This window comes from Callospermophilus lateralis, chromosome 8, assembly GCF_048772815.1.
Source record: "Callospermophilus lateralis isolate mCalLat2 chromosome 8, mCalLat2.hap1, whole genome shotgun sequence".
Lineage (NCBI taxonomy): Eukaryota > Metazoa > Chordata > Mammalia > Rodentia > Sciuridae > Callospermophilus > Callospermophilus lateralis.
Genome location: NC_135312.1, coordinates 116966081 through 117038169, shown reverse-complemented (window position 1 = coordinate 117038169; position 72089 = coordinate 116966081).

Genomic DNA, 72089 nt, shown 5'->3' with positions numbered 1-72089 from the left:
CAAGAAGTCTTAGCTTTTAAGCTCTCTCAACATTTTAAAAGGAAATATGTCTTGTTTATTACTCTTGGGGTATTGATAAACTTTAAAGTATAAAACTATTTTTTATATACTAATAATTATACTCAAAGGGATAATAGTATGATTCCTAGTGTTTCCTAGGAAAATTCTACTCTGTCAGTCCCAACAAAATAACAAAACAGAAAGCAATAAAAAAGAGTGTTCTCAGGAGATGCAGGTTTAATTTCTGTGATAATTGGTGATGAGACTCTAAGCCTGTTCAATACAGTTATAGAGAGCAGCCAAGTGTGGTTATTTAAATGAATTAAAATGAAAGGAAGTTAAACGTTCATTTCCTCAGTAGAACTGGCCGTATTTCCAGTGTTCAGTGGCCATCACCGATATAGAACCTTTCCATCACCTCACAAAGTTCTATTAGGCAGCACAGGTATAAGCTATAAAACCATCAGAAGCACAGTTTGGTATCATAACCAGATGTGGAGTGCCATATATAGATAATAATCTCATTTTAAAGGATACAACAATATTTCAAGACTGCCTTTGTGTTTGTTAAATCTTGTTACAATGGGGCTTATTTGCTACACAGTCTAGGGTTAAGTTTTCTTTGATAGTATAAGTAGTTTTTGCAAATAGTTGTGAGCTATTTTCCAAACAATTATGAATGGGTATCAGGGCAAAAGGAAACAGCAAAAGGAGATATTTGGAGGACTTTGAAGCATTAATCTCTTGGGATGAGGCAGCCCTTACAGCCTTTCCTACCTGCATGTTCCCTAAGCTCCCTCTGAGCACTGAAGGTGATTCTCACCCAGCACATCTTACACCGTGGCTCTGGGGTGTGATGGTATTGTGAACCGGGAGGTACGAGGCATGTAACAGAAGGAGCAGTCACTGGAGATGTAAGAATTGGAGTGTTGGCCATTTTAAAGCAAAGATTTTTTTTGTTGGGTAGCAAAGATGGGGAGGAGCCCAGAGTGGAACGTGGTTGTAACCCAGAGCCATAGGCAGCAAAATGGAATCAGTATTTGTAAGTTCTGAGCCCCATAGCTGCATGAGATTGCACGGTAAGTTACTCTGCAAAGTAAGTACAGTGGGTACTTAGCACATGACCAATTGCAATGTCAACAATATTTAAATGAGGCAATGCCTGGTTAGGGGTATAAGGAATGAGCATTTCATCGAATTCTAAAATGCAACTTTTTGCTAATTGCTATTGTCTCAGTTTCGGTTCTCTTGAAGGCAGAACCTGAAACGAGACATCAGGATAGTTTTTTGAGGGATGATCTCAGGAAGCCAAGGAGGAGTAGGGAGTGTGATATTGGGGAAGAGGAGGGGATATGAGGTGCATTCTCACAGTTGCTGCCGTGACCAATGGGCCTCTGTTTGGTTAAAACCTCCATGGATCTTCGTCTGAAGCACAGGAAGCTGGTTGCTAGCCACCATTTGTTGAGAACCATCTCCATCTTTTACCTCCCCAACATTTCAGCTGCACCTCCAGCTGGTCCAGCAGTGTTCTGAGGACTTGGGACAGAATGCAGAAAATGAGACCCATGCTTGAGATGGCAGGCTGTCATAGCATCCTGAGTCGGAGGCACACAAATCTGGTACATCCCACCTGTGACTGAAATCAGAGGTGAGCCAACGGGATGTGACACAGGGTACTGGAGGCATCTGCTACAGTTGCAGTTTACTGAGGACACTCATTATGTGTCAGACCCTAAGCTGAGATAAAGCACATGCTTTTTCTCATTTAGCCACATAGCTACCCGGGAAGTAGGTGTCACACATCCACATTTCATAGAGAACATGGAAACTCTGAGAGGCTAAACAACTTGCTCAAGAACCCAAATACATCAAATGCCAAGGATCTTAAGTGGCCAATATAGGATTCTCACCTTAGCCTGGGCTACCCACATCCCTAGCTCAACGCCACTTTGCTCTTTCTTTCTCAGTGGCTCTAATCTTTGTCTTTTGTCTTCTTTCTTTTTATAACGTTGCCCCTAACATTTTATTTATTTATTTTTCCCATTTACTTTTTGGAATGTAGTATTCTACTGGTTTTGGCAAACATACAGAGCCACATAATTACTGCCACCACTATTCTAATCTATAGGACAGTTCTAGTAGGCCCCGAACACCGCAAGATCCTTTGCAGTAAGCCCCTTTCCCCATTTCCTGCCTCTCACCAATACTAGATTTGTTTTGTTTCTCTATTGTTTTGCATTTGCAAGAATTCCATGTAGATGAAATCATACCATATATAGCCATTCGAGTCCGGCTTCTTTTTGTCACAGAATGTATTTGAGAATCACTTAAGTTGTTATGTGTGTCAATAGTTCGTTCCTTTTGTTTACTGAGAGATATTTCATCATGTGGCTGCTCCATACGTTGGCTATGCCTTAGTTGAGGGACATCTGGGTTGTTTCCAACTCTTGGCTATTACAAGGAAAGCTGCTGTAAGCATTTGCACAAAGGTTTTATCTAAATATAAGTTGTCATGTTACCTGGATAAATGCCTGGGAGTCAGATTACTGATGTGGTATGAGTGTAGGTTTACCTTTCTAAGAAATTGCCCAATGTTTGTGAAGTTCACTATTTTGCATCCTCACCATTAATGTTGAAGAGTTCAATTGCTGCATAGTCTTACCAGCACTTTCTAAAAAAATTTTTAGTCAATCTAATAGGCCGTTAGTAGTAACTCAATGTAGCTTAAATGTGTTTCCTTAATGATAAACTATTTTGAACATCTCTTTGTGTACTTGCTTGCAAGTGTATATCATCCATGGTGAAGTGTCTGCCCATTTGTTTCACTGGATTGTTTCATTTCTTATTAATAAATTTTTGAGAGAGATTTTAATACTATGTATAGATTTCATAAAATCCTACATGTGTACTGCAAATATTTTCTCCTAACATGTGGCTAGTCTTTTCATTATCTTAATAGTGTATTTTGAAAACAGTTCTTAATTTTTATAAAATCAATCAATCTATCTATCTATCTATCTATCTATCTATCTATCTATCTATCTATTTATTGGTAGGTCGGGGCTATCTGTCTACTTTTAGTACCAGAGATTGAACCCAAGGACACTTAACTAATGAGTCATATCCTCAATCATTTTTTATATTTTATGTTGAAACAGAGCCTTTCTGAGTTGTTTAGGGTCTTGCTAAGTTGCCGAGGCTGGCTTTGAACTTGTGATCCTCCTGCCTCAGTCTCCCAAACTGCTGGGATTATAGGTGTCCGCCACTGTGCCTGGCATTTATTTGTTTATTTTTGCAGTACTGGGGATTAAACCCAGGGCACTTTACCACTGAACTACATCCTCAGCCCCTTTAAAAAATATTTGTGTGTATTTTGTTGAGACAGAGAATCTCAAAGTTGCCCAGGCTGGCCCTGAACCTGCAGTCCTCCTGTCTCAGCCTCCTAGTTACAGGGACCACAAGTCTCTGCCACTACCACTATACCCAGCCACAGTAGTGGTTTTTTTTTTATGGTTTGTGATTTTGATGCCATTCTCAAGAAATCTTTGGCTAATTCAAGGTCACAAAAATTTTCTCTTAAAAGTTTTATAGTAGGCATATGATCCATTTTGAGTTATTTTTGTGTGGAGTACAAAGTAAAGATCAAGATTCTCCGGGTTCGATCCTCAGCACCACATACAAACAAAGATGTTGTGCCCGCCAAAAACTAAAAAATAAATATTAAAAAAAAGATTCTCTTTTTATTATCATATGGATAGGTAAATTGTTGCAGCACTATCTTTTGAAAAGTCTATACTTTTGCCATTGAATTGTCTTCACACTTATATTGAAAATCGGTTGATCACATATATATGGGTCTGTTTACGGACTCCATTCTGTTTTGTTGATCTATATGTCTCCTGTTTCTCCAATACCACACTGTCTTGGCTATTGCAGCTTTGTAGAAAAATCTAGAAATCAGGTAGTCCTCCAACTTTATTCTTGTTTTTTTCAAAATTATTTTTTCCTATTTTAATGCTTTTTGCCTTTTCATATGTGTTTGAGTCTGCTTGATGATTCCAAAATGCAATGCTGGTGCATTTAGATTGGAATTTTGTTGAAACTATATACTATTTTGGGGAAAACTGATATCTTAACATTATTCCTTTTATTTTATCACTATCTAGTGTCAGAGAGACTAAACAAAAGCAACATAATGGCAGCAAGATGTGTTTATTGAAATGTGACCGGTAAATAGTTTGTAAATTGTGATTACTGCTATTTCTCACATTTTCAGATAATATAAATATTAACAGAACAATGCTACTTTGTGCAGTTGGTTAGGAGAAGGGAATCATGTGTGCTGATCTGTTATAGCCCCTCTAACTTTGCTAGTTTCCCCTCCTGTGTGACTGAAATATGTATGTCTGCCAAGTATAATTTACATTTCATTTATGGGTCTTTAGGGAATCAGAGTGAGTCGTTAAACAATCATCACTTCTTAAAATATGTTTTAAAAATGAAATATTCCCTGTTCCTAAACCCCCACATTGGGGCTTTTATAGGAAACAAGTCTAGTTTATTATTATTTTTATTTTTAAAGATGTAGAATAGGCAAACAGAGAACAGATTTAATATAGGTCTCTGACATTGAGAATTTCAGTATTTCTTGCATCTGCATGTATTTTAATGCCAAGTCTAGCTAATTGCTGAAAATTTTCTGAATGTCTATGCATAGTTCTTAATTGATAACTGAAAAAAGCAAAAAAAAAAAAATCTTTCTGATGCAGAGGAGGTGGCTTTCTTCATTAGGAACTTAGAAGTTTTCTATCTTTACCTGTGGTCTTTGGTCCTCTTTCTGTTGTTCATGTCCCAAATTCAACTTTCAGAACTCTGCTACTTGCCAGCTCAGATTTTAACCTTCCACGGCCTATTGCTGGCTTCTTGGCAGAATGTCAAACCTGTCCAGGCAGGACGTCAGACCAGTCCAGATTAAACTAGCTTGATCTAAGAAACAAGCCAGTGCGAAACAGCAAGATCCTCATTAATTTTAATTAACCGTTCCAAACAGAGTTGCACAACAAGGTCATTTTCCCTAAATGAATTATTAGAGATAATATAAGGAATAAACTTCTCCAGGCAGTATTTTTAAGCCCCGGGAGTTGGCAACAACTGTCCCAGAGAATATCTGTCTCTCCGAGTTAGTCCACTCACCTAAGGTTGAGGGAAATAGTCCCTGAAACCATTGAAGTCATTGCATACACCTGTTGTTTCCAAAGATTTCAATTACAAAGTTCAAAGCATTTCAGAGAATGATAAGGAGTGATGTTTCCTCACGTGGAAATAAATGAACAGAAAAATCAAAATAGATTTGGAAATCATTTTTCCTTCTAAATTGAGAACATTCAAGGACTTCCCGGGAACTCTAAATGATGGCCTTTCGAGAAGTTCACTTGTTCATTCAGGTTTATAGACTCTTTTGTTTATTAAGAAGGAACTGGCCACATTTATTATAGATTAAGGCCTTCAGTATTTTCACTTTGTCGTTCATATTCTTCTGTATAATATCTCCATTTTCCCCAAAAGTAAACAATAACATTTCTATAAAAAGACTTCAATTTGTGATAAAATGTACAGAGCATACTAGTTTTCTAAGCATTTAATTTCTCCCTTTTATTGAACTATTATCCAAAACATCCAAATAATATTATTGGTTAAAAATATTAAAAAATTTGACTTGGACACATAATTATAAATATCCTAGACTGACAATTGTTCAAATGTCTCTATCAGCTGTCAGAGTATTTACAGATCCTAATCACACATCTTAATAAATATGCACGAACATTATTGGCTTCTTTGGCAGGCTGATATGGCCATGAAGATATAAAAGCTCTTAGCTTAAAAGTTTATCAAAGAAACTCAGTTAGATTTGGAATTACTGTAACAATTCTTGTGAAAAGTCCAAACACTGCCAAAAGCAGCTGAAGCCGCTGACCTAGCAGCCTGAGTCCGAAAGAGACTCACTGCACTAAAAGCTGTAGGGGTTGAGCTAAACATATGGTATCGGATTACGATTAATCTGGAGAACAGACCATCAGCAAATTGAGAAAAGAATCTCTTGTTGCAGTGATTTATCAAGCTTTTGAGTTTTCATCCTCTCTCTTCCTTTCTGATTTGTTTTCTGCTGTTTGCCTAATTGTCATGGAAGGATAATGGCTTCCATGATGAATGGATTTCTAATGCAAATGCTTAAATACATGTTCCGGGCAGTACACTGTCAAATTTCAAACCGACACTGATATCTATATCTATAGTTGCATGAAATATTTTATATTTGCCTATGTAAAGTTAATATATATTCTACATTGAATCTATTATATTTATTAATATATCTGGTGTGGAGTGTGTACATGTGTATTTGTGTGTGTGTGTGTGAGAGAGAGAGCGAAAGAATATTAGAAGAAAATAAGATGAAAACTGAATTGACGAAATAAATAGTAAAGTAAATAAATTAACCCAGAATTCATAATTGAAGAGGAGAAAAATACTAAAGACATGGATGACCTATCAAGAGATCAAGCTATTTAAAATATTATTGATATACATAGAAAACAGAAAGGAGGAATCCAAAGTGATGGTTGAAGTGAAAAAGAAAACACCTTTTAGGAAATGGATGATCTCAGCCTCAAAGCAAGAAGGTACATTGAGTAACACTGTAGCTTCGTGAAAATGGAGCTACATCAGGATGTGTTCTTCCGGCATTCATAAAAATCTAGCATCACACAAACATCAAGAAACATACAAAGAGCCTCCCAAAATTGAACACAGGTTCTCCGAGTTTCTGATGAAGGACATTGATTGTTTTAATTTCCTCACTATTAAATGCTACAACGTAAAGGAGGCAGTTAAGAGTCAAGGTCATGGAGAGGCTAGAGTTAGACTGCCTAATTTCAAACCTTAGCTCCACTGAATATCAGTTATTTAAGCATGGCCAAATTCTGTCTCACCTTTGTGTTTCATTCTCATTAAAAGTTTAATGCAGATAATAAATGCACCTTCCTATAGTTATCGTTAGGATTAAATAAATGAATATATTTAATGTACCTAGATGAGTACCTAAAGCACAATAAGCAAAATGTGAGTAATTTTCCCTCTGCTTGTTCTCTTTCTTCTCTTTGTTTTCTTACTCCTCTTTCTTATGCTTTTTTCCTCCTCTTCCTCTGCTTCTTCTTACTATTGTTGTTATTTTTACTACAGAACTTTAAAAGAATTCTATATCCAGCTAAGGTATCAACAGGTGAAGGCAAAGAAGGGTAGATAGGCTTTGATAGGTATGGACTCCAAATGTGTTGTCTAGGCAACTTAAATAAAAAAATGTGGAAACTTGAGTTTCAACAACAGAAGTTGCTTCAAAGACCGGAATTATTGACAAGGAAATAGTGGCTGCAAAAGGCCACTAACCTGAATTATTAGTACCACATGGATTGTACAATTTGATTTCCTTTTATTTTATTGTATCAGATATTAAGGAAGGAAAAACAAAGGGTTCATATCTCAAACTAAATTAAAACCCAGCAATTAACAAGTTTGAAAGCAAAGGCACAAACATTTTATTTTTCATCAAGGGCAGTTAACAAATTACTAATTTGCCTTTAGCTCATCTGGTTTGTTTAGAAGAGTTTGAAGATCATCTTTGGAAAACTTTAGCTACTTGAGGAATAAATGCAGAATTTTTTCTTTCCAACTAAAGTTAATAAATCAAAAAACCTCCCAGAACCCCAAAACAAAATAGTCAAACAAATGAACAAACAAAAAATAAGCCTCCATCAAAAAAAAAGAGAGAAGCCAGTGAGCAAATATTAAAAAAAAAAAGAAAAAGAAAGAAAATGCATATAGAAACATGACCAAATATTAGCTGGATCAAAAAAGGTATATGAGTTAAATACTCCAATGAATGGACATTTGTAATTTCTCCACCCAAAATAAAAATATTTGGAAATATTGGCAAATAAATGCAAGACAAACAAAAAGTCAAGAGAATAATTTTAGTATTAGATAAAGCAGAATTTAAGGCACAACATTAAATGCTCTGAAGTGGGTCATTTTAATCAAAAGATGGTAAAATCAGCAGTAAAGATAAAAATACTTTGAATCCCTCTTATACAGAATAATATAGTATCACTGTTAGAGAAGGTGAAAGTGTTTGAAATTCAGACATTTTAGAAAAATTTAATGTGAGAGACTTTAACTACTATGACAGATCAATTAGACGTGATATTAAGAATATGATTATTTACTTTCAACATCACTAGAAATAAAAAAAAGTAAAATTAAAATGAGATACCTTTTTCTGGCAAGTTAACAAAAAGATTTTTGAAAACATAATAACCAATATTAACAAGTATGTGTTGGGATACACCCTCTCATGGCTGTTAGATGTGGAAATAGATACAATTTATGATAAAATTAGTTTGGTCATATTTTTAAGAGCCTTAGTATTAGCTTTAGTATTTTCACCTCTTGCAGAGAGATTGAGAAAAAAAAAAACAGGATTTATGCTTACCAGTTGCAAAATTATTTGAATTTTTAAAAAGTAAATAAAATATTCATTAGCAGAATAATGTTTAGATAAATTATTTTGTCACATATTAAAATGGCATATTTGAGAATATATAATTTTTTGAAGAATACTTAAAAAGACACAAAAAAGAAAAATAATATTTATTTTTGCAAAATAAAAATGATTAAACATGATTCAATAAATAGCACAGTCCAATTTGTGGTAAAAAATAAAATTCATACTTATGTCAAAATGGATTTTATTTTCATATATAACTAAATAGAATGAATAAAAACAAATGTGGTTAATGTAACAGTGTTTATGTCTGGGTGGTCTTATAAATTTTAATGTTTTTTTTTGTATATTTTCTAATTTTTTTATTAGTGATGTATTATCCATAAAGGAAAAAAAAAATATTTAGAAAAGAGCGGGAGGGAACTTCAAACAAATGTTTAGAATAGGATGCTATAAAAAGTATGTGTTTTTGTCTTTTGCTATGAAAGAATTAACATCTATAAATGAAGACATTATTGTATTTTCTTCCTCCCTCCAAAACTGAGTATGACTGAAAAATTGAAACACCAGTCAAATAATTTCAAGTTCCTGTATCATTTTGAGAAATATTAGTATTTTTATAGAACTTTATACATTAGAAAATATTTTCACAATCTTACCTTATTTAACTTTCACAAAAATGCTCTGAAAAAGATTATGTCCAATCTTCTTCTTTTTTTGTTTTTTGGTACTGGGAATTGAACCTATGGGCCCTAACCACTAAGCAATATTCCCTGATCTATTTTGTATTTTATTTAGAGACGGGGTCTCACTCAGTTGCTTAGTGTCTTGTTTTTGCTGAGGCTGGCTTTAAAATGTCTATCCTCCTGCCTTAGCCTCCCAAGCTATTGTGATTACAGGCATGCACACCATGCCCAGTTCCCAGCCCTTTTTAATATTTTATTTTGAGATGGGATCTCACTAAGTTGCGTAGGGCCTCTTTAAGTTGCTGAGGCTGACTTTGAACTTGGGATCCTCCTGCCTCAGACTTCCTGAGCTGCTGTGATTACAGGCATGAGCCAACTCCAATCTACATATGAAGAAATTGAGACTCAGAAAGGCAATAGTTTCTTGCCTAAGCATGCTCAGAAAAAAAATCTCTCTTAAAAAACAAAAATCCCCAGCACTTTCCAGACTCTATCTGCACTATTTATGCATAACAATATTTGTACAATATCATTATGCATAAATTTTTCTAAAAGTACAACCTGCTGCTCTTCTCCCTTTGAGTTTTTATTAGGATCCTATTGTCACGTGCTATTGCTTTCTGTCAACCCAACCTAAGATATATGGGGAAACATTTACTCCTAACAGTAATACACACATTATTGTTACCAAGAAAAATTCATTATCATTTTGTTTTTATTGGGCTACCTGTTTTAAGACCCACATAATCTTACAAATTAGTACCTATTACCTCGATTTCTATCCACGTGTCACAAGTCACACTGAATGGTCTCTACCTTTGTGACTGAGTCTAACTTTACATTTATTAGCAACTTTGATCTATTATAAAACTCATCTGGTCATTAATGGAAGAACCACTGGGTATTGAGACTGAGTATATTCAGCACTTTGTCTGGGCTAGAAGTCAATCAGAATGCAATCATTCATTAAGACTCCTGCAAGCAATAGCCACTGTGCTGTGCCAACATTCATCAAGCTAAGGGCCAGGAAATGTGAGTGCCAGGGGCAGATCTCACAGAGACAGCACAAAAGTCAGCTCATCTCAATTACAACTTCGCAGCGACCTTCTTCCTCTCAACTATAGTCAGGGAAGGGAATCTGAGAGGCAGTTTAGGGGTTTTTCATTTGGCTTCCTTTCAACAAGAATACCCTATAGGAAACAAACTAGGGTACTTGTTTTCCTGCTCTTTATTTCCACCAGAATGTTTGGAATAGAGTGTTTATGTTGTGCTAGTTCAAGAAATCAAAGAAGCAAGAAATAAGAACAGTGAATATCTGGTGTCACATTCTTAGCTCTATGCCTTGCTAAGCATCTCTAGGCAAGTCCTTTAATTTTTCTGTTTTAATATCCTTATCTCTAAACTATCCCATTGGGATTTTGTAAAAATATATAAAAGCAAGTAAATCAAGTGCATCAATCAGCTTTCTGTCACTTTAAGGAAATACTTGAGATAAACAAACTTAAAGGAAGAAAGGTTTATTTTGGCTCCTGATTTTGGAGGTTTTAGACAATGGTCAGTTGATCCTCCTGCCTTTGGGCTTGCGGCAAGGTAGGAGAACATGGTGTAGCAAAGCTGCTCACCTGTAAAGTCCAGGAGCAAAACGAGAGGAGGGGAATAGGTGTCCTCCTAGTACACACTGCAAGGCATACCCCCAGTGATTCAACCTCCTTCTGCTAGTCTCTCTTCTCCTAATATGTCCACTATTTTCCAACAGAGCCAGAAGTTAGCGACCAAGCCTTTTACACTTGGGCCTTTGTGGGACACAAAGCTTGAATATGTACACACACATATAATATTTATATAATATTGTATAACATACATTTATATATTAATAAAAATATATAATCATATGTTATATATTTGAACATATTTATATATATAAAATATATATGTGTGTGTATATATACATAAATGTATATATCTCAACGAGATCAGAATATTCCCTTTTATTTGGAATTGGGTGTGAATAGCTTTGTGTTTCAAGTACTGATTATAGTAATCAGTCCAAATGTGTTTTTTCCAAGTAACCTCCCTGAACCATATAACGGAGTACATTTTTCTTCCAGAGGGTCTATATAATCATTTTCTAGAAAGTATACAGTGTTTTTATAGGAAGAAAATAGCTTCACCTTATAAAAAAAATAGTTTTACTTTGGAGTCAGCCCTAGAATAAGTCCTTAGAGAATCTTCAAGTCCCAAAGGTCTCACTAGGGGGTAAGACTGATGTATGCTTCTCATATAGGTCTAAAAAGATGTCTGAAGCTCACCTGTCAGCATGGAGACATCCAGAATCATTTCCAGAAACAAAGGTTGCATTTACAAGTCCGAGGTGCTTTGACAGGAGGAGAAAGCCTGGGCGGCCTGGGTCCTCTCTCAACCTCCTCCTGTGCGGGTTGCGAGATTGAATTACAACCCGACTGCTTTTTAAAATTTCCCCAGAATTAAATGTGACTGTGCTATCGTGTCTAATAAATTACAACGGTATAAGTACGACTCTGTGAATGCTGTGCCATCAAGGGGTTGGTCTCTTTCCCCTGGGGTTGACCAGGTATTAGTAAGTGGCAGGCGACCCTGGCCAGCCATGGAGCAGTCGCGCTGCGGTGACAATTCTGCTTGAGCGCCTGTCCTTTCTGCCACTGTGTGTGAGGAAAGCCCACAGCACAATTCCTGATCCGAGTTTCCTCTTTCACCGCAAGCCTATGGCATGCCGGCCTGCGACTCTGGTATGCATGACTCCATGAAGGAGGAATTGGAGTCTTGCAGGAAGGGCTGGACGGCCCAGGGCCATGGTGTTACTGAGCAACAGGGCTTGTGTTCCTGTTGCTGAGATTCCCGCCTTGCTCTCAGGGACGCAGGTTACATAGTTGATCTGTGTGGTGTGTTCTAATTCTGCTTGAGGTAGGCTGCAGCCTGGCAAGATGGGACTTGGGTTATAGAACACCTGTCTCATCTCTTATAAGGTTAAGGGCCAGTACAAATTTTCCATTTTTTTTTTTAATTTTTATTTTTTTTTATTGGTTGTTCAAAACATTACAAAGCTCATGACATATCATCTTTCATACATTTGATTCAAGTGGGTTAAGAACTCCCATTATTACCCCAAATACAAGTTGCAGAATCGGGATGAGTTTTACTAATGCTATTGTTGCCCTCTTGCTGTCTGCCAGCTGCTCAAAAATCTCTAACAACTGGCCCCTGCCCCACTATTCTGCTGCTGTACCAAGTTCTCATCTCCCATGCATCGGTGTGAAAGTAGCTGAGAGAGGGTTAAAGGGATGCCCTAGGGTCAGCGAGGATGCCATCTCTGGGAGCACTTTTCGAACCAGCCTGACAGAGGAAGTTGCCTGCTGGTCAATGTGGATGTGGCAACATTCTTTAGGACACTGGTCATCTCAGCCCAAAATACACGAAACTAGAACTATTCTCATAAACTATCCTGTGGGGAATTGGAGCTACTTTGACACATGGGATCCGGGGAAGCTGAGGCTAGAGAAAAAAAAAATAAATTAGAACTTTATAGTATCTCAGAAAAACAGTATCATTAAAAATAATACTGCGTTCCATATACTTTCTGCTTTGAAAGTACCCGGAATGCTCTCAGTCCTCAGATTTCTGTGTGTGCATAGCAATACCAGCAAGGGTTACCTTGAACTTCTTTTACTCTCTCAACTTCTACTCTTCCCTAACCTTCATTTAAGTGTTAATCATTTTAATATGGTGGGAGTAATAAAATTTCTTTTGCTTCTGCACTCCAAGTTGGGAAGATAACAAATTTAAAATTAGTCAGGACTATCGGATCCCTGTTAAAGAAGTAATATAAAGCAAAATTTCCCAGTGTCCTAGGTAAATGTTGAGTATGTTAAGCTGCGGTGTGCTGGAAAACATTTAACCACTGGCTTTCGAGGTAGGTGGAGTCCTGATTTGTAGTGATTGCAGATTTCCATGGTGTAGTATTACCACCATGGTAGATTTTAAGCTACCAACCCGATGTGGCTGAATGCAGAGTTGGGAAGAAACATGCACAGTTGGATCTTACAAGCTGTACAAACTGGCTCCAACACCCCATAGCTGCTAGATGTTACTAGGAATTTTGTGAAGAAAGCATTCATAGTTAAAAAAAAAAGTTGGGTGGAAAAAAAAAAAGCTGAGTGAAGTTAAACATGGGAATTCTTATAACCTTTAAAATACTAATTTGCATTTTGAAAATCTAAAATGTTCTTTATTCGTTTACTTGACTACTGAACATTTCAGCTGGAATATACCTATTAATATCTTGTGGGATACTAGTGTTCCAGGAAATACAATTTAGAAAATGCTTATCCCAAAGCATTCTTCATTTTTTAATCTTTGTGATTGTTTTTAAGTTATAGGAGTGAGAGTCAACCAAAAGTATCATTGGCAATACAAAGAAATTTAAAAAAGTTAAATTCTCCCTTTTAATCCCAACTTTCTTAGTTAATAAACGCTAAAGTTTTGATCTATGTCATTTCACACTTTTATCATATAAACAAGTATATATGTCACTTCTTTTCAAAGCTGAGATTGAAAAATTATCTTCATTGAATGGCAATAGCCACAAACCCCAGTTTAAAAATAGAAATAAAAATATAAATTATCAGAGTTCTTAGAAATCTTCATTCCTGTGTGTAAATGACAGTTTTGAGCATAGATTTCTCTGACAGAAAGTTTAAATATTTCCATGTTATTATTGTATTCTGTTTTTCTTGATGGAAAGGGAAATACAACCAATTTTTGATTATTTTACTCTTTGCAGTAGGGCTATCTAGCAACAATATTATCTTGTATCATACAAAGAAAAAGTAGTAGCTTCTGTGGATATCATTCTTTATGTGAGGAATCAGATTCAGCTTTGAGTTAAGATGAGTTGACCAGGAGTTGGGAGGTATTGTGGGCTCTGGAATAGAATTTCAATTTCTGGGAAAAGTAGCAGAAAAATATACTTTAAAATAAATGTAATCCTACTAATAAGTACTTTACTAAATAAGAAAGCATTTTATTCCTGTCAATTTTTAGAGGATAGGGATTTTAAGTTTTTTATACATAAACTCCATTTAATTAATTGATTAATTTGTTAAGATGCTGGGAATTGAACCCAGGGCTTCATGCATTCTAGGAAAGTACTCTAAGAAAGTGCAAGAGTAAAGACCAAGCCCCCCCCCCCCTCTCTCACACACACACACACACACACACCCACCCATACACCCAGTAACTTCTTTTTCATAAGGATTATTTATTTAGAAAGCTTCTGTTCTATTAACTTTTAAATCATAATATAGTTTGGTTCCTTCCATGAAGCTTAGCTATGCTCTCCTCAGGATTCAGGTGTCAAAACACATATGAAAGGCTGATGGGGCATTCTTTATTTTTTAAATTAATTAATTAGTTAATTAATTTCTTTATTCTAATTTTTTATGTATGACAGCAGAATACATTATATTTCATATTACACATTTAGAGCACACTTTTTCATATCTCTGGTTGTATACAAAGTATATTCACACCATTTGTGTCTTCATACCTGTACTTAGAGTAATGGTGTCTATCTCATTCCACTATCTTTCCTACCCCTATCCCCCTCCCTTCCCCTCCCACCCCTTTGCCCTATCTAAAGTTCGTCTAATCTTCCTATGCTCCCCCTCCCTACCCTGCTGTGAATCAGCCTCCTTATATCAGAGAAAACATTTGGCATTTGTTTTTGGGGGGATTGGCTAACTTCACTTAGCATTATATTCTCCAACTCCATCCATTTACCTGCAGTGCCATGATTTTATTCTCTTTTATTGCTGAGTAATATTCCATTGTGTATGTCTACCACATTTTCTTTATCTATTCATCTACTGAAGGGCATCTAGATTAGGTTTATTCCAGTTTAGCTATTGTGAGTTGTGCTGCTATAAACATTGATGTGGCTGTGTCCCTGTAGTATGCTCTTTTTAAGTCTTTTGGGCATAGACCAAGGAGAGAGATAGCTGAGTCAAATAGTGGTTTCATTCCCAATTTTTCAAGGAATCTCCATACTTCATTCCATATTGGCTGCACCAATTTGCAGTCCCACCAGCAATGTATGAGTGTACCTTTTTCCCCACATCCTCACCAACACTTGTTGTTGTTTGTATTCATAATAGTTGCCATTCTGACTGGAGTAAGATGATATCTTAGTTTTGATTTGCATTTCTCTATTGCTAGTGATGATGAACACTTTTCAATATATTTGTTGATTGATTGTATAGCATCTTCTGAGAAGTGTCTGTTCAGTTCCTTGGCACATTTATTGATTGGGTTATTTGTTTATTTGGTGTTTAGCTTTTTGAGGTCTTTATATACCCTAGAGATTAGTGCTGTATCTGATGTGCAAGTGGTAAAAATTTGTACCCAAGGTATAGGCTCTCTAGTCACCTCACTGATTGTTTCTTTTGCTGAGAAGAAGCTTTTTGGTTTGAATCCATTCCATTTATTGAATCTTGATTTTAATTCTTTTGCTATAGGAGTCTTATTAAGGAAGTTAGGGCCTAATCCGACATGATGGAGATTTGGGCCCACTTTTTCTTCTATTAGATGCAGGTTCTCTGTGTATCTCTCACCATACACAAAACTCAACTCAAAGTGGATCAGGTCCTTGATCCACTTTGAGTTGAGTTTTGTGTATGGTGAGAGATAGGGGTTTAATTTCATTTTGTTGCATATAGATTTCCAATTTTCCCAGCATAATTTGTTGAAGAGGCTATGTTTTATCCAATGTATGTTTTGGTGCCTTTTTTCTAGTATAAGATAACTGTAATTCTGTGGGTTAGTCTCTGTGTCTTCTATTCTGTACCATTGATCTACAAGTCTATGTTGTTGCCAATATCATGCTTTTTTTTGGTTTCTATTGCTCTGCAATGTAGTTTAAGACCTGGTTTTGTGATGCCACCTGCTTCACTTTTCATGCTGAGGATTGCTTTAGCTATTCTGGGACTCTTATTTTTTCAGATGAATTTCATGACTGCTTTTTTAGATCTATGAGGAATGTCATTGAGATTTTGATTGGAATTGCATTAAATCTGTATAGTGCTTTTGAAAGTATGGTCATTTTGACAATATTAATTCTGTCTATCCAAGAGCAAAGGTAGATCTTTCCATCTAAGTTCTTCTTTGATTTCTTTATTTAGTGTTCTGTAGTTTTTGTTACAGAGGTCATTCACCTCTTTTGTTAGGTTGATTCCCAAGTATTTTATCTATCTATCTATCTATCTATCTATCTATCTATCTATCTTTCTATCTATCTATCTATCTATCTTTCTATCTATCTATTTATTTTTGAGGCTATTGTAAATGGGGTAGTTTTCCTTGTTTCCCTTTCTGAGGATTTGTCACTGATATACAGAAATGCCTTTGATTTATGGGTGTTGATTTTTTATCCTGCTACTTTGCTGAATTCATTTACTAGTTCTAAAAGTTTTCTGTTGAATTTTTTTTGGGCTTTCTAGGCATAGAATCATATCATCAGCAAATAGTGATAATTTGAGTTCTCCTTTTCCTATTCATATCCCTTTAATTTCTTTCGTCTAATTGCTCTGGCCAGTGTTTTAAGAACTATGTTAAATAGAAGTGGTGAAAGAGGGCATCCTTGCCTTGTTCCTGTTTTTAGAGGGAATACTTTCAATTCTTCTCCATTTAGAATGATGTTGGCCTGGAGCTTAGCATAGATAGCTTTCACGATGTTGAGATATGCTCCTGTATCCCTAGTTTCTTTAGTGTTTTGAACATGTAAAGGTGCTGTATTTTCTCAAATGCTTTTTCTGCATCTATTGAGATGATAATATGATTCTTATCTTTAAGTCTATTGATGTGATGAATTACATTTATTGATTTGCACATGTTGAACCAACCTTGTATCCCTGGGATGAATCCCACTTGATCATGGTACACTATCTTTTTGATAGGTTTTTGTATTTGATGTGCCAGATTTTTATTGATAATTTTTGCATCTATGTTCATTAGAAATATTGGGCTGAAGTTTTCTTTCTTTGATATGTCTTTGTCTGGTTTTGGAATCAGGGTGATATTGGCCTCATAAAATGAGTTTGGAAGCGCTCCCTTTTTTTCTATTTCCTAAAATAAAATTGAAGAGTATTGGTATTAGTTCATTAAAGGCCTTGTAGAATTTGGCTGTGTATACATCCAGTCCTGGACCTTTCTTGGTTGGTAGGCTTCTTGATGGTGTCTTCTATTTCATTGTTTGAAATTGATCTGTTTAAATTGTGTATATCATCCTGATTCACTTTGGGCAAATCATATAACTCTAGAAATTTGTTGATGCCTTTGATATTTTCTATTTTATTAGAGTACAAGTTTTCAAAATAATTTGTAATTATATACTTTATTTCTGCAGTGTCTGTTGTGATATTACCTTTTCATCATGTATGTTAGTAATTTGAGTTTTCTCTCTCCTTCTCTTTATTAGCATGGCTAAGGGTTTGTCAATTTTATTTGTTTTTACAAAGAACCAACTTTTTGTCAATTTTTTTCAATTGTTTCTTTTCTTTTGATTTCATTGATTTCAGCTCTGATTTTAATTATTTCCTGTGTTCTACTGCTTTTGGTGTTGATTTGCCTTCTTTTTCTAGGGCTTGGAGATGTAATGTTAGGTCATTTATTTGCGGACTTTTTCTTCTTTAAAGGAATGGACTCCATTTTCTTTTAGTACTGCCTTCATAGGGTCCCAGAGATTTCGATATGTTCTATCATTTTTCTCATTTACCTCTAAGAATCTTTTAATCTCCTCCTTGATGTCTTTTGCAACCCATTGTTCATTCAGTAGCATATTATTTAGTCTCCAGGTGTTGGAGTAGTTTTCATTTTTTATTTTGTCATTGATTTCTAATTTCATTCCATTATGATGTGATAAAATGCAGGGTAGTATCTCTCCTTTTTTGTGTTTGATAAGAGTTGCTTTGTGGCATAATACATGGTCTATTTTAGAGAAGGATCCATGTGCAGCTGAGAAGAAAGTGCATTTGCTCATTGACAGATGAAATACTCTATATATGTCAGTTAAGTCTAAGTTATTGATTGTATTATTGAGTTCTATAGTTTTTTACTCAGGTTTTGTTTGGGAAGATCTATCCAGTGGTGAAAGAGGTGTGTTAAAGTCACCCAAGATTATTGTGTTGTGGTCAATGTGACTCTTGAGCTTGAGAAGAATTTGTTTGATGAACATAGATGCTCCATTGTTTGGGGCATATATATTTATAATTGTTATGTCTTGTTGGTGTTGGTTCCCTTGAACAGTATAAATGTCCTTCTTTATCCTTTTTGATTAACTTTAGCTTGAAATCTACTTTATTTAATATGAGGATGGAAACCCCTGCTTGCTTCTGCAGTCCAAGTGAGTGATATGATTTTTCCTAACCTTTTACCATCAGTCTTGGATGTCTTTTCCTATGAGATGAGTCTCCTGGAGGCAGCATATTGTTGGGTCTATTTTTTTGATCAAATCTGCTAGTCTATGTCTTTTGATTGGTGAATTTAGGCCATTAATATTTAGGGTTATTATTGAGACATGATTTGTATTCCCAGCCCATTTTTGTCACTTGACTTTGTTTCTCCTTTGATTAGTTTTTCCTTTAGTATAATACCTCCCTCTGCTGATTTTCATTGTTGTTTTTCATTTCCTCTTCATGGAATATTTGTCAAGGATGTTCTGAAGTGCAGGTTTTCTTGCTGTAAAATCTTTTAACTTTTGTTTATCATGGAAGGTTTCTATTTCATCATCAAATCTAAGGCTTAATTTTGCTGGATACAAGATTCTTAGTTGGCATTCATTTTCTTTCAGAGTTTGATATATGTTGTTCCAAGATCTTCTAGCTTTCAGGGTCTGGTTTGAAAAATCTGCACATAACCTAATTGGTTTCCCTCTATATGTAATCTGATTTCTTTCTCTCAAGGCTTTAAATATTCTCTCCTTATTCTGTATGTTAGGCATTTTCATTATAATGTGCCTTGGTGTTGATCTGTTGTGATTTTGTAAGTCCCTTGAATTTGGTTTTCCAATTCATTCTTCATGCTTGGAAATTTTTCTGATATTATTTCATTGAGTAGACTGTTCATTTCTTTGGTTTGGAACTCTGTTAAGGTCTGTAAACAAGTCAGGATGGCACCTGGTATTTTGCCAGAGAAATGTTAGAGTCTGTAAACAAGTCTGCATGGTGCCTGGCAAAATGCCAGAGGGAGTGGTTTGTGAAGTAACAAAAGCGAGCCATTAAATGTGGAGATTCCTTATTGGTTAACTGCTGTATCTATTTTATGCTAATTAGATAAGCTGTGTAAAATGTATAAATATCGCTCAGATCCTACAATAAACGGCTCTCACTCCTGCTGTATCAAGGTACACAAGTCATTCATCACCCCTGGGTTATTTTGCCCAGCCAGCTGGGCTGCAGCAGAACTCTATTCCCTCCTCTATCTTAATAACTCTTAAATTTGGTCTTTTTATGCTATACCATATTCTTCAATGTTCTGTTCATGTTTCTTACCATATATGATATATTTAATACATAACATATAATATACTTACTATATAACATGTAATAAATATTACATAATATATAAGAACTACATATTACATATATATTATGTATATAAAATATAGTTTCTCCATTGTCTTTTTATTTAAAGAGCATCTTTTAATCACCTCTTGCATTGTTTTGTGTTTTTTTATGACTCAAGTTGAAGTCTATAGATACCATGGAGGAAGCTTTCCTATTTTTATTTTCTCATTTTTCAAGTTTAAATTGAAAGATTCTGGTCATTTAACTTCCAGAGTTTCCATAATCTGGATTTTGTCAATTCATATCCCTGGTACAATTTAATAGTAATTTTTCCTCCAAATTGGCAACTGGATCCAAAAACTTGACTAGACTCACATCTAATAACCTTGGCAAAAGCACAGGTGATTTTTTATTTCTTCAGCAGGAGGCTTCCAATCTGGGTTTTGCTTTTTTAAAATTAGTCTTATTAAAGTATAATTTATGCACAACAAAATTCACCCATTTAAATGTGGCATTGTATGAATTTTGATAAATATATTCAGTGAAGAAATTGCCACAATGATGTAGAGCTTTTCCATTATCCCAAAAAGTTCTCACAGGCTTCTTTGCATTCAGATTCTTCTGTGTATCTACTGCCTCATGAAAATCAATTTCCTTTTATCATTAGTCTTGCCTTTTCTAGAATTTCCAATAAATGATATCCTGTAGTGTATCTTTAAAAAAAAAACATTTATTTTTTAGGTGTAGATTGACACAACACAATGCCTTTATTTGTATGTGGTGCTGAGGATCGAACCCGGGTCGCCCATGCTAGGTGAGCCCTCTACCACTGAGCCACAATCCCAGCCCCTGTAGTGTGTCTTTTGTGTCTAGATTTTTTCCCATTGTACAATGCTTTTGAGACTCACCTCTGCTTTTGGAGAATAAGTAGTTTGTTCCTTTTTTTATTACTAAGTAGTATTTGTTGTATGGATTTAACACAATTTGTTAATTCCTTGATGCATATTTGGGTTGTTTCCAGGTTTTTACCATTCTGAATAAGGCTATGTTGGATATATCTGGTTCTCAGTTCAATTTATGAAAATAGGAACCTAGTTTATCTAACTGTTTTACTTCTCCTACAATGGATTCCTCATCAGACACTTCCAGCTTTCATTCACTCAGTAGATTTTTAAGTAGCTATTTCTTTTTCTTTCTCTCTCTCCCCTCACTGTTTCTGAGAGACAAGTGTTACTATGTTCAGTAGGCTGGTCTTCAATTCCTGGATTCAAGTGATCCTCCTGTCTCAGCCTCCTAAGTGCTGATTATAGGTATGTGCCATGTGCCTGACTAGCTACTTGTTATTTTTATCCAGAGTTTACATTGGTTTTCTGGTCTGTTGAGATGTTTGTCACAGCCTAAAGTACTTGGCTTCAGATTAAGGATATTCTAAGTTTTAATTTTTAAATTACTTTTATTTAATTTTATATTATTTCAGAAGAGGAAAGCTCCCATATTTACTATGTAATTGCCCAGAGGTATAGTTATTGGAAAGGCAAGATAATGTTTCACTATTTATATTTACCTAATTTTCAACATAATCATTTGGTTTCTAGACATCCTCAGAAGGTGACCAAATAGTTTTTTAAAAGTTGTAATTCTGACCAATAATTAACAGCTGTCCTGTGTTACTTTATTTTCCATTGCTACAACAAAATACGTGACACTTAGAGTGTATGAAGAAAAGAGGTTTATGTAGCTCATGGTTTTGGAGTGAAAGTCCAAGACTGGTGGCCCTGTGTGTTCCGACTCTGGTGAGGGCCCTCTTGGCTGTATGTATCTCATCATGGTGGATGACAAAATGGCAGGGACACTTAAAAGGAGAGATCACATAGTGAGGAAGTCAGAGACTGGTAGGACTGGGAGCAGGAACAAGTCTTACTCTTTTGTATTGACTCGATGTCACAGGAGCTAACTTGGGTACCATGAGAACTACATCGGTTCCTTCCTAGGCAGCACCATTAATGACCCCAGAACTTCTCACTAAGCCCTGTTTCTGTATGGACGCACCACCTCTTAACGTCACCATGCTGAACAAACTCCCAACACGTGAACTCTTCGGGAACATACTTAGACCAAATCCACATCTAGCACTACCCCATCAGAAAGCACTAGAACTAGATGGGTTCCCTGGTAAATTCTTCCCAATATTTGGTGAATAAATTATACTATATATTTGTCAAAATTCTTCCAGAAGACAAAAGCAGAAGGAATATTTCCTAAGTCATTCCATGAGCCATAGTTAGCCTGATATCAAGATGATGCAAAAATATTACAAGAAGACTTCAGACCAGTATCTCTCATGAACATAGATGCAAAACATCCTCAATGTAACATTAGCCAACTGGATACAACTATGTGTACAAAGAATAACATGCTGTGACTAAACAGAATTTATCTCAGGTATACAAAGCTGGTTCAAATTTTTTAAAAAATCAATTAATATAACCCATCACACCAACAAGTTAAAGGTGAAAGGCATATGATCATATATCAGTAGTTGTAAAAAGGCATTTGACAAAATCTAAAACCCAGTCATGATAAAAACTCTCCGCAAACAAGAAATAGAGTGGAACTTCCACAATTTGATAACAGCATCTACAAAATATATAGTTGAAAATACCAGATCAGGAGTAGGGCGAGGATGAACCTTGTCACCACGGCTTTCCAACATCATACTTTAAGTACTAGCTAATGTAGAAAGACATTATTACATTATTGAACTATGAAGTTCAAAATTTCCATCTTTTGGTTTTAAACTGTTCTTCAGGTTGGTTCCTGAGTTTATTTATGGCCCTAACCATTTTTAATACATTCTATGCCATCTATTATATCAAGGTATCACATGTTTGTTTTTTTCATTTCTTTTCCCAGACCAGAATCCACTGTGTCTCCAGGAGTCACCTGCCCTTACCCTAATTTTTGCTGGGAAATAGTATTTCAAAATCACAGCTGGGACTGTATGAATTCTTGTTACTATTGGGTTGGTCATTGTTTTTATGCTTTTTCAGTATAGAATTAGTACGTGTATATACTTTAAAAAATATCTCATGTGTTCTTAATGATATTTCTAATCAGATTCAGAACTACAGAGGTTTTGCTTAGTTAGTCTGTTAGGCTGATATATCCCTTCTTAACAGTCCAAAAATCCTGCCCTGTCATAGGATTGTTATAATTAAAATATCCCATAATTATTTATTTTTCTCCACTTCACACATGTTACTGTTTTATAATGATACTGATATTGCAACCATTAATTATAATTACTGAAAACATTTTAAAATGCTTTATATGCTATCATGCTCCCTTTTTCTATAGTTATAGTACATCTACATGTGAGAGTCTACAATCTGCTTTAATCCTTATTTAGAATTCATTTTATATGTATTTATGTATTTACTTTTACCACTTGTCCTTAAGTAAATGTCTCTTTGGTCATTTTGGTTGTTTTAAGCTACTTTTATATACATATATATTCATGGACTCTTGTGAACAATGTTTCCTGAATTCTTGCATGTTGATAACTGCTAATGTTCTTTATTCTTAAAGATCTGTTCTACTGAGTAAAAAATACTTGATTCACACTTTCTTTCCTTGAGTAGATTAAATATATTTTTTATTTTCTTCTGATATAAAAGACTGATGATAATGTACTTTCATACTGCTTTATAATCCATGTATTATCTTCCTTAAACAATAAATTTTTAAATAGCTATCAATTTTATAAGAATGTCTTGGTGATGATTATTCTGAATCTCTATTCTCAAGTAAACATATTATTTCAATAGATAGTTCCAAAAGTTTTTAAAAATTATTTTGGGGGAAAGTTCTATTCTCAAGTAAACATATTTTTTCAATAGATAGTTCCAAAAGTTTTTAAAAATTATTTTGGGGAAAAGTTTTCATAAAATTTTAGTTTAGTTATACTATATCATTTTTTGCGCTCTTATTATCCATATATTAGAACTTCTTTCCTTGTATTTAATTATGTCACTCAAATAATTTGAATATATTCATTTTTTTGTATTTAGTTAAATAAATTTTCTACCTTTTCATTAATTAGATTGGTTTCTAAAGTCTATATTCTTCTATTTGAGTATTCCTGTGACAACATATCCCATAATATTTGTAGTAACTTGATGGTAATTCATTAGATGTAAGATAAGCATTCATTTACTAATTTATTTTTAATTTCAGTGACTATCACATTTTTTGAGATTGTCTTTGTTTCTAAATTTTTTTGGGGGGAGGGAACCAGGGATTAAACTTAGGGGCACTCAACCACTGAGCAATATTGCCAGGCCTATTTTGTATTTTATTTAGAGACAGGGTCTCACTGAATTGCTTTGCACCTTGCTTTTGCTGAGGTTAGCTCTGAACTCATGATCTTCCTGCCTCAGCCTCCTGAGATGCTGGGATAACAAGTGTGCTGTCACCACAACCAGGTGGTGTTTAAATTTTGTGTCTAAATTTTATAACATAATTTTAACCTTACAAAAATATTACAATTTAGTTGGAAATGCATTATATTTGCATTTTAGTTTGAGGAAGACTGACATTTGTATGACACTGTCTCCACTTGCAGGAATATGCTACCACTCCAAAGTTATTCAAATCTCAATTTGGTAATTTTATGTACGTATAAACAAATAGATGTTTTCTCTTCTTTCCATGAAATATTTATCAGTGTTGTTCATACACTTAGCCACAATTAAAAATTTACCTTCAAAAAAGTAGAGGTTTTGCAGAGTATGTTCTTTGAGTACAATGAAATAAAAATAGAAAACAATAATAAGAGTAACTAGGATAATTTTCATATACTATTGATGAAGGTTTAAATTGGCTTAACATCTTTAATAACTCTTTGACAGATTAAAACTGAGCACTGAATATACACATAGATACTTAATAACCCAAAGCTATGGTTTGGATAAGTGTTCCCCAAAGGCCCATGTGTTAAAGTCTTGATTACCATTCCCTGGAGCTATTGGGAGGTGGGGGAACCCTTAAGAAGTAAGAGTAACGGGAGGAAGTTAGGTCAGGTGGGATCTCCAGTCATTTCCCTTCTCTCTTTGCCTCTTGGCTGCCTTAAGGTGAGCAATCTCCTTTGTCATTCACTCCAACCTGGATGTGGTGACTCACCACAGGCCCAAAAGCAATAAAGGCAACTGATCATGGACTGAAACCTCTAAAACCATGAGGTAAAATAAACCTTTCTTCCTTATAATTTGTTTACGTCAGGTGCTTTTTTGCAGTAACAGAAAGCTGACTAACACAACCAATGATCTCACAACTAGAAATAAACCTTGTGTACAGATATGTACCAAAACATGAGTGTTCATAGTAGTACTATTAGTAGTAGTTCAAAATGGGAAGTGAACCAAATACCCTTGATAGTCAAGTGAATAAATAAATTTTAGCATATTTAAATAAGAGAATACTATACTGAAATGACGAAGAACAAACTATTATTGTGTGGAAAAACATAGATCACTCCCATAAAGCTAATATCAAATAAAAGAAATCAGATAAGAAAGAGTATAAACTGTACAATATTGTTTATCAAAAATAGACAAAATTAATCTGAAAGTTAGGATGTTGGTAATGGAGGAACAGTGACCGGGAGGAAGTCAAAAGACTTCTGCAGGATTGATGATGTTCTCTTTTTTGATAACCTGGTGAAAATATAGCAAACTGAATATTTGTGATTCATGTACTTCCTTATATGCATGTAACAATCTAGTAATAAAGTCACCTAAAAATGTGTCTTGGATATGTTGTTAAATGTACTTATTTCCTAAACAAGCAAGCAAGCTGGAATAGACTCCCAAACCCCACAATCCAAGGGACACGTATACCAATTTCAGTAGACAAACATTTTTTCCCTAGATGAAACATAAGGTTTTTGTTGTTACTTGTTTTTTTTTTTTAACCTCATTTTTTGTATAATGAAAAAAAAATTGTCAAATGGCTCTGAAAGAATACCAACATTGAGAAAAGGTGAACATTAATGCAGAGGAGGAAGTATCTGTTCTGCCTGCTTCTTTAAAAGTTCTCAGGAGACCCAGTGTCATAGGAGAGTTTGCAGTCGTTTCCTGTTGTTTGAAGTTTTATACCTTAGAGCTTGTTCAGACTCATATCACAGCTTACTTCTGCAAGGCTTCTGACCGTGCTTCTTCTCCGTTGGGGGCTCTTCGCATTTCTGGTACCTGGTCCTTCTCTTCTGGACCATGACTGTACCCTTGTACTCATGCTGCCCAAGGCTGCCCAGAGTAAACAGGTGACTGCCTTCGGTATTCCACACTTCCCGTCTCCTGCCCTAATCTAGTGCCTCTAGGTTGTTCTCAGCCATGAAGGAAGGTTCTGAACCAAGGAAGCTATCTTTTGTTTTGTTTTAATCTTTAAATTTCATTTTAAAATACAGATTGGGAGAAAATCCTCCATGATAGTATAAAGAACACTTGCATGCTTCATTCCAGTTCTCCAAATTTACATTTTGCCACATTTCCTTAGCCTTTCCTTTTGGTCTCTATCTTTTGTCATTCTGCATTATTATTTATGGTGGTTTTAGATCCATAATGCCACTTTGAACGCTGAGAATAAATACAGAGTCATTGTGTCTAACAGAAATACTGGGTTAGGGGGCTGGGGCTGGGGCTCAGTGGTAGAGCATTCACCTAGCACGTGCAAGGCCCTGGGTTCGATCCTCAACACCACATAAAAATAAATAATGTAAACATATTATGTCCAACTAAACTAAAAAAATAAATATTAAAAAAAAGAAATACTGAGTTAGTTTTCTAGTCTCTGGTTACGACCTTTCCCTCAATTGATCCATACATAATTTTGTTTAATGTGTTTGTCAGTTCAAAGACACCTATTCAAAATAGATTTCTTTTTGGTTTAAATTTTATTTTTGGTACTGGGGATTTAACCCAGGGGCACTCAACTACTGAGCCACATCCCTAGCCCTTTTTATTTTATTATTTTTATTATTTTATTTTATATTTTATTATATTTTATATTTTATTATTGTATATTTTATTTAGACACAGGGTTTCACTGAGTGGCTTAGTGCCTTACTAAGTTGCTGAAGCTATCTTTGAACTTAGGTCCTCCTGCCTCAGCCTCCCGAGCCACTGGGACCACCGGTGTGTACCACCACACTGGGCTAAAATGGATTCTTGATGCATTAACTTGAATCTCATGGCCAATAGCACTGTAGCTCATGCCTGGACAAAGACTCTCTAATACATTTATCTTCTCCATAAGTCACATTACAGCCCTGTACTTAGTAACACAGGGCAGCACATCAGCACTGTGTTTGGGGAACCTTTTAAATAGTAAAATTATCAATAAAAAGCATAAAAATGTGAAAATGTGGCACCGAATAACATGACAAGGACATTATTTGCATCAAGAGAACTGAAACAGAGGGGTGGCTTGTACAGCCTCAGTGGGGATTGTGCTTATTTGGAACATTTTCAGCAATCTGTGCATGTCTACAGATGACTGCAGAAGTTCCACAAGAATTGATTTTGTTACAAATTTAGTGAGAAAGTGAATTTGCAAATATGGACTCTCTGAATATATATAAGCATGTATTTATAAGATATTCTTCAACTTAATGATGGACTTACATCCTAATATATATATATATATATATATATATATATATATATATATATATATATATATATAATAAGTAGAAAATATCTTCAATCAAAAATACATTTAATATACTTAACCTGTCAAACATCCTACCTTAGTCTAGCCTACCTTAAATATGGTCAGAATGCATACATTAGACTATAGTTGGACAAAATCACCTAACATAAAGAATATTTCACAAGGAAGTGTTCAATATCCCATCTAATTTATGGAACAACTGTAACCAAAATCTGCCAGCATCGTGGTGTACTGCCGAGTTTGGTTGTCTCCCCTGGTGGTGGCCTGTAGAGCTGGGATATGACCACGTATTGATAGATTGAGGAAAGATCAAAATTAGAAATTTGAAGTGCATTTTTTTACTGCATGAGTTTAGTTTTTGCATCATCATTATAAAAAAGTTTGAAGTACACCCTTTGTAAGTTGGGCTTTCTTTCTGTGAATATGCATACATACTCAGGTACATACGTATATAGGTGTAAGCACCCACCCACATGTGTTCTTGGAGCCACTGGAGAGTAATCTGTGCATATGAAATGCTTTAGTTCTAAATATTTTAATGTGCATTTGTTAAAAACAAATACATTATCTTACATAAGCACATTACAACCACAACCAAGAAATTAACCTTGATACCATTATTGCAGCTACAGCTTTTATTTACATTTCACCAACTATTTCACTAATGGTTATTAAATTTCAGGATGCAATTCAGAATTTTCATGTCTCTTCAGTCTCTGCAACAACAGTTCATAGTCTTCATTAACCTTTCACTGATACTGCTTTTTGCTTGTATCAGGGATGGAAGCAATGAGGAGAAAATTATAAAACTATAAATGAAGGGGATGAGAGAATATTATTTACTAAATATTGTTGGAGACTCCTGATGAAGCAATATTGAGGGAAAATATCAGTGGGAAGCAAGAAATAACTCACTTCACATTTTGAAGCCTCATTTCATTTTTTTGGAATAAATTTTGTGTGATTTGTACATAACGGGAGATTGAGGGTCAGACAAATTAAATATTTTCTTTTTTTTATTTTGGTACTGGGGATTGGGCCCAGGGGTGCTTTACCAATGAACAATGTCCCCACCCTTTTTTATTTTGAGACAGGGGCTTGCTAAGTTGCTGAGGCTGGCTTCAAACTTGCCATCCTCCTGCCTCAGCCTCCCAAGTTGCTGGGATGACTGCACCATGGTGCCCAGCTATGGTAAGTACTTGTGAAAGTCACAAAGCTGGTACTGGTGGGATTAATCAAACCAACTTAATAAAGCACTAAAAGCAAGATCTTATAAATATATATCCTAATATCACTAAGAAGCTACACAATAAAACATCAAGAAATCTCACGAAGTATATAATGGCTATACTAACCTTATTTTTTAATGCTGTATCTTCAAACACACACCACACACATGATATAAGGAAAACAGAATAGGATTTAATAAAATAATTATAATTTCAAAGAGAAACTAAAATTAAAGTCTTTCCATCAGGAGAAGGCCTACAGATTATTGTCTTATCGTTTTTTTACCATCAGTACCTCCCATGAGTGTGCATTTATTTAATTTAGTTAATTATTTTCTATTTTGAGACTGCTCTCACTATGTTTCCCAGGCTGAATTAAACATGTGATCTTCATGCCTCAGCCTCTTGAGTAGCAAGGATTACCAGTACTACCACTGAGTCTGACTGAATTTTATTGTTAATCTTGACTTTGAAGATATAAAAAGTGGGATTTATGAAGTTAATAGTCTTCCTTAGGGTAGGAGATACTTGGGTTTGATCAGACTGTGTTTGTTTTTAGCTATGCTTGAAAAGGCATGTATCCTAGGAGTGAAATTTGAATTTAGACACTGTAATTCCAACCAGAAAAATTTGTCTTCTTAACTAAGAACTTATTTTTGTCCCAGTGACATAGTGAGGACTCTGTGGGAAAAGGACTTCCACAGCTGAAGCTGACAACATGTGGAGGCAGCGTGATGCGGATGGGATGTTTGGTGTTACTGGAACTTCTGCAGGAGAGCCACGTGGGAATTGCTTCCTTGATTCTTCTGCCCTCATTTGGAATTAGACAATCAGAAACAAAACTGGAGGGGATTTGAGAAATCATCTTGTCTAAAATTTGAATCTGGGCAATTATTTTCCCCTATAAAAACTGTCTTGCCAAGTGCGGTAGTGCATGCCTTCAGCCTTGGGGGGCTGAAGCAGGAGGATCCCAAGTCTGAGGCTAGCCTCAGCAACTTGGTGAGGCTCTGTCTTAAAATAAAAATATAAAAAGGTTGGGGATGCAGCTTAGTGGTAGAGTGCCCCTGAGTTCAATCACCAGGGCCCAAAGCAAACAAACAAATAAACAAAAAGAGAACTTTTTTCTAAAAACTAACATTCAGCAAACTCTTATGATGTACTAGCTATTGTGCTAGATGTATTTCATTATTTTCAGAACAATCTTCTGATTCATGTATAAACTATTCACAGTTTACATATGATGACCCTGGGACTCAATGATTTGCTCTCGGTCACAACTAGCAAGTGAGCAGTTGAAGTCTGAAGTCAAAGATAATAAAAAAGTGTGTGCTTATTTCAGCATATTACTCTGATTTCCCAGGGATGATGTTTCTATTCTTTCTTTGGGACACTTTTTTTTGGCTACACTAATAGCTATTAATAAATACGACAAATCTAAGAAAAATTGTGAAGTAGTAGAATCTACTCTTGGTTTCTTCTTAGCCATCATCTCAAATAACCTGTACATAACTAGCCAGTAGTGGTTGGCCTGTGAGGATGCATTTTCATTATGCACCACTCTAATTTTCTCAAATCCAAAGGTGTCACCTAGATAAGAAGATAAATTATCCTTATAAATGTGAAAATGGGAAATAACTAGATAAACACATTGTGGAAAACATAAACATATTTTTCTCTATGCTAGTGTTAGTATTTGTAACCAATTCACTAAGGAGAAATTTTTCAGACCAGTCCATAGGATGTTGTAGGGCCACATCTGCTTGTGGGCTGGAGAGGAGAATACTTGCAAAAGTGCATTAGGAATGCTCAAATGTTCCCTTGTGTCTGTTTCACCACTCCTGACAGGTTAATAAAAACTGCTGCTGAAAATGAAAATGGTGCATTCGGGGATGTACAGGAAGCCTGAGTTCTATAGAGCTGAACAAGCAGGTTATTGTGATGAAATTAGGCACAGAGAAGTTTAAGAATATTTTGCTAAAAGGTTTTCATTATCTTTCAGCACTGAGATTTGAAAAGATTGTAAAATGCAGTAGCAGAAATATCAAAGTCTGAATAAAGTAGTCATGATAGCTTCAATTGCATGTTGAAATCAACTAGCAATCTCTAAACCTACAGCATTTCATTGTGCAGAAGATCCTCAAAGAGCTGAAGAGTTTATAATGCCCTCATGTTAAGAAATGAAAACATACAAACATTTTTGTTCTGATCAAAATGTTTCAATATTATTGTATGTCAAAGGAAGGAAAATTCACATCTGAGCTCCATGTGCTTAACATCTGCAAAATGAAAGGGAAAAAGAAAACATCTGAACAATTTATTACAAAGCTCTAGATACAATTCATGTCTAGAAAAGTGGACTCTGAGGAATGGAATGGAAAATCCTTATTAAATGTATTTTGTGGTTCAGTCCAGCTAATGCAAACTAATTCATATATCTGCATCACTTAAATTTAGAATCTGAGGAAATAATCATATTGTGTTCCAAGACCTAGAAGATAACCCCCCCATTTTTTTTTGGAACCAGATGATCCTGCACCATGACTCTATTGATTACTTGGTTTCCCTAAACCCTCCATTCAGACTGGAGGTATGAGATAGGAGTTATTTTGTGTCACTTTTATCCTGGAAAATGACTTCAGGTGTCTTTGGAGCAAGAAAGAAGATTCAATATATATTTCTATAGAGGCACTTCAGGATCCTTCTCCAAGGGGAGCTAATCAACAATGTGGATAGATGTAGATTTGGGAGATGGACAAAAGTGACAATTTTCTGCTCACCCTTCCTTCCTTCTTTCCCTCCCTCCCTCCCTCCCTCCTTCCTTCCTCCCCCACTTCCTCTCTCCTTCCTTCCTTCCTCCTTCCCTCCTTTCATCCTTCCTTCCTTTCTTCTTTCATCAGCAACACCTTAGTCTGCTGTTCTTGTATCTTTATAGACATCATGTTCTATTGGCCATCACTGGCCATCCCTGTGTCAAGCACACTAAATCCTCGGGTCTTGTTGCATGATGTCAATTACACCCCCCTTGACTCTGATAGTTAAGCATTTCCAACATGATTTTGCCATTAGATATGTGGTATCCCTCTAAAGCTCATGTGTGAGAAAACGTTAGAAAGTTTAGAGGTAAAATGATTGGGTTATGAGAGACCTAACCAAATCAGTGCATTAATCCACCGATAGGGATTAACTGGGTGATAACTGTACTCAGGCAGGGTTGGTTGGAGGAGGTAGGTCACTGGAAGTGTGCCTTTGGGGTTTATAGTTTGTCCTTGGGGAGTGGAGCTCTTTCTGCTTTCCTGTTGCTAATGTCCTGAGCTGCTTTCTTCCTCCACAACCTTCCGCCATGATGTTCTGCCTCATCTTGGGTCCAAAGCAATAGAATTGGCCATCTATGGACAAAGCCTCTGAAACCATGAGCCAAAATAAACTTTTCCTTCTACAATTATTCTTGTCAGGTCTTTTGGTCACAGTTACAAAGAAGCTGAATAAAACATGGAGCATAGTTTCATGGTAGAGGACAGTCATCAGTGAGCTTCAAAACTCCCCTTACAACAAAACATTGATCTCTAAGGTTGCCTCCTGGATGAACAAACAGACAAAAGAACACTGAAATAGAGCCATATTGGGGGATTTGGTATAAAACAGTGGCAACATTGCTGGTTAGCGGAGAATTAGTGAGGAAAATATTTAATAAACAAAACTGTAAAAATTGGCTTGCTTTAGGGAAAATAATAATTATTTCCCTAGGTTATATTTCTATCTCACATCATACAAAAACAAATTCCAGATGGAAAAATCTTAAATGTGAAGAACAAAACTAAAACCATTTTGTAAGAAAACATAGGACAATTGCATCATGATTTCAGACAAAGAAAAGCCTTTTGAAACAGGGAAAAAAAAAAGAATAAAAGGAGCCAACTTTAAGGGAAAGAGTGACAAACTTGACAATTCTGACTTTAAAAACTATAATCTAAAGGTCAAGTTAAAGATTTGGAAGAAGGTATTACCATTATTTTATAAGAAGTTCCATCCCAGACTATTCAAAGGATATTTATCAGTAGGTAAGAAAAAAAATCTAGAATGATATAAAAAAATACAAGTTATCATCTTACAGAAGTTGTTACCCAAAAGGCAAATAATGATGAATATCTATTATTATGAAAATAGAAGGATGAGTGTTCGAGTAGAAGTAGTGAACAAAGGGTGAGGGAAGAGGGGAAACCAAAGGGAAGGTCTGGGAAATAAAATTGACCAGATTATGCCTTGAGCATGTCTGAATATATAACCATGCATTCCAATTTTATGTATAACTCTAATGCGTGAATTTAAAATAAGTAAACAAGTAGAAGGGAGACCAATAGAATAGAGAAAAAGGATTGGGTAGGGGGCAAGGGAGGGAAAACAGTAGTACTGGGGATGGAAATGGAGAAAACTATGTTATATGCATTCACAAATTTGTCAAAGTGAACCCCACTGTTATGTGCAATTATCATGCACTAAAAAAATAATAATAAAATAGAGTCAAAATGAATTAATACTTTATACTTACCAGACTTTCATAATTTTAAATATCTTATGCAGCCAAGGGTTTGGTGAGAAGTAATACCTGTTTTATACACTGCTATTGATGAAAATACTGGTAATATCTTCTGAGGGTGTTCGTATTTTTTGATGTAGCCATTCCCCTTGTGAATTGGATTCACAAAGAAAATGTTGTCTTGTTTAGCTTGTCATGGTATTTAAAAGTTCTACTCATATACAAATAAATTTATATTAAGTCCCTGTTTATAAAGGTTGTGGTTGAAATGCAAATATCTTTCAATGAGGAATAAATGATTAACCTAGGACATGGGTTACTTTTATGAACTTAGCTTTTCTCTCTTTGACAAGGATATTAAATGGGAAATACATAGGAAGCATAAAAGGAAATGTCTTAAAAGTTAAAATTTATGTTGCATAATGGCAAAAGAAATACTATCTTGCTGGGAGCCACCGCTGAGTCGGAATGGCCCCTGGCATTTTGCCAATAGTATTGATTGACAGGCGAGGCATTACTATCTGCCTCGGCAGCTACTTTGCAGTTCTCACACTACTTTGGAGTTCTCTTGGGGATTCCTTGAGAGTTCCCATTGGTTGGGGAAGTGCAGGAGGAGGGATTTCCGGAGGATATTTCCGGCTGCTGGTTCCTGGAGGAGCCGCATGGCGTTTGGGGGGAATTCCCAGGGAGCGTGCTGGTGGAGTTCAGAAATAAAGTTTGTTCCTGCTTCAGTGGCTCATGATTTGTGCCCAGCCAGACTGCGGCACTATCTTTTCTTCCTTATCCAAGTTTGATTTAGCTGTATCTTCTCAGTTAAGTCTCTACTGAGTCCTACAGGTTTCTAGTTCATGAGGCCTTTGGTTTTGTTGGAGCACTGGCAGAGAATACTAGTGTGGGATTTTTTTCTCCAGTGAGCTCATTGAGCACTTGAGGATCTGTATGGGAGCACTGGGGTAAGGATTGTGATTGTAAAATCTACCAGCGTTATGCTGTGAGGGTTATGGGATGAAGGTAACATTTATTGCCTGTATATCATGAATATGGCTGGTCTCCTTGGTCTCCAGAGGAGAAGTGTTGAGTCATCCCAGCCCTGAACCTGGGTGAGTATGACATAAAGAAAGCTTCTTGTAGGTTTCTCAGCAGAGGTCTGGAGGCCACCTCAAGGGATGCTGCTTCACTTGCCTCCTTTTTGGGAAATGCTTTCTCTTAGTGGAATCCAACAGCTATGAGCCTCAGAGAGTCACAAACAAAACCAAATCCCAAAGCACACAAAATCACCACCACTACCACCACCATCTTAGTGGGCCTGAAAGCCTGTGGAAAATTATGTAAAAAAAAAAAATAGACTGCAGGCCTAGTGTACTATTGAAATAAACAGATGAGAATGTGAACAGAAAATAATCATCATACCGGAAGAAATTAGAATTGAGCTGCATACCCCCAAAGTTATCTAAACATAGAACATAAGCCCCAAACATTACTAAATAAGTCAGTAAATAGAACGTTTGTAGCCAGGAATAATTTAGTAATTTTGACAGTAGACAATGGGCAGTGGAGGACAATGATCCCAGGAGAGAGAAGGCAAATAAATGAGATGAGCCATGTGATCATATTGGTTGGTTGCTTGCAGACATTCCAGGGCACAGTGCAAGATGGAACTTCCAAGCATCGCTCAGTCGTTTCGCTGTATAGAGAAAACAGGAACCACAATCTGAAGTAATCAAGGCTGCTAAAAATTTTGCCAGAATACCAGGGAAGAGAGACCTATACAGAAAAGAACTCCAGATATTCACAGGGAGTCACTGTGAAACTGCTGCATTACTACAATGAGACTCCATGGTAATTTTGGGAGCTGATATAGATTGGGAAGATATTTGAGTTCTGACTAACTAGACCAGAGTGCCCTTACTGAAAACTCAGGGCACTTGGTGTTAGTCTCAGAGTAGTCATGTCTTAGTATTCATATAACCAGCTCCAATACACAGACTGCTCTAAATCCATCCTAAGAGAGTTTTAAAACAATCTTATGGCTGTATGTATATAGGTGACTATAAGACCAATGTGATTCTGCAACCTGTACAATCAGAAAAATGAGAAATTATACCGGATTTGATTCAAATGTATGAAATGTCAAAATCACTGTACTGTCATGTGTAACTAAAAAAAAAAAAAAACAACAACAACAAACAATCTTTCAAAGGATCACATGTGTCAGTGATGTAGTAATTTAAGTATATGTCAGAACAAAGCCCACCACTCTTTAAAGGAAGAAAATACAGTTCAGTCTTTGACTATGTAAACTTGATAATAGTTAGCACCAAATAAAGTTATTGATTATTAGAAGGTAAAATATGCACTTATAACAAGCAGAAAAATCAATACAAATAACTTGAAAATGAGGACGGACATATCAGTTTCAGACATTAAAACATCTATAAAATTTAAAGGAAGCCATGAATACACAGAGGAGAGAATTAGAAGGCATAAAAATGACAAGTAGTACTTTGAAAAGTAAAATATACAATATCTGAAATGAAAAACTGACTTCAAGGAATTAAGAGCAGAGTAAACTCTATAGAAGAAAAGTTCAGGGAACTGGAATGTATGGCAATAGAAATAATTCAGACAGAGAAGTGACAGGAAAGGGACTGGGAAACTGCCGCAGTCTGGCTGGGCACAAATCACGAGCCACTCAAGAGGAACAAACTTTATTTCTGAACTCCACCAGCACACTCCACACACGCTCCCCAGGAATTCTCCCGAACGCCACGCGGCTACTCCAGGAACCACCAACCAGAAATCCCTCCTCTGGCACTTCCCCAAACAATGAGAACTCTTCAGGAATCCCCGGGAGAGCTCAACTGGAACTCAAAAGTCATCATCTTACTGGCTCGCTGGCATCACCTCTCACCCACTACATCTAGCAAAAATGCCATGTGTCATCCTGACTCAGCTGTGGCCCTCAACAGGAAACAAATGAAAAAAATGGGCAAATCGTAAAGAAAAGAATGACATCAACTCTAGGTATCCACAACCAACAAAATTGAAAAAACTAGCCAAACAGATCAAGTAAAAGAGGCAGAAGATACAACAACTAATATTTGGAATGCAAGAGGAGAAACCATCACAGATTCTGTAGACATTAAAAGGATAATGTGGGATTATTATAATAAAATTTAGGCTGATTTTAGTCAACAAAATGGAAAATACGAGCATCTTTATGTCTCTTAACAATTGAATTCACTTGATAATTTATTTAATTACCACTCCACTTCTCCAATTTACGAATAGGTGGTTTCACTGATTAATTTGATGAAACACTTCAGGAAGAAAAAATAACAATGCCAAAAAAACTCTTTCATAAATTAGAGAGTATGGAATAATTTCCAATTTTTTTAAGAGGACCTTATTATCCTGATACCAAAAGTAGAAATAATATTATAAGGAGAGAAAAGTATAGATAAATGTCCCTCTTGAAAATAGATGCAAAAATTCTTAAAAATATTAAGAAACGCAGCCAGTAGTATAGAAAATGGATAATATGTCATTATTAAATGTTTATTCTCAGAAAGGTAAAGTGCATCTAACATTTGAAAATCAATGTGTTCTCTAATATTAGAAGAGTATAAAAGGAAAGGTCATATGATAATATCAACAGATAAAAAAAATTGACAAAAGTTTGACACCCATTCGTGAAAAGAAAAAAGGAGAAGATAGCTTGCTCAACTGGATAAAGAGCCTCTATGAATGATGGTCATTGGTCAGATACAGCTTAATGGTTTGGAAGACTAATTGTATGAAATATTTTAAAAATACAAAGAATTGAAAATTATGAGAAAGGACAAAAGAATTGTAACATAACCTGAAAAGACTTAATTGAAAACAGGCATTTCAGAGTGTTACGGAACATATATAAACACATAATAATTAAATAAATAATATAATTTTTTTCCTATTTTGGAGAAAATTTTTAATGTGGTATTAATGCCATTGTAAGGAAAAAATATACACATGTAGTCATATTTTTTTTATAAACTTCCTGAAACCTAATTTTAAAGATGTGGCATTATTTTAATAAAACTTTTTTTTTTCCTGCTGTGACCAAAAGAACTGATGAGAACAATTAGAGGAAAAAAAAGTTTATTTTGTGGCTTACAGTTTCAGAGGTCTCAGTCCATAGACGACCAACTCCATTGTTCTGGGCTGAAGGTGAGGCAGAATATCATGGAAGAAGGGTGTGGAAGAGGAAAGCAGCTCAGGAAATGGCACCAGGAAGCAGAGAGAGAGAGAGAGAGAGAGAGAGAGAGAGAGAGAGAGAGAGAGAGAGAGAGAGAGAGCGCTCCTTCACCATGGACAAAACACAAACCCCAAAGGCACACCTACAGTGACCCTCCTCCTCCAGTCACACCTTACCTGCCTACAATTACCACCCGGTTAATCCCTATCAGAGGAGTAACACATGGATGGGGTTAAGGCTCTCACAGCCCAATCTTTTACCTCTAAACCTTCGTGCATTCTCACACATGAACTTTTGGAGGAAACTTCAGATCTAAATCATAATAGTTATGGTTTGAATATGTATACCATTCCCCAAAAGTCTATGTATTAGAGGTTTGTCCCTTGAGTGGCAAGTAATGCAAACTGCTCTGAGTCTTTAAAAGATAGACTAGAGAGTCGTCCTTAGGTCTTGGTGTGTGCCCCTAGAAGGGCCTTTGGGACCTCAACCTGTCATATTTCTCTCTCTACTTCCGGTTCATAATGTGAGTGGTCTTTCCAATCATGCATCTCTGTCATTATCATCTGGTTCCCTTAGGAGAGGAAAAAAATCAATGGGAGTCCCTGATTTTGGACTGGAACCTCCAAACCATAAAGTAAATAAATCACTTCTTTTTATAAGTTAACTGCCTTAGGTACTTCATTACAGTAATGCAAGGCTAACTAATAAAATGTTACAAATTCTCAAACAAAAGCATGCATTTTTCTACAAGAGAAAATAAATTGAAATATTGTTAGCCATCTATCTGTAACACTAGAAGGCAAAAGAGAGTGGAAAAAAATCTATGGATTAAAAAAATTTGTAACACCAAAGTCCTGTCGGACTTAGGTATCATTCACCTGTTAGAGAAGAGAAAAATATTTGAAGATGACCAAACAATTAATAAGTTTTCCACATAAATACCATATATGAGGACTTTAAGGGCATAAGAAAATCTTTAAAAAGACTCAAATATGGAATAATGATGACGAAAGGAAATTGTAGTGAGTATTGAATCCTGTTATGTAAATATATATAATGTTCCAGTTTGGCTCTTAAATATCTCCCCAAAGATCATATATTGAAAGTTTTGTCCCCAATGCAGCAATTTTCAGAGATGGGGTCATTGGGAGGTGATCATATCATGAAGGCTCTAACCTTATAAATGGATTATTTCATTCATGAACTTATAACTTAATGGACTTCTGGGAGGTGGTGACAATGTCAGGAGTTAGGACCTATTTGGAAGAAGTAGGACTTCAGGGGCATGTCCTGGAATGTATATCTTGTCCCTGTCCCTTTCCTCTTTCCACCCCCTGCTTGCTTCCTGGCCACCAGGAGGTGAACATGTTTACTGTACTATGTGCTTTCCTCCATGATGTTCTTCTTTGCCACAGGCCCAGAAACAATAGAGCCAAGTGACCCTGGGCTCAAATCTCTGAAACTGTGAGCCAAAATAACTTCCCCTCCTCCTATTTTCTCAGGCATTTTGTTATAATGAAAGAAAGCTGACAAATACCTATGTATATCTCAATAGATAATGATCCATTAGTTGGCATTCTGAAAGAAAATTTAAATAATAATATAAATTATTTTAAAATTATATTTAAATAAACTTAACATATTTAAATTATATATTATATATATATAATTAAAAATATTTAAATTATATTTAAATAGATTTATTTAAATAAATTTAAATAAAAATATGCGAATTCTCTGCAAACCGTGAAATTGAGGAAGGAGTCTCAGCTTAACAGCACAAGAAGTAGTAGAGGAGGAATTAATTTAATAAGAAACAGTATCTTACTTTCTCATAATATTAGAGAATATAAATCTGATAATGAGGACAAGGAAAAGAAAGTTCATTATTAATAGGATACAAGAGTATGAAAATATTTGAGATTAGCAAGGGGGAAATGAAAAGAATAGAAAGTAGATAAAAATGAAAAATAATAAAACAAAATAAATGTAAAACTATTAAAATATATAATAATATTATACTGGGTATAAATTGAGTTTAATTATTACATGCTATTTTCTTTTTTCTTTTTAACGAGAGAGAGAGAGAGAGAGAGAGAGAGAGAGAGAGAGAGGAGAGAGGGAGAGAGATTTTTTTTTAATATTTATTTTTTAGTTTTCGGCGGACATAACATCTTTATTTGTTTGTGGTGCTTAGGATCGAAACCGGGCTGCACGCATGCCAGGCAAGCATGCTATCACTTGAGCCACAACTCCAGCCCACATGCTATTTTCAAGAAACATTTTAAATAAAGTGACCCAGAAAGTTTGAGAATTAAATTTAAAATATTATAATTTTATGGAAAAATAAATAGTATTTTTCGGAACCATACAAATAAGGAGAGTACTGATACAGAATTGGCTTCATGAGATGACAAGAACATACTATAAAGTCATTTTAATCAAAGCAATATACACTGGTATATGAATAGATAGGTACATAAGAAGAATGGAATCCAGATATGTTAAGGTATATGTGAATATTTAATATATAACAAAAATGTTAGTTGAAACTGGTGGGAAAATGATGATTCAGACACTGTACTCATCAGTCAAGGGAAAAAATGCTATTTGAGATGGAGACCCTCATCATTATACAAAATACATGTATGAAGATGTGAATCTGGTGTCAACATACCTTATATACAATCAGAGATATGATAAATTGTGGTATAAAGGTGTATAAAGAATTATAAAGAGGGCTGGGGATGTGGTTCAAGCAGTAACGTGCTGGCCTGGCATGCGTGGGGCACTGGGTTTGATCCTCAGCACCACATAAAAAATAAAATAAAGATGTTGTGTCCACCGAAAACTGAAAAATAAATATTAAAAAATCCTCTCTCTCTCTTCTCTCTCTGTATTCTCTCTCTCTCTCTTTAAAAAAGAATTATAATGCAATAATAATAATAATAATAATAATGAGAGCTCATGTGTAATGGCATAATTTGGAGTGAACATACTTTATATACAGTGTTACGAAAAATGGTATTGTGAATGGATAATTATAATTGTAATGCATTCCACTATTGTCATGTATGTGATAAATTAAAAAAAGTTAAAAAATAAAATAAAAATAAAAAAAGAAAAGCAAAAGAAAAATTGAGATATAGAAAAGAATGAGAAGGTAGAAAATTTACCAGTAAAATGGAGATGATGAAAAGAATGAAGTGAAGAACATTCAAGAAATGAAAAATGTGATATCTAAAATTAAGGAGTCATTTTATTAGGTTAACCACAGGTTGGAAACAGAAAACTCAGAAAATGGTCAAAATGAAATATGAAAAAATAAATGAAAAGAAACAGAACAGAGAATAAGAAACATGTGGGATTTATTCAAATGGTCTAATATTTATGTAAATACTGTCATAGGAAGAAAGAAAGAGAGAAATGAAAGAATGATTCAGAACCGATATTTGGGACTGAACAATGAAGAATTATCAGACTTGATGAAAGACATCAACCCACAGATTAGAGGAGCTAAATCAACCTTAAGCAGAATAAATACAAAAGAAAGAAGGGTGTGGAACCAAGAAGAAATAAATAAGTAACAAAGCATATTATATTTGTTTACACTGCTGGACTCCAAAGATAATGGAGTAAAATAGTCTTACAATAGGCTAGAGAGGGAAAATTTGCTTGTGTGTGTTGCTAGGATTACACTTAGGTAGGGTCTTGTGCATGTTAGGTCTGCCACTGAGTTACACCCCAACCCTGAAATTTTTTTTTAGAAGAAAACATAACTTGTTTCTGGGTTTTGAACAGAAACTGTACAAGGCACAAAGCAATAAAATGATATTCTTTTAAAGTGGTAAATGAAAAAAAAATCTGTCCACTGAGAATTCTACATTTAATAAAAATGCCCTTCTTAAATTAAGAAAAATGAAAACATTATCTTACAAAGAACTGAGATTGTTTTTTTTTACAGAGCAGATTTTAAAATAGTAAGTGGAATCATTCATGTCAGATAAAAGTAATCCCAAGGGAAGCAAAGAAGTATATGGCAGAATGAAGAGATTTAGAAAGGTAAAGTAAAAAAGAAAATGAAATATATTAAAAACATCTTAAAGCAAAAAATTTGTATCCTGTGAGGTTTATAGAATATCTAGAAATAAAATATATCACAACCAAAGAACAAAAGATGGGAGAGGATAAATTGTCAGATTTCTTCAACATTCTTGTATTATTTGGGAAAAGCTGATGTATTAAGTTTAACTCTAAGGTATCCAGTGGGAAAAAATACGAAAATGTTTTAACTAAATGCTAGTAAAGAAGATAATACAATATTTAAAAAGGAATCAATTATTTAAAATAAGGCAGGAAAAGAGAAGTAAAGGAAAGAACAAATAGGGAAATATAAACAAACAGCAAAATAATAGATTTATTAAACTAAACCAAAAGTTGCATGAAATGTAAGCGGTCTACAAATATAATTAAATAACAAAGGCTATTGGACTACATTTAAGAGAAATAACACTTTATTTATAAGACACGAATTTTAAGTATTAGAATGTAGTGCAGTGAAAATTTAAAGAACCAAGAAATAAATAACATGAAATGCTATTTGTAAAATATGGAAAGCATAATATTAAATTTCATACTAAAGAGAAGGTGTAATATTAAAATTGTATGCAGAAATAGCACTTCCTAAATAAAAAAAAAAAACCTGATAGAATATGAAGAAGAAATTCACCAACCTACAATGAGACTGGAGATAAAACAAGCAGAAAAAACTTGTGGTGATACATAAACTTAGACAACATGATTCACCAAGTCTACTTAATTGATACAAGAAAGAACACATGTACTTTTCAAGTGGCTATGCAAAATTGAACCAGAGACCACATTTTGAACCATGAAAACATCTTAAGAAATGGCAATACTTGAAAGTAAATAGAACATATTCTCCTACAAGGTTGGAAGTAAGCAAGAGATCAATATACCTAAAAAAACCCTCAAGATATTTGGAAATCTCAAATTTCAAAACATTAACTCATTGAGTCAAATAGAAAAGCCTAATTGGATTTTTAAAATATTTTAAATAGCCTAATCATGAAAACATATTTCTAAACAGAAAACACAGGTACAGTAGTGTTCGAAGGGGAAATTTTAGCTTTAAAAGCATACATTAGAAAATAAGAAAGTTTGAGAATCTATCATCAAAGCTTTTATCTTGAGATGATAGAAAGAACTGTAAATTAAAAACAAAGGAAGTAGAAGGAAGAATATATAAATATAAAGACAAATGTAAAGTAGAAAGTAAGTTTGCAGTTAAGAACATTGGCAAATTCAAAAGCTATTTTTTTTTTAAATTGTGCTAAAGCATTTTGACACATTGTACACAAATGGAGCACATCTTCTTAATTCTCTGGCTATACGTGATTCAGAGTCACAGAGGTCGTGTGTACAATCATACATGTATATAGGGTAATAATGTCCCTCTCTTTCCACCAACCTTCCCACTCCCACACCCCCATATCTCCCCTCACTCTTCTCTGCCCAATCCAAAATTCCTCTATTCTTCCATAGCCACCCTCCCTGCCCAGCACTATAAATCAGAATCCACTTATCAGAAAAAACATTCAGTCTTTGATATTTTGGGATTGGTTATTTTCTCAGCATGATATTTTCCAGCTCTATCCATTTACCTGCAAATACCATAATTTCATTCTTATTTAAGGCTGACTAATAACATCCCATTGTGTATGTAGACCACGTTTTTCTTTATCCATTCATCCGTTGAAAGGCATCTAGGTTTGTTCTATAATTTGGCTACTGTGAATTGAGCTGTGAAATACTGATGTGGCTGTGTCACTGTAATATGCTGATTTTAAGGCCTGTGGATATAAACTGAGGAGTGGGATAGTTGAGTTAAATGGTGGTGCCATTCCAAATTTTGTGAGGAATCTCCATATTGCTTTGCAGAATGGTTGTACCAATTTGCAGTCCCACCAGCAATGTATGAGTGTATCTTTTCCCCACATCCTCACAAATACTTATTGTTACTTGTGTTCTTGATAATTACCATTCTGATTGGAGTGAGATTAAATGTTAGAGCAGTTTTGATTTGCATTTCTCTAATTACTAGAGATGTCGAATATTTTTTCATATATTTGTTGGTTGATTGTATTTCTTCTTCTGTGAAGTATCTGTTCACTTCCTTAGCCCATTTATTGATTGGGTTATTTGTTTTTCTGTTAATGTTTTTAAGTTTTGTCCTGGAGATAGTGCTCTATCTGAGGTGTGTTTGTCAACTTGATTGGGCACTGGGTTGACCTGAGATGATTAGACATCTTTCTGGGTGTGTCTGTAATATGTGTGTATGGGATTAATATTTGAGTTGATAGCCTGAGTAAAGCAGATTTCCTTGTCCAGTGTAGGTGGGCCTCACACAATGGAAAGCTGGAACAAAAATGTTCTCTAAAGGAGCATTCATTTTTTTTTCTTTTCATAATTATCTTTCAACTTGACATCAGCTTTCTGCGTTAGAATTCAAATTTGAAACAAAACTTACACCACTATCTTTACTGTTTCTCAGGCCTTCATACTCCAACAGGAACTATACCATAAAATCTTCTGGGTCCCCAGCTTGCCAAATGCAGATCCTAGTACTTCTCCTCATTCATAATTGTGCGATCCAATTCCTCATAATAACTCTTTATATATATATATATCTTGTAAAAGTTCTGTTTCTCTGGAAAATCCTAATGCAAGTTACATCTTTAAGCATCTTAATGAAACTTTATCAATACCAAGAAAGATTGATCAAAAAATAAGAAAAGAAAAAAAATTACCATTCAGATAAAACATTTTTGTTACCACCATATATCCTAAAATAATTAAAAATACATTTTATACCTAAGACAAAATGAAAAAGAAAATCTTGAAAAGCACACTTACCAAAACTGACGGGGGAAATAATTATTAATAAAAAATCTGAATATATTTTACCTGTTAAAGAAATTGAATCCTCAAACATATCCCATAGAGAAAACTCCAGAAGGAGATGGCCTCACTGATAATTTCTCCCAAACTTCTAAGAAGAAAATAAAACAATATTACACAAATTATTTCTGAGATCAGAGAAAAGGGGAATACCCCTTGTTTTATAAAATCAACTTGATCTTAACATCAAAACCTGAAAAGAGTATAAAAGAAGGAAAAGTTCCCCCTGGTGCTGCACTATTCGGTGTGTGGCACCTGTGCGCCTGCCTATTCTGATGGCAGGAACCCCAGGTATTCCACCACGGCTGGGGCTGACAGTGGTTGTGTTAGTTAACTTTTTATCATGGTAAAAATAAGATACCTCAGATAAGCAAAGTAAAGGAGGAAATATTTATCTTGGCTCATGGTCTAAGAGGTTTTAGTTCATGAGCTCTGGCTCCATTGTTTCTGACCTGTAGTGAGGCAGTACCTCATGGCAGAAAGGCATGGCAGGGAGCAAAGTTGCTCACCTCATAACCTGGGAGGGGAGATAACATGCAAGGGGCACTGGAGAACCTGAGGATGTTGGGGGACAAGATATACCCTTCCAGGATATGCCCTCTTGGCCTACTTCCTCCAACCACACCCTACCTCCTATAGTTTCCACCACCTCCCAATACTGTCATCAAATTGTGAATCCATCCATGGAGTAATCCATTGGATTAATTGATTAATTAATCACGATCCAATCATTTCTAAAAATTCCACCTCTGAATGTTGCTGCACTGGGGTCCAAAAATTCAGTATCTGAGCTTGTGGAGGATTTTTGATATTCAAATCAAGCAGTGATAGAGGCCCCTGCCAGCAACAGAGCTCACTTAACCAGTGTCTGAGCGAATATCCAACTGATGCTACTTATTACCATTTTCAGAATAGCCATATCATAGTCACACTTCACTGTTGTGTGCACCATACCTGCTGGAACTGTAAGAGAGTCTTCATTCCTGTGTCACCCCTAGAGACAGTGGGTCTCTCTGACTCCACCAAAATGCACACTGTGCCCCTGGTCATTAATGACAGCTTTAAAACTAAATTATGGTGCCCAGATGGACCAAAGTGAATACTGCATGCCAAACACATGCCCAAGACAAAAACTTTCTACAAAGTAAGTGGTCAAGATAACTGTCTCACCCAATGCACAAATACCAATGAAAGATCACAAGAAAAATAACACCTCCAAATGAACACAATAATTCTCTAGCCACAAATCCTAAAGGAAATGGTATTGATAAAATGCCTGGTAAAGAGTTTAAAAGAATAATTTTTAATGAAGCTTAATGTGATTCAAGAGAATGCACACAGTTGAATAGAATTAGGAAGACAATGCACAATATGAATTAAAAGTCCAGCAAGGAAATCTTGGAAATTGAATGTTAGAGTCTGTAAACAAGTCTGGATGGCGCCTGGCAAAATGCCAGAGGGAGTGGTTTGTGAAGTAACGCCAGGGAGCCATTAAGTGTGGAGATTCCTTATTGGTTGACTGCTGTATCTAGTTTATGCTAATTAAGATAAGCTGTGTGGAATATATAAATATCAATATCAATATCAATCTACATAGATTGATACAGCAGGAATAGAAGCCGTTTATTGTAGGACAGGAGCGATATTTATACATTCTAGTAAATTGAGGCTTTCTTTGAATATTTTTGCTTTTATCCATGAACTCTCACCAAATCTTCCATCACGTGGAAGAAGGTGACTGAACTTTTCCCCTTACTTTACTTTACCTTTTTATTTGAAAAGTTCTCCATACAGTGGTAGTTAACTTGATTTGGCATTTGAAAATGTTTTTATCAAGTGCTAGCCATTTCATATTTGGGGATAAATGCTCTCTTTCATGTAGAAATCTTCATGAATATACAAGATATATATTTATATCTTTAGGATAATATTATTTCAAAACATTTTATTAATAGAGTAAACTTTTTAGGTATATTCCCTTTTAACTGTGGTTTTGAGATGTTAATCAAATTTTTTTCACATGATGTATTCAATAGACACTTCTTTCCTAACTAATCTCTGAATGCATTTTACAATTCACAAGTAAGATAGGATTCAGTGAGCAAAATTTCCTTTTGATGGTTACTAAAGGTAAACTCATGAATATAAAACTTGATCTGATGTTTGGCACTTGAAATTAGTATATACTTATTGAAGCTTGAAAACATTTAATATTTGAATTATAAGATTTATCACAAACCATGTCTTTTCCCACTTTTGTTACCCAGGTTCAAACAAAGGGAGAGGAAGTTCATAGTTATTTTCCTTAGTAGGTGGTTTTGGACTTAACTTTAAGGTATTCTCAATGTATTTTTAGTATTCCCGATAATTAAAAAAATACATGCATACGTTTCAGAGAAAAAAATCGTTTTTAAATGAAAAACTTAATGATACAACTTGAACAGCTAGAAAAGCAAGAGCAAATCAAACCAAAAATTAGTAAAATTAAAGAAAAAGATCACAGCAGAAGTAAAAAAAAAAAAGAGAGAGAGACTAAAAATTAAATGGATCAGTGAAAAATGGTTGGTTTTTTGAAAAGATCAATGATATTGACAATCCATTAACTAAATTACCTAGGAAGAAAGAGGAGACCCTAATCAATAAAATTAGAGGTGAAAAGGAGGTATTCAACTGATACCACAGAATTACAAAGAATCACTAGAAACTATCAAGAGTAACGTAGAAGAAATGGTTAAATTTTTGGACATATATAAACTACTGAAATTGAGACCTGAAGATATAGAAATAACAAGTAATAAGATTGAAATAATAGTAAAAATTCTCTCAACAAAGAAAATGCCAGGACAGAATGGCTGTATGACCAATTTCTATCTTATTTTTAAAATAAAAACTAATGCCAATTCTCTCAAAGTACTCCAAAATTTTGAAAGGTAGAGAACCATTCCAAACTCATTCTATGTCTATTCTATGACTTGGCACTTTAAAAATAGGTATATCCACAAGAGCAATGACTGTACATATCTACCAAAAGACATATAAAATCATAATTTTAGTTTTGCTTATAGTAAGTGCAAATAAAATAATGAATATTACAATAAATTGTAGAATGTTCTTATATGCAAGCAATGAAAAGATTGTATTAGTTCCCTCTATACAGGAGAAATTGACTCAACCTGTACCACTGAAGGAAAAAAGTAGACAATAAAGATCTTACTATGTAAAATATACAATTGAAGTAAGAAAACAATCCAAGTTAATTTGAGGTGATAGAAGACAGAGTAGTGGATCCCTCTTTGAGTTTGGTGGAGAGGCAGTGTGTCTTGTTTGCAAAGGGGCACTAAGGAGCATTTGGGGATGTTTTGTTTATTCTAAATTTTGATTTTGGAAATGTATCCTTATGCAAAAATCCATCCAATTGTATGCAAAAATTTGTGATATATATGTGTGTGTATATTATATGTGTGTATATAAAAAGGAAACAAGGAAATTTAAAGAAAAGGCAATTCTAGTAAATGACCAATAAACAAAGAAAAATATGTTCCAATTTGCATTTAAATAAGTACATATTAAGAATGAAATCACTTTATATATATGAAACTGCCAAAAAATTTTAAAAACAAGCAACATACTGTAGGAATATGAATTATTAGAACAGCTTTTAATGCAACATGTCAAGATCTTTTAAAGGTAAGAACACATATAGTTTTCACCAAAGATATCACATCTGAGAATCTCAAATAAATAAAAGCTTTGATACTTAATGATATATACCTAGAAGTTGTTTATAGCAGCATTAGTTACAAAGGCTAAAATCAACCATAATGTTAATGCACAAATAGAGTTGTGGATATAAAAACTTTGATGCATCTTCATCATGCCATAGTAAAATAACCATGAGGGTGAATTGGATAGATTAGTTGGGAGCAATTTGAGTGAAAATGGAAGATATAGAGATATGGAGATTTTAAAATTTTATTTTGGTGAAAGAATAAAACATTCTAAATACATGAGTTTGTATAAGTGTGTGTGTGTGTGTGTGTGTGTGTGTGTGTGTGTGTAATTATGCATGTCTCTCTGTGTGTATAAGAATATGGAGGAAAATAAGAAACAACAGACTAGAGTTTTAAATATGATCAACACTGTGAGTGGTAAGGGGGAGTACTAAGGGAGAAATAAGACTATAAAAAAAATTTCCAGAGTGCGTGATAGTTCTAAATTTAGGCATTCATATGAAATTATCCATGATTTTTAAATCTGGCATTTGTTTGCAAAAATTGCCAAAAATTCAACATGTAATTATCTCACCTGATATATCAAAAATATTTTTATTTATTTAGTAATAAATCCATTGCTGTTATTTTGTTAAATAATTTCATATTTTTCTATTTTTTTAATCTGTAGGCACTTTATTGTATCTCCATTTAAATGACTTTCTATTCCACTCTAGATAATACCACAATTTACTCATTTTCTAATTGCTGAATCATCTGTGTTTTAAAGTCAGAATTATATTAACATTCTTGCCATAACTGTTTGCCCAGATAACATTCTTCCTTTCGTTGATTTAAAAAAAGTCATTAGTTTAAATTCCCGGGAATGCAGTTATTGGGTCAAAGATTTTAACTATTTTTAAGACTGCTAGAACGTATGGCCAGATTCAATCCTCAAAGAAGGAAATAATACCTATTAATATTAGAAATAGGTATTCCTGATTTATCAAATTCTGCCTTTTTATTTTGTTAATTCAACTAATGGGGAAGACTTCCTTTGTTGCTTTAGATTGGTTTCCCCCCCTCAGTATTGAGGTAATATTTTCATTCCTTTTCTGTTGATGCTCTTAACTTCATTTTCCATTTTGCTTTAGTATTGTTTTTATAATAAACTGATATTTAAAATGTATTTTAGATATTTAATGTTTTGAGGGTGTGTGGGAATTTTTTGAGAAATAAAGGGACTTAATATTTGTGTAGATGAGGTCCTTCCTAGACACTCACGCTTACAGACATAAGGAGGACAGAGGGCAGCTAAATGAAGAAGGAAAACCTGCAAGAGAAGTGGAGTTCAATAGCTATCTTGTGTTAATTCATCCTTTAGGTCTCAGTTTAGATGTTTTTTCCATAAGAAGGCCATTCTGATAACTTTCACACTTAAACTCCCAGTTTACATATCTCTCAGGAATGTTCTCCCAGTGGCTAGGGATGTAGTTCAGAGGCAGAGCACTTGCTTAGCATGCACAGGCCCTGGGTTCAATCCCCAGCCCTGGGGGAAGGGGGACAAAAAGAATTGTCCTTATCCTTTAACATTCTGTTTCACAATGGTTTGGTTACTTATTGTTCTCCTCATTGTACATAAGTGCTGTAGAGACTAACACCTTTGAGTGGTTAGCACTTAGTAGGCAGTCATTAATTAACACCTAAAGCAATTAACCTCAAGCAAGAAGTAACTATCTTATTTAGTCTTGTTGATAACTAATGTAATAAGAATCATGATGACAACTATTAGAAGCAATGAATATTCTTGTTCATTTATCACCTAAGAAAACTAGAAATTTGGAAGGGATCTCAAGCAAACATCCATGTACACAGATAATAATGTATTATTCTTCAATGAAGAAATTTTAACCTTCTATACTAATATATTCCAGTGTGTAGCCAGCAAGAAATTAGGAATATTTTGTAAAAATATCTGTCACAATTGACTGTGATTCTATGGAAAAATTATATAAACTAAGTAATCTATCATTTCATAAGATGGTATATACCATTAACTACTTTTTGCTCTCCATATTTTAATGGCTTTCAGTTTTTTAAATCTACTATGGCTACCTATCTGCCCTGGAGAAAAATCATGAAGCAAAAACCATCATCAGAAGATAGGTCCTAGAGCATATTGATTTTATATTAAAGGGATGTAAGTAGCTCAAATATATAATCAATATCAAAAACAACAGTAAGAGCTAACACTTATATTGTGTATATTTGGTATATACTCATCATTGCTCTTCATGCTTTATCTTTAAATTGATTTATTTTTTCACAAAAACTCTATGAAATGTTATAATTACTACATGATGGCAACCCAAGAGACTTATGTAGATTTAGTTCAATGAATAAATTCAGTCACATAGAATTTGAATGATTATAGCCACATAGCCAGTGTAGCAGGGGGGCAATGCTTGGTCACAGATTTCCTGAGCATCCTTCAGGTTTATTTTCTTTCCAATAATAATTTCCAAATACTTAGATTTTATGGATTGGTGGAAATGAAACAAAAAAGAAAAACCTAATGTAACATGGCAAACTTTAAAAAAAATTCTAAGCAAGATTATTAAGAAGCAAAATTTTTACATGAGAAATAATAACCGCAATAAGAAAAAATAAAGCAAGACCAACAAAAGTAGCAATAACGGAAAAAATAAATTATACATAACATTTATTAATCATTTGCTATTAACCAGGCATTATGTTAACTCTAACAAAGATTTCCCTGATTAATGTTCAGACAATTTCATGAATGAAATACCTTCCATTTTCCATTATTATTTCTCAAAAGTTAATCTTCAGTAAAAATAGAAGGACTATAACTTCAGTATAAAGTTCAGTTTTTTTTAGGATGATGTTAGTAACTTGACAGAGTAAGGAGCCCTGAACTCTCCTTCCCACTACAAACACATCCATTCAACTATAATATATGGGTAAATCCCTCTTATGGAAAATTTGGAAACTATTTGAGAAATAGACTCTAGATGAGCTCAAAACCAGATACATTGAAGTTAGTAGGAAAATTTGAGAGATGCTTTTATTGTAACCCTAGTCCTCTCATGATGTCATATTGACAAAAGGACACCCCAAAGCTCTTCAATTTTTCTTGGGAAGGAAAAGGGTTGGATTATGTGTCCAACTCTTCTGGGGGCTTCCCAATACACTGGCTTCTGTTTCATCTCTCTTTAGGTGCTGGCAGGACCTGGCATACTCTAGATGCTTGGAGATCACTAACCATTGCTCAGAAACACTCACAAAAACTTTTCTACCTAGCTCAGGGGACCCCTCCCTCCAATACCAGCCCTTCTTTACGAAGAGAAAAAGTGGGATTGTGTCCAGTTTCGAGAGAGATGGACTGGCCTCTTTCTTGCCTAAGATACTGACAAGACTTGGCACATTCTAGATGCTACTGAGAACACAGATGGTGGGTTTGGACAAGCATGGATTTTTGAAAGGCTTCCAGAATCTTTGGTCAGGTTGATTGGTGAGGGTTTTTCCTCTGCAAGATCCATCACAGGGACTGATAGAGGTGGCTCCAGAAACTGACTCTAAATCAATGAAGGTAGATGATTTACCTGCTAAGGAACTCCAAACAGTAGTTATAAAGACACTCAACAAGGTCAGGAGACCAATGCATGAACAAAGTGAGAATTTCAATAAAGAGGAAATACAAAAAAGGACCAAATAGAAATCTTGGATGTGAAGGATATAATAAATGAAGATAAAAGAAAAGATGACTGTATATTCAACTATCGAAAGAAAAAAAATGCTGATGCAAAACTTCAAAAATGAAGGAGATGTAAAGACTTTTCTAGACAACAAAAGCAATGGTTATCTCCACTAGACAGGCTAACGGGAGTTCTTCAAGTTGAAATAAAAAGATGCTAGATGGTGATATAAAAGCTTGTGAAAGCATACAATTTATTGGGTAAAGTTAAAACACAGAAATAAAAATTATCTAATACTGCAACAATGGTAGATAAGTCATATTGTAGTATAAAAGGAGACAAAAGTATTAAAATAATCATAATTATAAACATGTGAATTGATATACTTATAAATGATATAAATTTTGACATCAATACCACAAAGTCCCTCTGTATGAGTGGGAAGTAAAAGTGTATGGTTTTTGAATATGCTATTGAAGTGAAATTGTTGAAGATGGCATAATAGAGGAGGGGGCTTTCCAAGCTGCTACATGGTGTGAGACCAAGAAAGCAGGTAGGCAGTTTCCCAGTAAGGTGCAGTGAAAAAAATGTGTGTGTGGGGGACTTTACTGGGAATTAATACTGGACATTGAAAGCAGATTGGGGACTTATAAGGAAGAAATCCCCCATTAGCTGCTGCTGTACCTGGTGCATGCAGGAGCAGCCCCTTTGTAGGCAAAGTGGAGGGAGAGCCTAATAAAGGGAAGCTGCCCTTTGAGGAGGCCTGTGGTGGGTGTTGTAGGGGAACATCAGAGATCAAAGACCCACTGGACTGACCCAGAAGTTGTGCTGCTCAATAGTCTCATGCGGGAAAGATGCCACAGCTCTCCTGGCTGCCCAAGGAGAATAGAGGAAGGAGCCATTTTGTAGCCACATGGCTGGGCCAGCGCCTGTGGGTGCTAAGTCCTGACAAACCCACCCCCGGACATCATAGAGTGTGCCTAAGAGGCCAAGAGAAAGTCAGAGGTGGAGTGGGTTTTACACATGGGAATAGGAGTCAAGGAAATCCACCTGGCCTCCCCCTTCCCCTTGAGTGGCAGCCGGCAGGACGGGCTGGGTGAATGGCTCCAGGCTCGGAATTCAAAAGGGCGGGAGTGGGAATGACTGAGTTTGGGGACTGAACCTAAGAGTCCAGGAAAGGTGGGCAGAAGGGTAATGGAGGGTGTGAAGGACTGGCTCCTCCACCACACAAGCGGAACCCCGGGGTGATTCCTGGGGTGCAGACTTCCAGCATGGACTGGGGACTGTTGGGCCACGGAGGTGTGCTGATCAAAAATCTTCAGACCAGTCCAAGAACCTGGAGTCTACCTGGGCCTAAACCCCACCCCCAGGAGCTCCACCTTTGGGATCTCTCACATTTCAGAGCCCCGACCCTGACATCACACTTCAGTGCACTCTGCCTAACATGGCCCAGAGGGAAGCTGAGAATTTCTGAATGCTAACTGGCAACTTGAGAGTAACTCAAGAAGAAGAAGGATTTGACAGCCTGTGGCCACTATTCTTATACACACTGTATACCTCAAGAAACAGAAAGACAGACATTGGGGAATTGTCAACAACATATATTCTCACTGACTATTTTTGACCACTGCAAAGGAAAAAAATTTTTATCTTTTCATTGAGAACTGGTTTTTTTTTGTTTGTTTGTTTAATTGTGAGCTGAATGGTTTATGGACACTTATACATATTTGTCTTTTTTTTTTCTTCTCATTTCTAGCATTTTTTTTTGTGTGTGTGTGTGAGGTGGTACTAGGGGATTGAACTCAGGGGTACTCAAACACTGAGGTGTATCCCCAGCCCGTTCTTGGATTTTATTTAGAGACAAGGCCTTGATGAGTTGCTTAGGGCCTTGCTGAGTTGCTGAGGCTGGCTTTGAACTTGCCATCCTCCTGCCTCAGCCTCTCCAGATGCTGGGATTACAGGTGTGGGCCCATGCCCAGCTTATTTCTAGCATTTTTTTGAAGGTAGTTATTTTTCAAGGCTCAGTCTTTTTAGGGCTAGGAGGTTTGATGAGTCTATCTTGGTTGTGTTTTGTATTTTTTCTTTTTTTCTCTCTCTCACTTGGTTCTCTCTCTCCTTGATTCTCTTTCTCTTTTTTCTTCTGCTAACAGCCAAATCCTGTTGTTCTTTCTTTCACTCTTCCTTCAAGTTTTTACTTCTCTTTATTCTCTTCCTCTCTCATAAACATCACATCTTATATCTCTTCAGTTCTTTCCCTGTTCACCTTTTGAAATTGCAAACTTTTTTGCACACTTACTGTTTTTACTGTGGGCAGTAGGGGGTCACATCATTTCTGTTTATTGTGACAATTAACATCATAAATGTTATAGTAGGAACCATTTTGTTTAATGCTGTATATTATTTGCGTTGGTTGTTATTGTTTGTCTCCACCTAAACTGTGAGGCACAGGGAACCTTCAAGAACACTAAGAGTCCACAGGACAGAAACTCTGCTGCCTCAGGTCCATACTGTTAGATGGGTAGACACACAAACAACATGAAAAGGCAAGGGAACAAACCATCCCAAACAAACCAAAATACCCCAGTCACAGAAACCACCAACTCCATGGTGGAAGAAATGTCAGAGAAGGAATTTAGAAAGTTTATAGTTTAACTGATCAGTGAGGTAAAAGATGATGTAAGGAGTGAAATCAGAAAGAAAATACAAAAAGTGAAAGATGGCTTTAATAAAGAGAGATTCTGAAAAAAAATCAATAGAAATCATCAAAATGAAGAATCACTAGACCAAATTAAAAATTGAATAGAAATATCACCAGTGCACTATACCACTTAGAAGATAGCATTTTGGGCAACAAAGACAATATATATAATCTCGAAAATAAAGTTTACCATGAAGTTAAATTGTTATCAGTTTAAAATGGACTTTTATTACTTTAAGGTGTTCCATATAAATCCTATGGTAACCATAAAGAAAAGACATATAGAACATGCCAAAATAAAAGAGAAAAGAATCAAACTATACAAATAATAAAACAGAAAAAAACAAAAGAAGAAAACCAGAGGGGAAAAGTAATAAAAGGTACTAGATAGGCAAAAAGATGAACCAAATGGCAATAGCAGGTCTTTTCCTATCAATAATTACTTTAAGTAAAAATGGATTAAAATCCCCAACATTGAGTGGCTGAATGGATAAAACCAAACAACATCAATATCAAAAACAAGTTCCAAGTATATACTATCTAGAAGACATTCATTTTAGCTTTGAAGACATACATTAGCGGAAACTGAAAATATGTAAAAAGATATTCTGTGCAAAGGATAACCAAAAAAAGGAGGGTATTAGTGATTACATTTATACCAGAAAAATTTTCTTTAAGTAAAAAATATAGTAAGAGATAGAAAGACATCATAATAGTGCCAATTCTTTAGGAAGATCTAACAATTATAAATAAATATGCTCACAGATCATGGTACCTAATATATAGAGCAAACAATGACAAAATAGGAGGGAAAAATTGATAGAAAGACAATAATAGTAAAAGACTTCAAAATGTTACTTTCAATAGTGGCTAGAATATCCAAACACAAAATCATCAAGGGAACAGCAGACAACACTAGGTAAAAAATGGACCATGGATGGAGCTGGAGAATATCATGCTAAGCGAAATGAGTCCTTCACCCCAAAACAAAGGCTGAGTGTTTTCTCTAATATGCAGATGCTAATTCACAATAAGAGGGGTGGCTAGGAGAAAATAGAGGTACTTTGGATTAGGCAGAAGGGAGTAAAGGGAGGGAAGGGAGTGTGGGGGGTAGGAAGGAGAGTAGAATGAATTGGACATTATTCCCCTATGTGCACATATGATTACACAACCCGTGTGATTCTGCGTCATGTACAAACGGAAGAATGAGAAGTTATAGTCCACTTACATATGATGTGTTGAAATGCATTCTACTGTCATGTATAACTAATTTGAACAAATTTTTAAAAATGGACTAAGAACTATACACAGAATGTGCACCCAACAGCAGCAGCAGAGTGTACACTCTTCTCAAGTACATGTGGAATGCTGTCCAGGACATATGGAATGTTAGGTCACGAAATGAGTTTCAGCAAATTCAATAAGATTGAGATAGCCAAATATCTTTTGTGGCCATGATAAAATTAAACTAGAAATTAATGACAGAAGAAAAATGGGAACATTCATAAATATGTGGAAATGGAAAAGCACACTCCTGAGCAACCAATGCATGAAGGAAGAAATCAAAAGAAAAATGAGAAAATATCTTGAGACAAATAAAAATGAGAACACAGCATACAAAAACCTTTTGGGTATAGCAAAAGCAATTACTAAAAGGGAAGTTTGTAGTGGTAAACATTAAAAATGAAGAGAGATCTCGAATCAACAACCTAACTTTATTCCTCAAGAACTAGAAGTGCAAACCAAGGCCAAAGGGAGAATAAAGAAAGAAACAATAAATACTATAGCAGAGAGTAAGTGAACAAAGAATAGAAAAACAATAGAAAAAAATCAGTGAAATTCAGAGTTTGTTTCTGAAAAGATAAAAAAAAATCGACAAACATTTAGCTAGACTAACAAAAAGTGAAAGAAGATTCAAATAATACAATCAGAAATGAAAGAGGAGATCTTATAAGAGATAGCACAAAATTAAAAAGAATAACAGACTACCATGAAAAGTTACATGCCAAATATATATAATTTATAAATAAATAAATTCCTAGAGAGGCGCCATGGCACACGCCTGTAATCCCAGTGGCTCTGGAGGCTGAGGCAGGAGAATTGCAAGTTCAAAGCCAGTGTCAGCCACTTGGGGAGGCCCTAAGCAACTCAGCAAAACCCTGTCTCAAAAGTAAAAATTAAAAAAAAAAAGGGGGCTAGGCATGTAGCTCAGTGGTTAAGTGCCCCTGGGTTCAATCCCTGCTACCAAAATAAATAAATAAATAAAACAAAAATAAACAAGCAAATAAATAAATAAATAGATAGATAAAACCCTGGGAACATACAACTTACTTAGACTCAATCAGGGAGAAATAAACATCTGAATAAATATGTAACTAGTAAGGAGTTTGAATCAGTAACCAAAAACCTCCCAACCAGAAAATAAGGTCAGGACCCGATGACTTCTCTTGTGAATTATAACAAACATCTAAAGAAGAATATATGCCATCTTTCTCAAGCTCTTCCAAAACATTGAACAGGAGTAAATGATTACAAACTGATGAAATGAATTCAGCATTACCCTTATATCCAAGTCAAAGACACAGTAAGAAAAGAAACTATGGACCAATATGCCTTATGAGCATAGATACAAAAATTCTCAGTCAAGTACAACCAAAAATGAATTAAACAGAAAATTAAAGTATCATAAGCCATCATTAAGTGGGATATACCTCTGGGATGTAAGAATAACTCAATGCACAAAAATAAAAAAGGATAAAAATTATGATCACCTTAATACATGCTGAAAAAACATTGGCCAAAAATTCAACATTTTATGATAAAAATTCAACCAGGAATAAAAATGAACATTAAAATGGATCTCATGATCTTACCACAATCAAATATCTCAACATTATTTATACCTTATAAGAAAAACACACAATTTATATAAAACCCAGTATGTAAAAAAACACAAGGCTTTTCCTCAAATCAGGAGCAAGACAAGATGTCCCTTATCACCACTTTTGTGCAATATACTATTGGAAGTCCTGGCCATAGTAATTAGGCAAGTAAAAATAATAGAAACCCAAATAGGACAGGAACAAGTAAAATTGTTTTTGTTTTCAGATTTCATGCTCTTATATACAGAAAACTTAACGACTCCACAAAAACCAACTGACTGATAAAAAGACAAAGACAAAAAATGATAGAACTAACTAGAAAATTCAATAAAGTTGCAGGATACAAAACTAGCATACAAAAATCGATTGCATTTCTATCCATTAACAACAGAATGACCTGAAAAGGAAATTAAGAACATATCCCATTTATAATATCATCAAAATGAATAAAATATTACTAGCAAACGTAAAGAGGTGAAAGAAAAATGTGAACACTAAGAATGACATTGATGAAAGAAATTAAAGAAGATACAGATAATTGGAAAGACATTCCATGTCTATGAATCGGAAGATTTAGTGTGAAAATGTCTATACTATCCAAAGCAATCTATAAATTCAATGACGCCCCTACCTGAATCCCAGTGGCATAGCAAGATTCCCCTTAAGAAACAGCAAAGTAATCCAAACTCGTAGGAAGCCACAAAGACTCCAAATAGGTAAAACAATCTTGAGAAAAAAGAACAAAGCTGGAGGCATCACATCACCTAATTGCAAAATAAATTATGAAGCAATAGTTAATACCACATAACATTAATACCATATAACAGCAAAAAAATACCATATAACATTAGCAAACCATTGACTAATGGAACAGAGCAAAGAACCCAGAAATAAATCCTCACATATATAGTCTATTATCTTTGACAAAGATGCCAAGAACATACAATTTCCTATGTCTCTTCAGCATTAGGAAAACTGGATATTCACCTGTACAAGAATGAAGGGGGGCCCTTATCTTATACCATTTACAAAAACCAACTAAAAATGAATTGAAGACTTAAAGGTAAGGCCTGAAACTCTAAAACTGTTGAAAGAAAATTGGAAAACATCACGATAATGGTCTTGGAAATGGTTTCTTGGATATGATACCCAAAGCCCAGGCAACAAAAGCAAAATGGGCAAGGAGACTACATCAAACTAAAGATCTCCTGCATAACAAAGGAAAATATCAAGAAAGTGTAAAGGCAACCCACAGAATTGGAGAAAAATATGTAAACCCCATGTCTGATAAAAGATTAATATCTATAATAAATTAGAAATCCCACACTTAATAGCAAAAGAACAAACAACCTAGCTAAAAATGGGCAAAAGAATTGAATAGACATTTCTCCAAAAAGACATACAAGTGTTATCCCATTTATGAAAAGATGTTCAACATCATTAATTACCAGGGAAATTCAAATTAAATCCACCCCAAGATACCACCTCTTCTATTGCAGAATGGCTATTTCAAAAAGTCAAAGATAACAAGTGTTGGCAAGGATGTAGAGCAGTTGGAACTCTTGTATGTTGTTGGAAGGAATATAAAGTGTTGCAACTGCAAGGCATGGAGAATCTTCAAAAAATTAAAACTAGAAATACCATATGTTTCAGCAATCCAATTTCTGGATGTTTATCCAAAAGAAGTGAAATCGAGATCTTGAGGAGATAATAACAGCTCCCATGTTCATTGCAATATTATTCACAATAGGGCAGCCATGGAAACAGCCTATCTGTAGATGCTTACGATCATGGATGAGTAAATAAATGTGGTACAAATGGAATATTATTCGAACTTAAAAAAAGGACATACTAATGTGTGTGAACCTTGCAGATATGATGCTTGGTGAGATAAGATGGCCATAAGGGACAAATTCTGCATAATTCTACTTACATAAAATATCTAACGTGGTTTAACTCATAGAATGAGAGAGTAGAATGGGTCAGAGGCTGGAGGTAGGGAGAAACATTGCTACTCAACATGTATAAATTTCCAGTTATGGAAAAAAGTTCTAAAGATCTGCTGTACAATGTTATGTCTATGGTTAACAATACTGTATCGTACACTTTTAAAATTTTTGAGAGGGTGGATCTCATGATCTTACCACAATCAAAAGTAGTTCAGTAGCTTTTTGGAAAACTTAAAATACTAAGTGTGTGCATTTTTTGTTTATATGTTTGCTTTTCTGTAAATGGTTAAACTTAACCATGGACCAGTATTTCCCAACCTTGCCTGTAACTGTGTTTCCTCTCTACCAAGAGGTAGAAAAACGTCAGCCACTGTGTGGAAAGCTGAAACAGATGACTGCAGGTTCCAGAAGAAGAAATGTTAATTTGACATCCTGAAGTACAATTTAAAGTCTTGCTATATTGTTAAGATATTCTGGGTCTAGCAGCAGCCAAAAGACCCACTTGGCAGTGACTAAATCCATGTAGCTCTTTTAGAGCAAAGACATCAGTAACCCATTGAGCAAAGAAACAGTCATAAGAAATGATTTGTTCTAAAATAGTTTCTGGAGCTACAAAAATAGGGTAGTCCTCTTTATGCATCTGCCCATGTGAAAAGACTGTTAGTCTCCTTGTGAGATTTTTAACCTTACCGATATATATGGTGAACAACACCATTAGTAGTGCTCTCTGTGCATGCAAACTACAATACATTATATATATGCCGTAACATATTTGTTGAATTTTAAAGTATGCCGCAATGTGAGAGCTGGAGTGAGGCCGTTTGTTTATAACGTATATCACGAAATGAAGAACAGATGATCTAAGAATGAACATTTGTTGGAATGATCTCTCTGGGCTTAAATATTTATTTTACTTCCTCCAGCCCCCTCCCTTTTTGACAAAGTATTATGTTTGCCAAAATCTACAATATGAAACCATGGAAAGTTTATGACAAAATCACCTCAAATTGCTACCATAAATTAGTACCTCCTACATAGTCTTTTTTCCTGCAGAGTGCAATTAATCAAGGAAGCAACTTATTCTTTCTAATTAAAGAGCTGCTTCTAAGAGTTTTATTTTAGGTGTGAGAAGGGGTGTTGATTTCTGGGGGAAATGGTTACATGGTTAATATTCTGTACTTTCACGTCTGTCTCCAAGGTTTCATATTTGATTCCAAGGAAGGGGAGTCCCTTGTCTTTTTCCTCAGGGTAAATGGGAATCCACAACTGTAAAAATTCAAGATTTTGAAGATAGTCTTGAAGCAAACAATGTCTCAACGGAGAGTTCATATGGCAGATTTTTGGGAGACACACATAAAACAGTTATGGAGCGCCAAGATACAGAGCTCCTGAGAGAATAAGGGATTTTTTTTCTCCCCTTTTCTGTTAACTCCTGCCATGCACATTGAGGGTTTCATTGCCTGTTTTATAGATTTCATAAGTATTACTTGTTCAGACAAATACTTTCACCAAAGCTCTTACGTCTTCATGTGCAATGATACATCTGTTTATTCATTGTTTTATCCAGTCATCCTTCCATCTACCTGTCCATCCAACCATCTTCTGTCTACACAGTAAATATTTATTAGCCACCTACCAAACATATACAATGTGAAGTCCTGAAAATTTAAATATGAGAGATGATCTCTGCCATTGAAAAGCTCATGGCTGAGTCTAGACATGCAAAATAACATTTATTTCACTCTTTCTAAATCTTGATTATGTCAAGACCCTTCAAGGAATCTTCATTGCTATCAGAATAAAATTACACAACGTGAAATCTCTGATTTCATCTCAATTGTACTTATAGCCTCACTGTGTCCCCCAAATTTCTTGTCAAGGTCCACATTTGGTCCTTGAAATTTTCTGTCTCAGCCTTATTCGTGTTGTGCAGCAGTCCTGAGTAGACTTGCTTTAATTCCAGGGTTCAGCTCAAATGCTACTTTCTTCAGGGACTTACTATTTTTTTATATAATTATTTTATAACCCTGCGTATGTGTGTGTATGAATGTATGGGCTAAGGGACACCATTACTATTCTAGGAATGTGGAGATGTGGGTCGTTGTACATTGTATTTTAGTAGAAATGCAACCAAATTTTGTGGTCACAGTTTGATCAGGGACTTCTGGGTTGCATATCAGCAATTGAGCCATTCCAAACCTACTTTGTTTCTGCATCTCTTGTTTTAACTCTACATGAGGCTTCAGGATCAGTCTTCTACAACCAATTTTCAGATTTATCTTTCTAAAGCACAAAAGTGATCTTAACCTTCCTCTGTTTAAAAGCAGTCACTGACTTTCGATAGCCCTTCAGGTACAATGTCAATTCTTTGGCCAGGCATTCAAAGTCCTTTAAGAGTCGGGTCCCAGTTTACTTCCCTAGTGGTATCTTGCTACCCTTCTTTCCCAGTCATCCCAAATTATGTGAAATTCCTGGAGCATGACATGTTCTTCCATAGGAGCAATTCTTTGCAAAGGCTATTTTCTTTTCTAGAAAAATATACCCATTTCACTATTCTACCTGCTAACCTCCTGATCTTCTTTCAGGTCTCATTTTTTATGTTAATTTCTGTAGGAAACCTTCCCCAGTCCCTAAGATTGAATCTGATGTCTTCTTTCTGTTTCCCCAGTGTCTGGCATTTCCCCTAGCAAAACACAGCAGGTAACTTCCTATGTTCTCATGTGATGGGTACCAGCAACAGGATTCAATAAATGTTTGTTTAGTTAGACATATTGAGCTGGGGCATTATAATTTCCCTCAGGAAATGTAAAGCTGGCTATTCATAGTAACGGTTTACCATGTGGTCATATAGCATGTGGGAACTGGAGAGAGGTAGGTAAGTACTGAATTTCAATATTCCTACCCCAATATGCATAGCCCTAATTTTTCTTATGCAATTTGATTTGAAGCATAGTTTTCCTGGGGTGAGAAACACAGGTCTCTGTCTATAACTATAAGTATGCATTCCAAGAGACAAATCCTTAAGAGCTATATCACTAATTCATGCTTAGGACCCAAGCAGTGCGTCTTTTTTTTTTTTTTTTTTTTTTTTGAGTTGTAGTTGGACACAATACCTTTATTTTATTTATTTTTATGAGGTGCTGAAGATGGAACCCAGGGCCTTGCACATGCTAGGTGAGTGCTCTACTGCTGAGCCACAACCCCACACCCAGCAGTGCTTTTGTTGATTTAGTTTGTGGTTGGGACTGGACATACCTCTCTTTATAGTTCAAGAAACCACTCTCAACTCTAGGTTAATTCACAGAATACTTTTAGTGGCTACGCAAACAGTGATCACAGCCTTGGGGATTAGGTCATTTCTACGGGATATTCAGGTTCTAGTAGTTTCTGTTAAAAGAACCCAGTGGAGCCAAGTTCAATGTGTCAGCTTTTCTGGAAGGGACCAGTTGTGGTGTTCTGCATAGGATGTGTCTGATTCACAAACCAGAACAAACAAACCTGTGTTTCTTTCATAATTTGTCCTTATGTATGGAGAAGCGGCAGCATTTGCTATTCTAGGAATGTGGAGATTAGGGGCATTGTACATTGGATTTTAACAGAAATGCAACCAAATCATGCTATCACAGTTTGTAGAGAACTGGGGACTTCTGGGTTGCATATTGTTAATGAAACCATACCATAATTCCCCTTATTTTTCAAATAATCCATAGTTTTCACACTTAAATGATGAACTAATATAAAACTATAGAGCATAGGACCTTAAGAAATTATAGTTTAATTTCTCTGTATCTAAGCGGGTTCTCGCTGAAAGAGGTGTTCACTTGCTTCTGAAACATTTTCAGAGGGAAAGATTCTGCAACTGCTTTTGGTAACCAGTGCTTTTGTCCTCCTTGAAGTCATTTAGTTTAATTCTGTACTTTTTCCTGCTGCAGCAATTCAAAATCCTGCTTTCTTTTTGTGGTCTTGACTTAACATGCAAGCATTTGCTTAGTGTGCTATGACAGATGAAGTAAACTTTCAATTATCAGTGCTAATGGGGTGGGCAAGCATGGAAGAACACGAATAAATAAAATCTAACGTGTTCTCCAAACCTCATGTTAGCCATTAATTTTTACTTTTTCTCCAACAAATCTTTCGAAGGGTCTACTAAAAAGCAACAAGCTGATTTAAATTTCATGCCTTTTCTTTTTTCACTTGCCTGTTCTTTGGTTGAGGTGATAATGATCATTGAGCTCCCCAGAGGAAAGGGAGACTGTGAGAGTTGGAGTAGCCAAGGATGTGGATAAATTGGAGGTTATATTCATGCATGTATAAAAGCTTTAGTTTTTGGCTTACCGGTCTGCTTTCTCCAATTGCTCTATGACTTCATTTCGCATTGTAAGTTTGTAAAATCATTGTGCATGAGTGTCATTTTGGATGTGCAGAATGCATAGTCTTTTAAACAACATTCTGCATTGAACCATGGCAATGTAGCCAGTTGGAGCTTAAAGTTGATGAATGGCATGACAATTAGATGCTACAAAGGAAACTTAACTTGCTATTTTGTAAAAATGGGACAATAAAATAATAGTTGCTCTTGGGTAATTAAAAATGCTTCCAATTAAAGGCATGCAAATTTACATAAATGGAAGAACCTTAAATTTTGCATTTCCTGACTGGTAGGATTAAACTTCCAAAGAAAGTGTGAATTAATGCAAATGTTAACATGGCATCTCCTAAATCCTTTTCTACTTTTACCACCAAGAACAAAATATAGAAAGTAAAAATACATAATGATAGGCCAGTCTCTGCTTGTTTTGTCACTTGCCCAAAGAATACCAAGCATGCTTAGAAAACTTGGAAAACTTTGCAAGATTTCAGGTAGCAAATATAAAGCAAGGCAGAGAGTCTTTAACTCTTTACCAGATTGTTCTTTGCTGAGACTCTGATTAGAGACATTGTTGGTAAGACCTTGACCTCAAGGCTTCATTCTCAAAGAGCTCCCCTGGGAACTTTAGTTCTAGCGATTCAACATACAGATGGTCTCTGACTGATACTGGTTAAACTTGCAATTTTTGACTTTCCAGTGGTGCAGAAACGATCCACATTCAGTAGAAACTGAACTTAAAGATTTGAATTTTGATCTTTTCCCGGGCTAGCGACTTGCAGTGCAGAACTGTCTCGCGAGGCTGGGCAGTAACAGTGAGCTGCAGCTCTGAGTCAGCCCCGCGTGCTGATCCTGTACAGTGCACTCCGTTGCTAAGCTGGGATGCTCAGGAGGTTTAAGTGTATCAGGTGCATTTTAACATGATATTTTCAACTATGACGGGTTTATCAGAATGTAATAACGCCATTATAAGTCAAGGAGTATCTGTATGTGTTTATGTATGAATCTATGGGCATATGTGTATGTGCATGCATGTGTGTATGTATAGATGTAGGTGTATATGACTGTATGTATGTATGTATGTATGTATACATATATAAGTCATATATACATGTACGTATACATACATACAGTCATATATGCTCATGCATACAGAGGGAAGGAGAGATAACCGATCTATATAGAGATCTGACTTCATGTGCTATGACCATGAACTTCTGACTTCCTGATAAGAAGTTTCTGATTGACTCTTTCCGGAGACTCTCATATCTATATTTGGTGCCCTCAGTCTTGAGTGAGATCTTCCTTTTTATTAGCTATAGGAGTCTTTCTAGGAAGCTGGCTGGTTCCCCTCTGGCCCCAGCAAAGGATTTTTTGTTCCTTTTTTGTCCTTGTTCTTCCCGTTTCTCCTGGGCTCTAGGGACTAGGACCAGGCAGTCCATCTCCTTCAGGAATCTCTTCTTTCTAACAAGGGTTTCACATTCACCGCCCCAGGCTGGAGAAGCACAGGTCTTTACCAGGCTTCCTTTGAGTATCTGTGAATTATAAAACATGAAACTTGCCAGTTTTTCTGAATTGGACCTTGAACCCCAGGATGCTAGGTTTATGGTCATAACTAGGATGTGGTTGATTTAAATTACTTAGGACATTTGGGTTCTAGATTGATACTGATTTGCTAGATTTTTTTTTTTTTTTTTTTTGGAGCTGAGTACAAGGAACAACACTTTGAAGGGTTTTTATTTTTCTTGCTTTGCTTTTTGACACCACTTAAGAAACATTCACGTGTATTTCTTCTCATCTTTACCTGCTCATTTACTGAAATTTCTCACTGACATTAAATATTTTCTAACCAACAAATGCAAAAGCTTATGCTTCGTTTTTTATGAAGATTCATTTAAGATACAATTTGCAGAAATGTTTTGCATTATAAAAGCTGGAATCATCTGTCAAAAATAAATGCCTATCTGCTAAACCAAAGACTTAGATAAACACAGTGTCTGAAGAACAAATTCCCATAGGAACACGAGTTACAATGACCCACAAAACACAGCTCTTTGCAAACCATCCTAGGCAAATTCTTGATTCAGTTTCGGATAACTTCTGAATAGCTCCTGTGGCCTACTCTATCCTGACAATAAATTTTTTCTGTTTTTTAAAAAAAATTCTGCCAGATGAAAATCACTTACGAAATTCAAAGTTTTATGGTTCTGTCATATTGGGATGACTCAGTGCTAAAAATAGCTGTAGTTCCTGGCGTGCCGGTATATGGGCTTACCCTCTGGTAAGGTGCCCAAGGTGTGTTCCCAGGTTGTCATTCTAGGGGACTTGAGTCACTGCCAGAGTTTCTAAGCCTATAACCAATCAAAGCAGGAACTCACGGTATACTATATCATCCTCTTAGAAGATGCATACATACATCTATGTGGTCAGAAAGGACTCAGACTAGTTAATGAGACATAAGGAAATAGGTGGGGCTGGGATCTTAACAACCTTGAATACTTTCTCTTCTGTCTGTCCTTTCTCATTATCACAATATTGCACTTTTTTTTTTGTTTCATTTTTCTATCTTACAACTTACAGGAGAGGAAATCTTTTACCTGTATTCAGAAAGTTCTTAAAGTTTTTAAAATTGTACAATCTTTAATTTCAGTAAGCTATTTTCCATATCTCAGGGGCATTTTTAACTTGCTGCTATAGCACAGTTCCCCAGGATTTGAGAAGGAAAGTATGTCTTTCCTAAGTGGTTCTTGGGGGGCTCCATAAAACCTTTGTGGTTATTTCTTATGTGGAGTGTAATGTTGCATTAATTTTTTTTTCCCCTGGAGGCTTCCCATTCTCAGGAGTCTTGTCTCAGATTAGATTCTTCAAAAGCAGATGTCGAGTCAGAGATTGGTGAGAAGGATCTAGATTCTGTGTTAGCACTCAAGGAAGCAGGTTGGGGCAGAGGGAGAACTGCAAAACAGGACAGACACCCCAGGGGAGCTATGAGGTGTGCATATTCCATCAGAGTTGTTCCATGGTGGGATGAAATGGCCAGAACCTTGTGTCCTTGCAATCAATCATCAGCTGTGGTCCACACCTGGAAGCAGGTGGCCTTGGCTCAGAAGAGTGTCTTAAGCTGAAAAGAGTTTTCAGAGGTATCAAAATATCAGACCTTAAGTTATACTACAGAGCTATAGTAACAAAAAGAGCATGGTATTGGCTCCAAAACAGACATGAAGACCAATGAAATAGAAGGCACAGAGACAAACCCACAGAAAATACAGTTATCTGATACTACACAAAGGTGTCATAAACATACATTGGAAAAAAAATAGCCTTTTCCACAAATGGAACTTTTCCACAACTTATACACAGTTGCACAAATTTTCATTTCTCTGGTTGTACATGATGTCGTGTTGCTGGGGAAACTGGAAATCCACATGTAGCAGAATGAAATTTAACTCCTGTCTCTCACTCTGCATAAAACTCAACTCGAAGTGGATTAAAGACCTAGGAATTAGACTAGAAACCCTGCACCTGCTAGAAGAAAATGTAGGCCCAACATTCCAAAACATTGGCTGAGGATCTGACTTCCTTAACAAGACTCCTAAAGCACAAAAATTAAAATTAAAAAAAATAATAATCAGTGGGATGGTATCAAACTAAAAAGCTTCTTCACAGTAAAGAAAACAATCAAGAGTGTGACGAGAGAACTCACAGAATGGGAGAAAATCTTTGTATACAAAGAACTCAAAAAGCTTAACACCAAAACCTACATCGGAGAAAATGGTGCTGGGAGAACTGGAAAACCATATGCAGCAAAACGAAACTAAACAGACACTTCTTAAAAGAAGAAATACTAATGATCAACAAATATATGAAAAAATGTTCAATATCAGGATGGGGTTGTGACTCAGCAGTAGAGTGCTTTCCTAGCACATGAGAGGCATTGGGTTCGATCTGCAACACCAAATAAAACAAATAAATAAAATAAAGGTATTGTGTTCAACTACAGCTAATTTTTTTAAAAAGTTTAATATCTCTAGTAATTAGAGAAATGCAAATTAAAACTATGTTGAGATTTCATCTGACTCCAGTCAGAATGGTAATTATCAAGAATACAAGTAACAATAAATGTTGGTGAGGATGTGGGGAAAAAAGGTACACTCATACATCACTGGTGGGATTGCAAATTGGTGCAATCACTCTGAAAAGCAGTATGGAGATTCCTCAGAAAATTTGGAAAGGAATCTCCATTTGACACAGCTATCCCACTCCTTGGTTTAGACACACAGGACTTAAAATCAGCATATTATAGTGACACAGCCACATCATTGTTTATAGCAGCTCAGTTAACAATAGTCAAACTATGGAACCAAACTAAATGCCCTTCAACAGATGGATAGATAAAGAAAATGTAGTACATTTACACAACAGAATACTACTCAGTCATAAAGAATGAAATTATGGCATTTGCCTGTACATGGATGCACCTGGAGACTATTATGCTAAGTGAAATAAGCCAAAACTCCCAAACCCCCCAAAGTTAAACGTTCTCTCTAATGTGTGGATGCTAACTCATGATAAAGGGAGGGGAGGGGGGAAGAATAGAAGAAAAGTGGATTAGACAAGAGGAATGAAGGGAAGGGAATACAGGAAAATAAAAGAGGAATGAATCAGACATGTATTTCTTACGTACATATATGAATACACCTCAGTGAATTGTGCACATCCACAAGAAATTAATTAAAAAATAAAAATAACGATGGATAAATGGTAGAAAGATCAATAGAGGGAAGGAGGCAGTGGCTGTGGAAAGGGAAGAGAAAGGACAGGTACTGGAGTCCTAATTAGAATAAGATCTATTCCACACTTGTACAATTATATCAAAATGCATTCCACTTTCATCAATAACTAAAAAGAACCAATTAAAACAAACAAACAAACAAACAAACCTTGAAGGAGTTGGCAACTATAGGTCCTTTGCTGATATTTTGAGCAACTGGGGAAGCAGTGTGTCCTTTGAAAGAGGGGTCTGGCCATCATATCTCTGTCCACGGCATGTCAATCTGGGTCTCAGGGCATGCAGTAAGTGTCCCACGATTTCTTTATGAAGATGTATAAAGTTGAACAATGATGACCCAGTAATTCGTTTGGAAGGTAGGTTTAGGCAGGAGGTGGCAGCTGTTCTGTGCACTATAGAACATTTTAGAAGAATTTCTGACTTCTTTCAAAATTTAAATCAATGGATATCATTTAGCAGAATGTCTTTAGATATTTTACAGCGTCATTTGCAATTACAGTACGGAGCCAGAAGAATGATTGCTAAAGGAGTTAGGGCAAAAGACTCTGGGGATAGAGCTGGAGGGTACTGAACTTTAAATAACTTCTCATGTGAATAGTGTGCTCCATACTTTTCCCCCCATGTGTTTCATAAGTTTGCTAGTCTTCTTTTTCTTCTCTTTCTCTCTCTCTTTTGCTTATGGATGTGATGTTGCAGATTGTGTATTTTCTTCTGCTTCTCTGCCTTGGCTTTGGCGTATCATGGGGACTAAGAAAGTAATATTTGAGTGGAGGTAATTTCTGACTAATTTAGTAACTAAAGTAAAAATATGCACCCCCCCCCCAAAAAAAAAGAAAAAAAAAACCTCAAGAAGTTGAAATTGCATACTTTTATTTCTTGCTTTTCTTGTCTCCAGATGTGAATGACTTCGACTTAGGTCTAGGCCTGATTTTAGCAATTGATCTAACACATGATGTTGATATCTCACACAGTTTTCCAAGATTGCCCTGGGAGAGTAGTCGATGTTTTTCTTCTTGTCAGGCATAGAATGAAGTATGAGAAAATAGAAATGTAGGTATCTAAACATCGAACACTAAGTTTCCACAGATTTTTTCTTCATGATTGCTAAGGAACTGATGATGATGACAACACAGAATACTGAGGCACATTTAAAATAATGGCATGAACTAGAAGCCTAGATATTCTCTCAAAAGGGAAGGACCAGTATTTTCTCTGAATGAAAAATTCATATTTGAGATGTCTGCATGAAATATAAAAGTTACAATATTCCCATCTTGGAGCTGATTAAGGAAAGGAAAATGAGTTAAATAATATAAAAATATTTTTATTTGGTAGAAAGTAGCAGATCTTAATTTTATAAAATGCATGAACTGAATAATGGTGAATTTTGAAAAAATATATATATAAATATTTGTACCTTTACAGTTGTTGATAGGTACTTCTATACTCCGGTAAATTGTGATTCTTCGTGAGTGAGATGGGCAAAGCCAAAAAAAAAACCTGTTTTAGTCAGCTTTCTGACTGCTGCAACTAAAAGACCCAACCAGAACATTCTAAGTAGAGGAGGAAGAGTTGATTTGAGGGCTTATGGCTTCAGAGGTCTCCACTACTCAAGGCTTGAGGTGAGGAGGACATCATGGTGGAAGAGTGTGGCAAAGGGAAGCCCCTCACATGATGATCAGAAAGCAGAGAGAGACTCCACTAGCCAGATACAAAATATATACCCCAACGACAAGCCTCCAATGACCCACCTCCTCCAGCCACAACCTATCCACATTTAGTTACCACCCAGTTAATCATATCAGGGAATTAATTCACTGATTGGCTTAAGGCTCTCATAACCCAATCATTTCTCCTTTGAACTTTCTTTCATTGTCTCACACATGAGCTTTTGGGGGACACCTCACCTCCAAACCATAATAACATTCCCATCTTCATACCTTTGCTTAGGCTAAGTCCTGGAAACAGATTTCTCATTTCATGTTGCCAATTTCCTCTTGAGACCTCTGAACGGTTCTTATTGTGGCACAAATGGCAAAGTCAACATGTATTACAAAAATTGACATCACAGTTTTTGATGTTGCATGCCATGGGCATAAGACTAATGCAAACCTCTAGCTCACGGTAAATGTTCTGCTAAATAAAACCCCTAGTTACTGTCATGCAATTGTTAGACCGACCTTCCTTTTTAGATTAGATAGGGTCCTTCTTGGAAAAAAAAAAAAAGAATTGGAACTCCACAGAGACTTATACAAAATGAAAGCATTATTAATTTAGACCTATAAACTTAATTTCTTTACCTCTCTATGGATGACTTGCTGAGTTTGAGACACTGTGCAGAGGCCTCCAACTTTGGTGTCTGGATTTGATAATGCTTGCCCTCTTCTCAAACCCTGTGCTAGAGGTAGTTTCTAACTCTTTCTACAGACACTTTGTAGAAACCAAAAACTGAAAGCTCACTTGGGGCCGACGAACACCTCTTAAAAAATGCTTTCTAGGATGAATGGACTGAGTTACATTGTTTTCAAAGCATTTGTTTTGATAGTGCGGTCTAATGGTATTCTAATTTTTTTAAGATAACCACATAATGTTGATTATGTTTTGACTTATTTTGAAACTTTTCAAATCTCTTCATGCCCTTGCTAAGGCCATTATATTTCAGCATTTTATTGAAGCAGTATAGATAACTAAAGTGTGGGTTATTGTAAGCGCCTAGAGCGTTTTCACAAACAAAACATCACCATGGAACCCACAGTGGATGAAGAAACCAAGAATTACTAACACTCCATTCTCCAAGCTGCCTTCCAATCACCACCAATCAGCCGCTGACAGGTGAATGGCGATCTGAATCTGACACACGGTCATGTTGAGGCCAGGATAATGTGATTAATTGGAAATTCGTTTCTAGACAGCAATGTTGATTTCGTCTTTGCTCTGGTCCCATTCTGCCTGTAGGGAGGACACTGCTTGAGGAAGCTCTCAAACTGAATTGTTCCAACTGTGTGAATGTGCTCTGGGCCACCAAGAGGCAGGCAGAAGGGCGAAGTTTGAGAGGACATGGAAGTCCTCATGGGAGAGGGCTCAGGAAAAGCAAGATGGGCAAAGCCCAAAGAAAAACATCCCAGTCTGCACATCTTTGCTCAGGAAAAGCCCAGGGAACCGGGCTCTCATTTCTTTTTGCAACTTTCCTCTTGAGACCTCTGTGTGGTTCTTATTGTTGACTTTGCCTTTGTGCCTGCTGTGGAAGATCAAATGTTGCTTTTCGCACAAGGTATCTTGGTAAGTATTAAAGACATAAATACTGAGATGTGTGAGAACATTGTGCACACATGAGTATTTTATTTTAGAGCATTTCCAGAGAATGTCTTTTTCAGGGTAAGACAGGGCTCATATTTTCAAAACACCAACAGGACATTAGTCACTCACAAAAAGTAC